General features: G+C 43.7%; 1 long non-coding RNA gene across 1 annotated transcript; it reads left to right on the top strand.

Annotated features, from left to right (window-relative positions):
- Nucleotides 1-62,560: 62,560 nt before the first annotated feature.
- LOC109285768 (uncharacterized) lies at nt 62,561-65,849 on the top strand. The gene is made up of 3 exons (XR_002093595.2): nt 62,561-62,670; nt 64,113-64,223; nt 65,012-65,849. It is a non-coding gene; the product is annotated as an uncharacterized LOC109285768 (long non-coding RNA).
- The last annotated feature ends 6,240 nt before the right edge of the window (nt 65,850-72,089 follow it).

Below are 72,089 nucleotides of genomic sequence, written 5' to 3'. Positions count from 1 at the left end.
TGATATGAGTGACACTTTTACCAGAATGGCCAAAAACTGAATAGGCAGAAAAATTAAACTTGTCCTTTCCCTACAACAGGTGGCCCCTTCAGGTATGTTGGTGATGAGGGAGGATGCTGCCCAACCTTCTTTAAATTAAAGGAAGAATTATTATCAGAGCAGTCAATTTTAAATATATTAAACTTGTAGTTCTCAAAAAAATACCGTTTACCTTAACAGTACCATAGAACCAATGTCGTTTTCTTTACTCACAGAGTTGTGCTTTTCCTATCTGCTAGTGATGGAGAAGTACCTACCCAGTAATTAGTGTATTTTCCTAGGAAGTGAATAATCTAAACCAGTAGCTTTCAACCTTTTTTCATTTGCAGACCACTAAAAAATTTCAAATGAAGGCATGTAACCCTTTGGAAATTTCAAATGGAATGGAGGTGTGGACCTCTTTGAATTTTAAGTGTGGGTATTCACATACTTCTGATAGATCATAGTCATCTTTCATTGACTCCTTAGTTATAGTCTGTGGACACCCCAGAAGTCCACAGACCACAGGTTGAAAACCACAGGTTGAAATCCTAGGCCCCATGCAGTGAGAGAAGGGTTGAACCCACATCTCTGACTCCTAACATAAGTTAGGCAGAGCTGGGGACATCCTTTCTACCTTTGCTTGGAAGCAGATGCTTGTGTTTTTTGTTGTGTCAAAGTTTAAACCAGAGGACCACATTGTGACTGAGAAGGAGGCCACTGAGAAGGGTACTAGGGGTACCCTGCATCCTAAACCTTTAAAAAGGGGCAGATGGCATAAGTTGGCTAAGGCTGAGAGGGCCAAGGCTGAGCTGCAAACCCCCAATAGTTGGAGGCTGCAAGCAGCACCTGGGGGAGCACTGCTATCAGCTGAAGGACTGTAGCATGTGGCAGAAAAGATCAAAGGCACAAGCATAGAGCCACTGAAGGGCGAGACAAGGGCCAACGGGCCTGGAGTCAGAGCAGGGTGAGACAGGAGTCAAAGGGCCTGAAGCCTGCAGATAGGAGCCCAGGTCCTGGACCTCAGGCAGATGGGCCTAGTCAGAGTAAAGTAGACCAAGGCCAGGGAGCCACATGTCAAACAAGGATCTAGGACTTGAAGTGAAACCCCCAGATCTCTAAGGGCAGCCCCCCAGTCCAATTATAACATCAAGGCCTGGCAGGTAAGACAACTTAGTGGGACCCTGAGATGCCAGAGGGGGTAAGTAAGGTGGGATCCAAGAGTCCAATAGCAGGTGACCTGGCTACCCCAGGGCCTGACTGGCTACACTATACAAAGAACATAATAATAACCAAACCTTTTAAGTTTTTTCAAAAACTCAGATCTCAGCCCCACTATTAAATACTGTAACCACAGATCAGAATATCACATTTTAGGTCATCATGTAAATGAGTTATACCAAATTTGCCATGTTTTTGAACAATTTATCAGCAGGAAATCAAAGTATTTGCCACTTGAGAACTAAAGTTTTTACAGTGTTCCTTTCAGCGACAATGCGTTTTAGTGTGTGCATCAATTATATCAGTCGTTATCCTGCTCTCACTGAAGTAAACAGAAACTATATCATTATTTCATTAGTTTAATGGAAACAGAATAGCTGTTGTTAACTAGCCATTATATAATAGCTATAAAACCCCCAAATCTCTCAAAATTTGGCATTTTAGAAGGCTAGTTTTTACTTAATTGTTTTTCTTCTATTGCCATGAGCCAAAATCTGTCAGCCCTTACACTGAATAATACCTTACCCTGTGAGTAATCCCATTGTAATAATCACACGTGCAGATACTTGGCAATCTTTCTTTCTTTAAACACCTCACATTCTCAAAAACACTTATACCATTTTTTAAGATGTCACAGAAGTATTCTCTGGCTTAAATGAACTAATGTGCCTGTCTTGAACCAGTATGACCACATTACAGACTTCTAATAAGCAGAAGTTTTATATAGTTTTAGGTGTGTAAAATATATGCTATAATAATTTATATGAACACCTTTGATTGATTCCAGCACTTCCACTTTAGCAACACTCTTGCACAGCAATAAAGAGTCCTGTAGAATATTGATGGTCTGGTTCATTACAATATAATCAGTTTACTGTGATATTAAGGATGTGGGGTGAAGGCACACACCAGTGGATAATGGTCTTTCTTTTTCAGGAACCTATAACTGGTCCTCTGACTAATTGTTTCTAATCCTGAAGTACACAGAAACTAATTCCTATTGTTTTATGGTGAACTTCTTGGTTAAAGACCAATTAATCCCTGTAACATTCTTATGAATAATTAGACTTCTATTCATTAGGTGTTCACTGATGAGGTCTCCGATTCCATTTAGACCCAGCAATGTTCAGACTTACTTGGCTTATAAGGAAAAGACTTCAAATTTCATGTGATTTTAATGCTTCTCTATTCAGTATAGTACTGGTGACTATGTCGATTAGCAGGATTTTAGTACTATCAAAACAAAAAAGAAAAAATATATTTGACAATCAAGCAAGTCTTTCACATTAAGATATAAAAAATAAAACCCTGTGGGCTCATGAGGGCTCACGAAACACTCTCTTCTTTTGCATCTACAAGCCCATTGATAGTTATTTCACTGCCCTAAAATGGTAGTAGTTGGTGATTGTTTTAATGTTTAAATGTGCATAGCCACTTTCTCCTCAACTGTCTCACCAATGCAAATACAAACAATTTCTCTGAAGTCAACAGAATTACTCTGGATTTCATCTGGTGTAAATAGGATCAGAATTTGGCCCTATAAGTCTTGCTGCCATTTTTCAATTGTTGGGAGATATACTGGGTGGTATATGCCCTACACACGAAACAGACTGGGCTGGCCTATATGTTCATTAATACAACTTAGATTCTGTGCATTTAGTTTAGTTAGTACTTTATTAAGGAAGTACTAAACACACAGTACCTAGAGTTGCTGTGCTGTAGCTCCAGCGCAGCTTCTGTCTAGACAGAAGCCTAACCTTCTGTTACATGTCCCTTTAGACAGAAGCTTAAATTTCATCTCCACCTGGAGAAGTTGAGGCACAAGGTAACCTCCAGGGCAGCAGTCATTAAGAAACTAGCCAGAACAACATGGGAAGCCAACTTCTCTACCTTGAGAACAACCACAGTAGCCATGGTCTATGCACCAGTGGAATACTGCCTTCCTGTGTGGGAAAATAGCACCCACACCCACAAATTGGATATCCTGAATTCTGCATTATGAACAATAAGTGGCTGCCCAATATACATGGAACAGGAAAACATGTTTATCTTGGTAGGAAGCCTCCCTCATAAAATCAAGAGGTCTGAAATAATACTTGACCTGGCAATCGAAGCACAACAGGAAGACCACCCACTACATGACATAATTGAAAAATACCCAATGCAGAAACATCTAAAAAGCAGAAAATCCCTACCAGTATGTGCCAGAAACATCATAGAGGAAGCAGGAGACACTATACTGTTATCATGGCCCCTGGGAAGGTGGGAAAAGCAATGGAATAACAACTACACCTCACTACGAAACTACCATCTTCACACCCTCCTGGTCATAAACTGCCATGGGCATGGGTAAACCTGAATAAACTGTGATCAGGCTAGGGAGCCTTCAACAAAATCATATATAAAATGGACCTTACAAACTCACCATCATGGCCCTGTGGCAAAGGAGATCAGACAGCCTGAAATATACTAACTGACTGCCCTCCACATGGTCAGTAGGCCTGTGCGAAGCAGCAAGTATTCAATTTGGATTTGGATTTGGCTGATTCGGAGGGACAGTGTTTCAATTCGGTGATTCAAGTCACTGTCCCGATTCGATTCAGTCAAATTGGATTCAAAGATTTGGCACCAATTTGGAGATTCAGCCATAGACTAAACAGGCAGCAGTCCTCAACCAGCTATACCATTATAAATTCCTTACCATGCTTCCATGCTGTCCTGGACCAACGGCACGCAGTGTCAGGAGCCCCACTCCCTGAGCCCCACATCCCCCCACCCGGCTGGGCAACTTGTCCCAGCCCCAATCCCTCCCTTGCTGTGGGGGCGTTGATCTGCCCCCCCCCCCCCCCACACACACACACACGCACCTTCCCTCCCACCTCCTCCCACCACAATAGACTCACCAGCTGGAGGCAGCTGTGTCCAGTGTGGTCATATCGGGCCAAATCTCCTCTGAATCAAATCATCTACTGAAGTTTCTCACAGCCCTATTATTTAGTGATGTTTACCATGCATTAGCCTAATAACACTGCACAGTAGGCTATTAGCATGGTTTTTGCCATGACACGCTACTGCACAGTGTTGTTAGGCTAATGTGCAGTAAGCATCTTGTGTTGATGCACCCACTGCGTCATACTTGTTGATCTACTTAGGAGCAGGATAAGAACTTTATAATGGTATAGCTGAAAACTCAAAAGAAAAGAGATTGTAATACATTTCTAGCTGAACTCTCATACCAATTTTCAGGAAGCAAAAATACAGTGTCACTTTCCACAAAGCTAAACTAGGTAAAATGGAAGAAGTGCAGTGCACAATGGTTTACAAAAGTATTGTCTGCAGCCCTTTTAAAAAGGTATCCTGTATATACATGAAGCTTTGATAGGGAACATAAAAAATTGCTAAAAGAGAAAACATGAAGAAACACATTTTCAATTCTTAGGTACTATTCAACAGAAAAGAAGTTGTAGCTTCTCATCAACATGCCTAACAATTTCAAATAAAAATTCTAGTATCCAAAAGTCTTTCATATTATGAGTGTCTTGGTTGGTGAATAATGTAAAAAAAAACCAACCTGTCTAATGTTTTATCACAATAAGTCATATTATTTGTTGAATAAATTATTTGACAAATATATGAGCAAATTGTTTGACAAGCTCTATAAACTAGGCAAATAATGGGGCAGGTATTAAAAGAATAATGTATTCCAAGCACATCAAAATTTACCAAGTACTAGTCAAACAGATGTACTGCTGACCATCACAAACAAATTAAGGAAATCTAATAACAAGGACAAGGAAAAGGTAAAGAAATGGACAGGCTTATGACAGATGCTTGTAAATTCCCCTTTTATGCCATACTGTCATGACTGTTTTATATCTAGAAAACATAGTTTTTAAATTTTATATTTCATTTTCAGAATTCCTTTTTTTTTTTTTTTTTGAAGCAACAAGAAAATAAATTACAAGGGAGAAAAATGACAAAAAAAGAAGTAACTGATCTGTATTAATAGCACAAACAGAAATAATGCAGGATAGAGACAAGGGATACATACTGGTGATACAACAAAAGGATAGTGTACATAAATCATATACCCCTAGCCTACAGCTTGGATGGATGGATAAACTGAAAGGAGAGAATCTGGGGGGGAACAATTCCAGGTCAGAAACTCAAAAAAATTCATATAAAAGCCCTTTCCATTTTTTTTATTTTAGTGTTTTACTAAATTTTTACCTTGCTCCCTCAGTAGTATTCATGCCCCTTTAAAACCCAAACTCTTTTCTGAAGCTGTTTTATGTTTGTTTTCAAAGACTTCTGGTAAAATATTGGAGGGTTGTGATTTTTTAACACTAAAAATAAGAACTACCTTTCCATTTGGGTTAGAACTGAGATGAAATGAGGAATGGCTGCCACCAAGCAGAAAATTTGCTCACTTTATGTGTGCCAGTTAATTACGACACTTCAGAGGCGCTTCTGAAAGGATAAGGCAAGCTGCATAAATTTAGCTGTAATCCAGGCAGGCAAAACTAATTTGCAGGGGATGGCCTTATCTAGCTGCTGCAGCTTTCTCAGAAAATTAACCTTGGATATTTGGGCCCAATTCAGAAAGTGTTTGATTTTTTTTTCCTTCCCTGCTCAGCATAAGAGAATTTTAAATTCAATACAATACCTGACTTTTAAGAGGCACTATGAATGCTGTAGGCAGTTCAGAGTTATTACTGACAAGCAAAAATATATATTTATATATCTATACATATATATGATTGTCCTTCATGCCCATTATCCTGCCATCTTACATGTGCATCAGAGGGTTTATCACCGTATGTATAGGGGGTTTCTTTGGATTAACAGAAGATGCAACTCATTTTAATGTACTTAGAAAAATTCATCAAAGTTCATTGCAGAATAAGTCATGCATACTGACTTGCTCATTCCAGTGGAAATAAAGAAATCCCCATAAAAATAGAAGTTTAATGAAGTGTTGGAGCAAAGTCCTGCCTGTCATTCCAATTACCGCTGATTTAGAATCTTCGGTGATATACCACTATTAATTGCTCTTACTCAGCACAATTAAAAGTTTACCTTTGATTTCACCAGCTTCTACCAGTTCATGGGTGAAGGATTTAATTAACAAATGTTTCCAAATCCACCTGAAAAGCTTCGAGCATATTAAGAAGAATAATAAGTGTTACTGGCTCCTGAGTATTTTACAACCTATATAACTGAAGACTGAATTTTTATTTTATCTAAGAGTATTAATCAATTCATAATAAGTCCCTGTACCTAGTGGAGTCCAGTGCTGAATTTTAATTTAAATAAAAGTTGCATCTTTGGAATGTTTCTTTATACATAATCAGTTCAACGTATGTTTTGAAATCATAGGACCATAATTTTTGCTTGCTGTAAAATATAGCACATGGGAAAAATACAATATATATTTTGACCAAAATATATTCAAAATCAGAGAACATATTTAGGATTATCTACTAAATTTATATTTTTAGTCATTTAGTTAAAGTTTTATTTAGTGGCAAGTTAATAAACCTACCTAAGTGCTCTGAAGGTTCAATTGCCAAAGGTAAACCTTATACCCATCCCTAGATGTGCTCTGTGGAAATGTAACCAGGCATAAAAAGGATCTATGCATGATATTTGTGCCACTCTGAATACTTTTATTTTATGTTAAATAAAATTATAACAATACAAGTTTCATGGGATTCTAAGTTGTTCAAACTTATAACAACCCTTAGAGGTCATTATGTAGGCTGGAGATAGATGAAACATAGCCATACCACCTTTTTATCCCACCCAGTGCCAGCATGGTTTCCCCAAGTCACTTTTCACACTGGGACATCTTAGACTTGATTTTATGATTTCTGCCCATGTCAGGAGGTACCCATTTAACTGTTAGTTGGTCAGGCACAGTGATCACAAGACTACATGTAAATATAACTGCCAACGTTCCCTCTCAACTCTGTAATAATAACGATAAACACACTGTTGTTAGTACAGAAGTATCAGCAATATGTTAGGTACAATCTTTATATATAGTAAGACTGGTTTCTGGTTCCTGTCCAAAGGAGCTTATACTTTAGGAAGACTAAAACGTGAAGGATAGAGGAGGGACAGACTATATTTTCCAAAAATAGGTAATTTTTGTCTAGGCCAAGATCTTCCAGTATCAATCCCCCTCCCCCCCGCCACACGCTACAAATCAGCAGTGTAGTGAACGCTTGCATGTGTGATGTGTGCATGCTCATTTGGATGTGCCCAAAAGGTTTTTCTTGTGGCTGTAAAACAAAACTGGAGAAGAGAATCTTTTTTTTCTAGTGAGAACATTACTATTGGCATCCAGTAGGGTTATAGAAATAGCTAGTTGTATGGGAAAATGTGAATTCATAGTAGTTCTCATTTTAAACATTTCTCTAAAAAATGGTGATCATTTAATTGCATAGTTTTGCCACATCTGTTTGAAAGAGCCAATAGCAAAAATGCAGAACCAGCAGTTTATTAGAGTCTATTTTGTTCTGCTACATAATCTATTTTAGGTTAGCCAAAGTCTCTGAAATAGCTGAAATTTGATATTCAGATAATTAGTGCATATAGATGATTTAAAGTATGCTTCCAGGTATTTTCTCAAAATTTAGACTAAAGACCTGCATGAATTTGGTATCTAACTGCAACATTTCTATATTTCATTGCAGTGTAGGATCCTAAACTTTCAAAGTATGGTGTACCTAAAGATAATCTGCCTGTATTACTAGACATTACATGTTATTGCCTTGCTTTTTGCTAAATATTTAATAACACTGGCTTGTAACAAATTATAAATTTTAAATAATAAGATGTATATGTAATTATATGCTGTTCTTAACTGCATTCAACCAATCAGATATATACATACTCGACCGAACTTCTGGAAATTTTGCCTAAATCTCAACTGAGCAGAGAGGTCCTAGTTTGTATACAAAGATAATTTATCAGGGAAAACGATGAATAAGAATGAAAAATAGTTAACAATTTTAGTAAACCTTGTTCATAATATCATTCTGTATTGTGTAAATTGGTTAATTATTTTGGAATAGATTATATTTTCTATTCAAGAGATAGGCTATATTCAAATGAGATAACGCACTCAGTTTCAGCTGATTTCTGGGAGCGTGACATAATCACACATCTCTGAAACCTCTCTTTTGTTCTCCAGAGTTTCAGCTTGTTTAAAAAGAATTATTAAGTAGTAAGCAGCTAGCCACTACCATCATGAGGAAGCTTCAAGTATGTGAACTGGGTGTAACAAATGAGGAAAAAAGATTTCAAGGACCCTGAAACAGTAGCTTAGGTAAGTCTGACATGTGACATTATCTTGAAGAAATAGTTTCATAGGTTCTAGGGTCAGAAGGGACCTGAATAGATCATCAAGTCTGACCCCCTGCCATGGGTGGGAAAGAATGCTGGGATCATAATACCCCAGCCAGATATCTATCCAACCTCCTCTTAAAAACCCCCAAGGTAGGGGAGAGCACCACCTCCCTCCGGAGCCCATTCCAGAGCCTGGCAGCCCTAACCATAAAGTAATGCCTCCTGATATTAAGTCTGATCCTGCTCTCAATCAATTTGTGGCCGTTATTCCTTGTTATCCCAGGTGATGTCCAGGGGAACAGAGCCTCTCCTATTTTCTGCTGGTCCCCCCCAGTGAGTATATAGATGGCCACTAGATCCCCTCTCAGTCTTCTCTTGTGGAGGCTGAATAGATTCAGGCCCTTTAGTCTATCTTCATAGGGCCTGGCCTGCTGCCCCATGACCATGCAAGTGGCCCTCCCCTGGACCCTCTCAAGGTTAACCACATCCCTCTTGAAGTACAGTGCCCAGAACTAGGCACAGTACTCCAACTGTGGCCTGACCAGCACCACATAGAGGGGAAGGATAATTTCCCTGGACCTGCTTGTGATGCATCTGTAGATGCATGACAAGGTGCAGTTAGCCTTACTGACTGCTTCCTCGCATTGGTGGCTCATGTTCATCCTGAAGTCAACCATGACTCCAAGATCCCTTTCAGCCACTGTGTTGTTGAGAAGTGTGTTCCCCAGCCTATAAGTATGTTGCAGGTTCCTTCTCCCTAGATGTAGCACCTTGCACTTGTCTGTGTTGAATTCCTTTCTATTCTCATCTGCCCACCTCTGTAACCTGTCTAGATCTAGTTGGATTCTGCCCAGCCCCTCCAGTGTGCCCACTTCTCCCCACATCTTTGTGTTATCAGTGAATTTGGACAGCTTTCCATGCCCACCTCCAAGTCACTGATAAAGATGTTGAATAGCACAGGCCCGAGGACTGCACCCTGGGGAACTCCACTGTCCACATCCCTCCAGGTAGAAAATGACCCGTCCACCACCACTCTCTGGGTGGAACCATCTAGCCAATTTGCCACCTATCTGACTATGTAGGCATCAATGCCACAGTCGGCTAGTTTTTTTTTATGAAAATGGGGTGAGAAAGAGTGTCAAAGGCCTTCCTGAAGTCCAGGTACACAACATCCACTTCAACACCCGCATCCAAGGACTTTGTTACCTGGTCATAAAAGGAAACAAGGTTAGTCAGGCAGGATCTGCCCACAATGAACCCATGTTGGCTTCCCCTGAGCATTACCTCTGATGCTGGGCACCCGCAGATGTGCTCCTTCATAATTTTCTCAAAGGTCTTCCCAAGGACTGAGGTGAGACTAACTGGCCTATAGTTACCCAGGTCCTCCTTTCTCCCCTTCTTGTAAATAGGGACCACATTGGCCCTTTTCCAGTTCTCTGGGACCTGGCCAGAGCACCACGAGTGCTCATACAGCCGTGTCAGGAGCCCTGCTATGACCTTCGTCAAGTCCCTCAGTACCCCCGGATGAAAAGCATCCAGACCTGCTGATTTAAACATATCCAGCCCCTCCAAAAGTTCCCTAACTAAATCTTCCCTGACCCTAGGCATGGCGTCATGTCCCCTGAGCCTGTCTGTAATTCTAGTGAGTTATAATTCAATTACTCATGTAAAAAAGGGGTGAAAATTTACAGATCAGTTCCATTTACTGTCATTTACTGTATGATGTCTCATTTTAGTGTTATAAGAAGTGGCATTTAGGAGTTACCAAGCTATATTTTTCTGTTTTGGTAAAGAGTGAGCCAAGTCTAAGACTTACTGGAGTCTCAAAATATTCACTCCCACAAAGAGGGAGCCTAGCTCAAGAGAGCTATACAATTATATTTTCAATTCCTGGATATCTACTAGGACCAGGATCTCATTTTATTGATGCATGGACAGAGCTTAATTAATGGATGTAACTGGGGCACGTGAAACCACCTTTTTTCTTTCCAATTTGACCTAAATCTGAAGATTATATAATGGTTGCATATTGACCCTGTGTTGCTGGAATCTTTGCAGGATTAGTTGGCAAATATATGTGGCCATACTGTCAAACAGTGGTTACTTAAATTTGGAAGCATCAGAACACTGGTTAATATTTTTAATACAGCATGTCAACTTTAATTTTGTATCAACATGTATCCAAATACATTTTAATACTAAATTCTGCAATTCTATAGAATTAAATAGCAGGAAATTATATAGCAGGATTGAAGGTTTTGATTTCAAAAATGCAAATTTCAAAAAACTCAGGTCACTAGTAGGGAAAGTACTGTGGGACCAGGGACTGAAGGTGAAAGGAGTACATGAAGAGTGGTCATTCCTTAAGGACATGATCCTTAAAGCACAAAGGAAGTCCATTCCCATGTGGAGGAAAGGTAGCAAAAGGGCTGGGAAGCTCTCTTGGCTAAACAGAGAAATCATGATCCTTTTGAGAAAGAAGAAATAGGCTTACAAACAATGGAAGCTTGGGACATGCCCCAAGGAGGACTATACAACAGTGGCCCACACTTGTAGGGAACAGATTAGAACGGCTAAGGTGGCAACTGAATTAAAATTAGCAATGGGAATCAAGGACAACAAGAAGTCCTTTTTTAGGAATGTAGGGAACAGGAAGAAAACAAATGGGAGTGTGGGGCTAGGGCTCAGAAACTCAGGACACTTGGTTACCAGCACTCAGGAGAAAACTGAACTCCTGAATGACTACCTTCCTACTATTGCTGTAGAACTGGTGTGTGATCAATTAAAACATTAAGCATATGTAAGTCAGTAGGACCAGATGAACTTCATCCAAGGGTGCTGAAGGAACTAGCTGAAGTCATTGCGGAACCCCTAGTGAAATTCTTCCAAAACTTGTGGCACTCCAGAGTGGTACCTGAGGACTGGAAGGTGGGCCAATGTTGTGCCTATCTTCAGGAAGGGGAAAAGGGAGGACCCGGGTAACTATAGACCAATTAGCTTAACTTCTATCTGAGGGAAATTCCTGGAAAAAATCATTAAGGCGTCTATATGCAATAGGCTCGCAGAAGGTAGGATTCAGAATGACAGCCAGCATGGTGTGGGTTTAACTGCAAGGCAGTTAGGTGGGTATGAAGCTGGCTGTGGGGTAGGACCCAGAGAGTCCTAATAAACGGATCTGTGTCATCTTGGTGAGAAGTGGCCAGTGATATCCTTCAGGGCCCAGTGTTTGGTCCAATGCTATTCAACATCTTCATCAATGATTTGGATGTCGGGGTGAAGAGCTCACTGGCCAAGTTTACGGATGACACCAAGTTATGGGAGAGCGTGGACATGCTTGAAGATAGGCTGCAGATACAAGCAGACCTAGACAGGCTGACAAGTTGGGTGGATTAGAACCAGATGAAGTTCAACATCAAGAAATGTAAAGTGTTCCACCTGAGGATGAACAATCCCCTACAGACCTACAGGCTTGGCAATGCCAATCTGACCAGCACAATGAATGAAGGGGACCTGGGGGTAATAATAGACCACAGTATGAATATGAACCAACAGTGCAACACTGTAGCCAGCAGGGCAAATAATACTCTGCCATGCATCAATCAATGAATCTGCAGAAAAACCAAGGAAGTGATTCTTCTATTCTGCTTGGCTTTGGTGAGACTGCAGCTGGAGTACTGCATCCAATTTTGGGTACTGCACTTTAACAAGGATGTTGTAATGCTTGAGAGAGTCTAGAGAAGGGCAGCCCAAATGATCAGGGACTTGCATGGCAAGCCATACCAGGAAAGGCTGAGGGACCTGGGACTCTTCAGGCAGAACAAGAGAAAGCTGAGAAGGGACTTGGTAGCAGCTTACCTCTACATCAGGGGCACCTTTGGGCAAAACCAGGAGTAATGATCACAAACTCCTAGAAGACCATTTCAGGCTCAACATTAGGAACACTTCTTCACAGCTAGGGTGTCCAGACTGTGGAATAAGATCCCTCCACAGATGGTGTAATTGCCTACCCTGGAAATCTTCAAGAGGAGACTGGGCAGTCACCTTGCTGGGGTCACCTGACCCCAGTTGTCTTTCCCACTTGGTGCAGGGGGGCTGGACTTAATGATCTTCCAAGGTTCCTTCCAGCCTCACAATCTATGAATCTATGTCAGAAAAACTGAGGAAAAGGTAATTAATGTGGAGAAGGGGATTTATTTCAGTGCTGTATATCTAAGGAAATAAATATTGGCACATGTACATCATTTAGACTAGGTACAGACATTTGGGAAATTAGGGGGAGGTTAGAAGACATAAAAAATGTCTACCTGTTCTAACTTAGTTCACCCAGGTGCAGACCTTATATTTCATTTGACCTAACTAGGGATGCAAGTGCAAACTGTACAGAAGTTCAGGAAGTTTAGATCAGTCTAAAAATGGCCAACCCAATCTTAAGTTATCTGTACCTCTGAGGTAGTCTAACTTAGATCAGATCTGGCAACATCAATCTAACTAAATTTCTGTTAAATTCCCAGCACAGCCCTGGAGTTGGGAAGTCCTAGCTGCTGGCCCAAGCTCTAGACCTACACTTTTCTGACTTGCCCCCCTGGCACCAGGCTAGTTTTAACCCCCCGGCTCCACACCACTCTCCAAGATGAACAACCCCCTTGCCACCACACATGGACCAGCCTTCCCTGTGGACAACAACCCGCACATCACGTGGACAACGACCTGCACATCACGATGGACAACGACCCGCACATCACGACGAGGGACATGCTCAGCTGGGATGGGCTTCACCTGTCCCCCAAAGGTAAGCGTGTGTTTTCTTCTAGGTTGGCAGATCTCCTCCGGTGGGCTTTAAACTAGGCTCGTCGGGGGGAGGGGAAGATGAGGGCAGGGAAAGCTGTGGACCACCAAACCATGTGGCACCCACAAGGACAGCCCAGCCTGAAGAAAGAGAGCATTGGGAACCTGCAAGCCATGGGGAGGCCAGCACTACGGCACAGGTAAGAAACGAGAAGGTAAGAATCAAAGGGCCCCTTGGGACTCGGAGCGGGGGGGCAGCAAAGGCACCAGTCGCAGGGCTCAAGTGCCTATATACTAATGCTAGGAGCATGGGAAACAAGCAGGATGAACTAGCGCTCCTGCTTGCACTAAACACCTATGACTTAGTGGGGCTAACGGAAACCTGGTGGGATTCATCCCATGACTGGGCGGTACATATTGAGGGCTATAGATTGTACGGAAAGGACAGGGTGGGGAAGAAAGGGGGAGGGGTTGCACTCTATGTCAGTGAGCAATATACATCAACCCTCATCAAGACAAAATCCAAGGATGAGGAAGTAGAAGGATTGTGGGTTAGGCTACATGGGGGGCAAGGAGAAAGGGATTTGGTGGTAGGGGTCTGCTACAGACCCCCACATCAAGGGGAAGAAAGAGATTCATGGCTCCTGAGGCAAATCTCGGAGACCATAAAAGCTAAAGAGGCAGTAGTCATGGGGGACCTAAACTACCCGGACATCTGCTGGGAGTCACAGACAGCAAAGTCCCACCGCTCACGCAGGTTTCTAACCTGTGTACAGGACCTCCACCTGACTCAGGAGGTACACGGTCCCACTAGGGGGAATGCCATACTGGATCTGGTATTGGCAACGGGAGATGACATGATAGCGGACCTCCAGATCAGTAGCCATTTGGGAGACAGTGATCACCTAATAATAGAATTCACCATAAGACGGCGAGTGGGTAAGGTAACTAGTAGGGTGAAAGTGCTAGACTTTAGGAAAGCTGATTTCAATTAACACAGGCGATTAGTCAAGGACGCACTGCAGACTAGGAGATTTGAAGAGATGGAAGCCCAAGAAGTGTGGCTGTGCCTTAAGGAAACGATCCTTCGGGCACAAAGCAAGACGATCCCCGAGCGAGGCAAAAGAGGGAAAGGGGCCAGGAGGCTTCCCTGGCTGACCAGAGAAATCCAGAGCAGCCTAAGGGACAAAAGGGGAGCACATAAAAAGTGGAAACAGGGAGAGATCACCAAAGATGAATATACCTCCTCTGCTCGTGCTTGTAGGGAGGCAGTTAGATGGGCAAAAGCTACCATGGAGCTGAGGATGGCAACCCAAGTAAAAGACAACAAGAAATTGTTTTTTAGATATATAGGGAGTAAAAGGAAGGCCCAGGGAGGAATAGGACCCCTGCTAAATGGGCAGAATCAATTGGTGACAGACAGGGGGGACAAGGCTGAACTCCTCAATGAGTTCTTTGCCTCAGTGTTCCTAAGTGAGGGGCACGACAAGTCTCTCACTGGGGTTGTAGAGAGGCAGCAGCAAGGCGCCAGACTTCCATGCGTAGACCCTGAAATGGAGCAGAGTCATTTGGAAGAACTGGATGCCTTTAAGTCGGCAGGCCTGGATGAGCTCCATCCAAGGGTGCTGAAGGCACTGGCCTACATCATTGCACAGCCACTGGCGGGAATATTTGAAAGCTCGTGGCGCACGGGCCAAGTCCCGGAGGACTGGAAAAGGGCCAACGTGGTCCCCATTTTCAAAAAGGGGAGGAAGGAGGACCCAGGCAACTATAGACCTGTCAGTCTCACCTCCATCCTTGGCAAAGTCTTTGAAAAAATTATCAAGGCTCACATTTGTGAGAGCCCGGCAGGACAAATTATGCTGAGGGGAAATCAGCACGGGTTCGTGGCAGGCAGATCATGCCTGACCAATCTAGTCTCTTTTTATGACCAGGTTACGAAATGCCTGGACACAGGAGGAGGGGTGGATGTCGTATACTTAGACTTCAGGAAGGCCTTCGATATGGTATCCCACCCCATACTGGTGAACAAGTTAAGAGGCTGTGACTTGGATGACTACACAGTCCGGTGGGTGGCGAATTGGCTGTAGGGTCACACCCAAAGAGTCGTGGTGGATGGGTCGGTTTCGACCTGGAAGGGTGTGGGTAGTGGGGTCCCACAGGGCTCGGTCCTTGGACCGATACTCTTTAATGTCTTCATCAGTGACTTGGACGAGGGAGTGAAATGTACTCTGTCCAAGTTTGCAGATGACACAAAACTATGGGGAGATGTGGACACGCTGGAGGGCAGGGAACAGCTGCAAGCAGATCTGGACAGGTTGGACAAGTGGGCAGAAAACAACAGAATGCAGTTCAACAAGCTGGGTGGCACAGAGGTGGAAAGGGATCTTGGAGTCCTAGTGGACTCCAAGATGAACATGAGCCGGCAGTGTGACGAAGCCATCAGAAAAGCCAATGGCACTTTATCGTGCATCAGCAGATGCATGACAAATAGGTCCAAGGAGGTGATACTTCCCCTCTATAGGGTGCTGGTCAGACCGCAGTTGGAGTACTGCGTGCAATTCTGGGCACCACACTTCAAGAAGGATGCGGATAACCTGGAGAGGGTCCAGAGAAGGGCAACTCGTATGGTCAAGGGCCTGCAGACCAAGCCCTACGAGGAGAGACTAGAGAAACTGGACCTTTTCAGCCTCCGCAAGAGAAGGTTGAGAGGCGACCTTGTGGCTGCCTTTAAGTTCATCACGGGGGCACAGAAGGAAATTGGTGAGGATTTATTCACCAAGGCGCCCCCAGGGGTTACAAGAAACAATGGCCACAAGCTAGCAGAGAGCAGATTTAGATTGGACATTAGGAAGAACTTCTTCACAGTTCGAGTGGCCAAGGTCTGGAACGGGCTCCCAAGGGAGGTGGTGCTCTCCCCTACCCTGGGGGTCTTCAAGAGGAGGTTAGATGAGTATCTAGCTGGGGTCATCTAGACCCAGCACTCTTTCCTGCTTATGCAGGGGGTCGGACTCGATGATCTATTGAGGTCCCTTCCGACCCTAACAACTATGAATCTATGAATCTGAGCCCACCAAATCCCCCATCCCACAAGCCACTTTCAACATACAGAGCTAGTCAAAGTACACTGGTGGGGAGAGAGGCAGGAAAAATCAGGGGGGTAGGTTCACTGGGGGGCTGTTTTCTGGGGGGTCAGGGCCTAAAACTAGCCCCTGGTCCAAGGTAGGGAGATCCCTGCATCCCCCCAATCCCCTTTGCAGACCCTGCTTGCCCCCGTGACCCCCTTCATGGACCCCACTTGGCCCCCAAATCCTCCCAACCCCCCCAAAGATCCCACTTGCCCCCTGTTTCCCCCAAGCCTCCCTGCTAGCCTCCCCATCCCAACTTTCCTTAGATCAGGTGGCCATTTTTAACTCATCTAAGCTCCCTGAATGTCTGTATGTTGTGCGGGCCGGGAGCGGTCCGAGGCCCTCAAGGTTTGTTTTTTTTTGCGCGGCGGGCTGTGGCCAGCAGCCCGGACACGTCGGGTCGGGGAAGGCAGGCGGCATGCTAGAATTAGGCACAGACGCTTAGTGGTTGATTTAAGATTATTTTACTTACACCGAAGATGGTCGCGGTGCAGGCAGGAAAACTTGCTTGAGTTGCAGTTACAGACAGAAAAGAAGAGAGGCGGACTAGAGTTCCTTCCCGTGAACCTTCTAGCCCAATCCGGTTGGAGGCTCTAAACCGTGAGCCCGTCGCGCCAACCGAAGAAAGTACTCGAAGTAAAGAGCTCTGAATAGACTCACACGAAGTTTGCTAGGCTCCGTGGAACTTGCGCACAGAGAAGGGTACATCGAGGGATCAGGCGGTGATGGGGAGAGGCGAGAGGTTGATCAGACCCCTATAGCCTTCTTGAGATACACGCTGGGTGCGACAGGCTCCGCAGCGCTTAGAGATCTTCACGAGACGTGAAGTTCTCCTCCTCCTGATAGTCGTGGAGTTCTCCAACTTGGGCAGAAACCACTCAAGCCTCTTATACGGCTAGCAAGCCAATCACTAGCTGCCACGTGGGAATAATTTAGAACTGGCCAATAGTGGGACACAAATTTGAATATGAATGGCGGGAACTCCTTGCAGCATGCATTTCTCCTTTTGCAACTAAGAAATACACCCTGCAAAGAAAGCTACGAGTGGCGGGAAATAATTTAGCAGTGCTGAAGCGCACACACACAAAAATCACACCCTTGGGTTGTAACATATGTATCATTATGTGTGTGTGCCTATGTGTGTGTAAATTGTTTTTAGTTAAAAAAGTAAAGATTTATTTTTAAGAACCTAAACATTTTTTGTCTAAATGTACTCCAAGAAATCTGTGAGGATCCCCAATGAAAGCTGCAAAAGGGAATGAGAGGTATTAGAGAAAGAGATACTAGGAATTGACAAAAAAGAAGAAAAGACGAAGTCATGAAAGTCAAGAAGGGGGCCAGGACAAGGTCATTAGACAAATGTAGATGCTGTTTCAAAGGAACAGAGAAGAATGAAGCCCCACTTTAGAAGATCAAGGTTGGAATGAGAGGAGAGGCCCTTAAGGATAAAGTAAATTACTTTACAAAAGGAAAATAATAATGGATTAGCAGTCAGGCAAGAATAGTTATTATCACACTATGTAAATCTTGAGGCTCAAGATACTTAGATGTAAAGAAAACTTTTTGTATTGTTCTCAGCCATTTACTTTTACATATGGGGTTTTACAATCTCTTTAGTCTCATTCTAAATCTCCTTTGTAACAGGGAACTCCTGCCCCTGGTACTAGGAAGGAGGGGAGTGGAACCAGAGCACCAGGTTGTGGTTACAGGGGAGGAGGCAGCCATGGGTGGGGTGCCCAGGAGGCACTTCTCCCTATCAGGGACTGGGGATAAACACTAGCTGAGAAGGCAGAAGCTGGCATAGTGAAACTTCCTTAAAGTGCAAGCACCCCAAGAGGCACATATCCTCTAAGGGTGAGTGTGGCAAGGACAGACCTGGCAGATGAAGGAACCAGAGGAGCTACTCCAGGCCCCAGGGACTGCCTCCTTAATAAACAAACAAGAACATCAAAGCTGTGGCAGGAAAGAGACTGGAGGTGAGGCAGAGCTGGAGACAGCCTGCAGGGGGTTCAGACCAACGGGGGCACCAGGTGCCAGGATGGTGGACACACAAGGCCTTTTATACCCTCACAATGTAAAGAACTCCTACATAGTGAACAGAAAATGAATCTGTGCCTGATGTATTACTAACAACTTAAAATAGTAAACAACAGCGCCAGCTTTAATTCCTTGTTGCTAATTCTTTGATGCAATGGTTGCATCAAAATAAACAGGGAAATAATGTTATTTTTCTTCTTTTCCTTTGTTGCAATGTTGACAGATGCTAATTAAATAGAGGGTATATTAGTATTTCCCAGAGAGAATGTGAACATTTGAAATATTCCTAATATTCCTGTTGATTCTACAAATCAAGTGACCTAAACACCATTTCCAACAGCAGTTTCCAACCAAAATGATGGGGTCTGTGGGTATCATATGTCCTGCAAACCTTTTACACAGATTTTAGCATTTCCCCTTTCCTAGAATTCAACCATACTAGTATGTGGTGAAGGCAGTTTTACTAATGCGATGTCAAAATACCAAGTGGTTACTTTTTAATTTAGCCCAAGGTAGAATTCTATGGTTCAGAGCCAGTGATCCATTGCTAAATTCAATTTCCCAACTATTTAATTATTTTATGTATACAATTTAATTATATTTAATTTGGTATGCACATTCAAGATAGAATGTGGTTATCCTTTTTCAAATACAATCCTGAATAGGTTACTAAAAATTACTAAAGACTTTTTTTCCCCATAGAAGTATCAATGAACTCTTTTCTTAATTAATCTTGTCATTTCACCCATTATACTGTGTGTTTCCTCAGAAGAAATAAATAAATAGCCATTAATTCTTGGAGGAAATGAAGGCAAAAATAATTTTATAAAAACACCCTTTTTGGTTTTGACTTCAGGTTAAAATAAGACATGCTATGCTCAACAGAAATGAATTATCTAGATTCTGGCAAGCCTTCAGAAAGGAAGCTATCTGTTCATTATAATAAACAGATAAGACATTCCCAGGGTAACCTGGTTATATATTACAGTGTCTCATGAAATGCTTCGGTTCTAGGCTATCAGACTATGAAGTAAAGATGAGTATTTCTGTATTCATCTGAGTTAACTCTGAATTAAATACTAAATAACGGAAGTAATTTCCAAGTCACTGTACACATTATGATATAGCATAATGTGGAATAATAAAATAACAAAAGAAACAGGAAAGTTTTTTTATTAAGGTAAAAAATATTTTTCATCCTTCCTGAGTATAACCCTAATTATTATTTGTATTACAATAGTGCCTACAGGCTGTAGCAGAAATCTGGGATACAGGGTGCTAGATGTCAAGATATATGCATATTACCAGACAGTCTGCATCACAGGATTTAAATTCTAATCACCCAAGGCAAAGAGTCTGGAAGAAGGATGTTTTAATAGCCCCATTTTACAGAAGGAGAACTGAAGCAAGGATATTATATTAAAGGTGGATTGCAGCACCTCTTCCTTCTGCTTGGTCCTTTCAAAATTGAGATTCCCCTCAGTGGCTATGTAAGCCAGTGGTTTTCAACCTTGTTAGACTCAAGGCCCCCTTCCATAACTTTTGTGAATTGTATGGCACCCCACTTCAAAAACTAATTTATTTTTACAGTGGGCCAGGCAGGAAGAGCATGAGCCTTCCCTTTTCTGCTTATTTCCTTACACCTCACTTTTCTCCTCATGCTCCCTGGGGCACCCTTCAAAGGATTTCATGACTTCCCAGAGTTCCCCAGCACCCTGGTTAAGAATCACTGATGTAAATCAAGAGGCATGTAAAAGTCAGGTGGCACCTCCCTAAATATTCCTAAATATAATCCTAGGTATTTATATTTTCAGTTCTGGGCATACTCAGAAATGCTTCAGCCTAAGCAGCTCCTCCCTACAACCAAGATGAACCCAGAAGCTAGGTAGAGCAGTTCCTAAATTTCTTGTGTGGTTTAAACAGATGTAGTTCAGATAAACTTAGTACATTCCAAAAGGGTCAAGGCCTCTGAAACAAATACTGTTTTAGCTGTTTTCTATGTAAAATGTGTCTGGTGGCATTTGCCTTTTATAAAAGAGCCTCATCAGAAGTGGGAAATAAATTCAATAACCACTTCTACTTGCAAAAATTCAAAGTGATATCTCCCACTCCGCCTTATTCCATCCTTGATTTATAAACACAATCATGTTTATATTACTTCTAATAATCATAGAGGCCTTATGCATTCTCTTCTCTTGTTTCCTCACACCAACTTTTTCATGTTTCAATTCTGATATCCAGAGAGACTGAACAACACCTGCTCATGTGATAATCCAAGCACAAATGAGAAAAGATCGGTGTGCCATAAGGGATAAACTTTCCTGAAAATGTTTTCACTTTAACAGAAAATGCTATAAATTCTCTAATAGAGGTCTAAAGAAATCACCAGCTTCTGCTTCCCATGTTCAAGGTTATGCCTCATTTATTTAGCAAAGTGGAAGGCTGTCATATTAGTGTTATGCTAACTATATTGTACTGTAATGTTTTTATAGAAGTATCCCATTCTTTAAATGTTAGAAAGTTATCTTATTTTCCAAAAAATAATACATTTGTAACTTGCATAAGAATTTCAAAATGTGGTGCTTCTATGAAAAACTTTTCTTTCAATGCTTCAGGAGCTTATGGCACTATTTATATCAATTAATGGCTCCTTGAAATGGTTGATTAACCAGCAGTTTCTTCATTCAGAAATAAAATATAGCCTCCTTGAAGACAAAAGTGCATTGCAAATTTGAAACGCTGATAGCAAATAGCAGCTAAAATGTCTACATTTTTCAAATCAAACTGAAATAATCATATAATAAAGATTAAGACAGACAAGATCAAGTTATTCTTTAAAAATCTGAATGTACAGATAATGTAACTAACTGAAAACATCTATATTATATAGCTTTGAACATATATTCAGGGTTTAATCTGAGCTGTGGAAATAACTGAAGTCAGTGGAGTTATGGTTACATAAAACCAATATGAGAGCAGTATTAGGCCAATAATTGTATTACAATATGGGTGAAATTCTGTTTCCCTTTGTGTATCTAAATGACAGATTTCTAAGTGGTGTTTTTTTTCCTTTTATATGCAGGAATGGAATTCCTGCATATGTGCATAGAATATTTTTGTGACAGCAGATACCTACAACCATTTGATGAATGAAGGAGTACAGGCAGTCCTTAGACTTATGACACAATTGGTTCCTGAAAACCAGATCTTAAATCAAAATGTCTTAAGTCAGAACCAATTTTTCCATAGGAACAGTGTTACAAATGAGGGATTGTTTCCTCTCCAACAGTGGATACCGCGTGCAGCTGGTAAGTGCTGGAAGAAGACAGGAAAGGGAATGGGCATGGGGAGGGCAGATCAACACCCCCCCGTGGTGAGGGAGGGACTGGGGCTGGGGCTGCCCAGCTGGGGCCAGGCAGGTGTGGAGAGCGGGGGCAGTGGCTCCCACCACTGCATTCTGCTTGTCTGGTGGCTTGACCAGCAATTCCCACCACTACTTCCGCAGCTGGTCTGGGGGGGTGTGCCCCCAGATCTGTGCACGGTGGAGTGGGCAGGGCTGGAGCAGCACTGGACTGTGCTCCAGGTGGGTGGCAGGGTCTATGGAAAAATTTCAGGTGGCTGCAGCCCCATCCCATAGCCTGCCCTGCCCTGATCTAGGAGCACACGCCTCACCATGCCCTCCCACCACTTGCCCAGCCAGAACGGGATGGGCACAGGGCGGAGCTCTGTGCTGCCACCGGACAGGTGGCAAGCAGTGGTGGGAGCTGCACCTCCCCTTCCCTGTGCCCCCCAGATGAGCCATGGCTTTGAAGGCGGGGGGTCATGTGCCCCCAGATTGGGGCAGGGTGAGTGGCAGAGCGGGGGCTATGCCGAGGCTGTAGAAACCCAAAAATTCACTATAGCACCCACTGCCCACATGGAGCGCAGCCTGGTGCAGTCCCAACCCCACCTGTGCCACCCTGCACAGGTCTGGGGGCATGTGCCTCCCCATGCCCTCCCAGACCAGTGGCGGGAGCAATGGCAGGAACCACCAGTCAAGCTACCAGACAAGCAGTGCACAGTGGTGGGAGCTGCTGCCCTATCATCCCCGTGCCCATCCAGGCTCAGCTGGGCAGCCCTTGTCCCAGCCCTGGTCCCAGCCCCAGTCCCTCCCTCACCACAGAGGAAGTTGATGTGCCCCAACATGTCCCTTCCTTTCCCCCTCCTCTTGCACCACTTACCAACTGCACACAGTATAGACCATCATAAAGATGAAACCCATGTCAGAATGTTGAAATGGGGTGCCAATTTATAAACATTATAAGTGATGTTCATCGCAACTCAAAAAGCCATAAGTCAAGGACTGCCTGTATTCCTTTTTTCCTCTCTCTTTTTAAAAGGTAGGAAATCATAGAAATCAAAGAAAGTTAGGGTTGGAAGGGACCTCAGGAGATCATCTAGTCCAACTCCCTGCTCAAAGCAGGAGCAGCCCTAACAAGATCATCCCAGCCAAAGCTTTGTCTAGCCAGGTTTTGAAAACCCCCAAGGATGGACCTTCCACCACCTCTCTAGGTAACCTGTTCCAGTGTTTTACTACCCTCCTAGTAAGGAAATTCTTGCTAATATCTACTTAAACTTCCCTTGCTGCAACTTGAGACTATTGCTTATTGTTCTGGCATCTACCACCACTAAGAAGAGTCTAGCTCCATCCTCTTTTGAACCCCCATTCAGGTAGTTGAAGACTGTTATTAAGTCTACTCTCAGTCTCCTCTTCTCTAGATGAAATAATCCCAGTTCCCCCAGTCTTTCCTCACAAGTCATGTCCCCCAGCCCTCTCACCATTTTGTTGCCCTCCCCTGGACTCTCTCCAATTTGCCCACATCCTTTCTGTAGTGGGGTGCCCAAAACTGAACACAGTACTCCAGATGTGGCCTCACCAGTGCTGAAAGATGCAGTATAGAGGTGTCACCCCGCTTTTTTATGCAACAGCGTCAGAGTTGGAGCACTCAAAAGATTCAGTTTCAAGTGCCTCCTGGTCCTGAAGGGGTTCAAGGCCACAACTCCAACCTTTTAGAGAAATGCCATGTTGTAGACTAGTTGGAAGAAAGTACCATTTAGTCCACAATGAAGCTATGGCATTGTACAGCACAGGTTTCAAGATTCACTGGATTTTATTTATATATTTTATATCAATCAGTTACTGCATAAAATGTATAAATTATCTTGGAAGCAGGGAACAGTAGCCAGCTCCTACATGAGTACCATAACCTCTAGACTTCAGTCAGGCTTTCCCTTGTGCTTTCTCTCTAGCACATTGAATTATGCTAAATGAAATTAAAGCCTCTTTAATGAGCATCAATGAGACTGTCCACACAGGGGTTTAATGTGGTTAAACTAATCTACTTTGGAAGTTAAGTCAGTTTAATTTTCCTCGGTGTTCCCATATAAACAAACCCTATACATGGGAAAACTGCAAAATTCTGTCCCAGAGGAGGTAAAAGGCTCAAGGCCTAACATGTGAGCACATTGCACTCAGACAGCAAAAAGGCAGGATAAATGCATCTATCTTTGTAACCATGAGAAGGGGAAGTCATATTTTCCAAACATTTATATGTTCAATTTTTGAGAGAAATGAAAAGATAACCTCAACGACTCTTCCCTCCTTCGGCCTGCCATTTCTGACTTGCTAGTGAATGTGATAGTTGTATAGTAACTTATCAATGTCTAGCAATTAAAAATAAATCAAAGTGAATTTATACTCTGAACACAAATTTGGATGTTCATCAGAATTCTACATTAAGCAGTTACCTCCTTCATTAGGTACTGGGTGGAAGCAGATGTTTACAACATGCACAATAATCTGGATTTATCTGAGATAAAAGGACTTGAAAAACATAACAGTATGCAATATTCACTGCTGAGTATATTATTTCTTTAGATTTATTATTCATTTCTGACACATTTTATTTTAATTTTAGCACAACATTTTGAAAAGCAATACTCAGTAGGTAACACTGTTTTAATGCTTACATGTGCATCATAGCTGGATATTTATTTGTATTACCATAGCCCTGTGAGCCTCAGTGATGGCACATCTGGGGGAGAGGTGGGAGGCTCCACTACTGTACATGAATCCACTTCTGTACATGACTCCTCTTGCCATGATGACCCAGAGGACATTCACATAATAGACACCCAGATAAGCACCAATGCCATGAAACACTTGCATAGTGACAGAAAACCAGAGGTGACTAGAGGGGAACTCAGGTGTCTTTATGGGAATGCCATAAGCATGGGTAACAAACAGGATAAACTGGCATTCCTTCTGGTAGATAAGAAATTTGACCTCATTGGGTTGATGGAGACCTGGTGGGATGATACGTATGATTAGGCAGTAGACATTGAAGGCTATAGGCTTTATAGGAACAATCAAATTGGAAAGAAGGGAGGAGGGGTGGCCCTCTATGTGAAAGAGTGGTACCCCTCCCTGCAAGAGGGAGACCTGATGGTGGGACTCTACTACAGGCCTCCCACCCAAAAGTGGAGAGTGATCATGCATTCTCCAGGGAACTGACTGAGGCAACCAGCACTAAAGACCTGATTGTCATAGGTGACTTCAACTACCCTGACATCTGTTGGGAGCACCATTCAGCCAGCTCCAGCAGGTCAGAAAACTTCTTGGTAGCTACTGAAGACCTGTTCCTGACACATGTGGTGGAAGGCCTGACTAGGGCTAAAGCCACTCTACACTTAGTGCTGACCAAAGAGGAGGACATGGTAGGAGATCTGAGGGTTGGAGGTACTCTGAGAGACAGTGATCATGATCTGATAAGATTCACCATCCACCAGAAGGCTGGGATTTCAATTAGTGGAACAAAAGTCTTAGATTTCAGAAGGACAGACTTTGACAAACTTAGGAGTCTAGTTAGAGAGGCCCTCTGCAACCAGCAACTAGATGATTTGGGAGTCCAGGGACAATGGTGCTTCGTCAAATGGGCAATCCTCTCTGCTCAAAAAGAGGCCATTCCCATGCTGTCAAAAAGTGGGAAAGGAGCCAAGAGACCCAATTGGCTCAACCGGGTTATTAGGGATCTATTGAAAAAGAAAAAAGATGCATATAAGCAATGGAAAAATGGTTCAGTAACCAGGGAAAAGTTCATTTATATAACCAGGGTCTGCAGGAACAAGATAGAGGAAGTCAAGGCAGGCATGGCAATCAAGCTGGTATCCAAAATAAAGGACAACAAAAAGTCCTTCTACAGGTACATGGAAAGCAAGAAAAAAAATCAAACTCCACTCTGGGATCCCTACTGAATATGGAGGGGCAGCCCACACTTGATCCCCATGAAAAAGTAGAGCTCCTAAATGCATACTTCACATCGATATTCCAGAAAGCATACAGGAGCTGTTCACCAGTCCAGAAGCCTAGGGAATATGGGAAGTCAACAGACCACATGAAACCAGTCCTGAACAGGTGAGGGAACTCTTAGAATATCTGGACATTTTCAAGTCTGCTGGGCCAGGTGACCTACATCTGAGAGTGCTAAAAGAACTGGCTGAGCTGGGTCTCTGGCAAAATTATTCAAAAAATTGTGGAACTTAGGAGTGATCCCAGGTGACAGGAAGAGGGCCAACATGGTACCTCTCTTTAAGAAAGAGAGGAGGGATGACCCTGCAAACTATAGACAGTGTAACTTCAGTCCTTAGAAAAATATTTGAAAAAATCGTTAAGAAGGCCATCTGTTACAAGCTTGTAACTGGTGGCTTACTAAGAAACATCAGCACAGCTTTGTCAAGGGTAGATCATGCCTGACAAACTGGTGTCCTTTTATAACCAGGTAACTAACCAGCTGGACAAGGGACATGAGGTTGATATAATTTACCTAGACTTCAAGTAAGACCTTTGATTCTGTTTCTCATAAAATTATCTCAACTAAACTGGAGGGTACTGCCTTGGACAAGCCTACAATGAACTGGCTTAGAGGCCAATCCCAGAGAGTTCTAATCGATGGGATGGCCTCATCCTGGAGGGCTGTCTCCAGTGGTATCCCACAGGGGCTGGTGCTTGGAACAATCCCTTTTAACATACTTATTAATGACTTGGATGGGAGGATCAAAAGCTTAATGATTAAGTTTGAGGATGATACCAAGCTGTGGGGAAATGTGGGCACATCAGATGATAGGGTAAGGATCCAGGACAACCTTACAGACTGGTTCTATGGGCTGAACAGAATCAGATGAGGATCAACAGGGAAAAGTGCCAGCTTCTTCATCTGGGTAGGAAGAACCCTCATCATAACTATTCAATGGGCGGTGGTCCACTGACTGGCACAGCATCTGAATGGGACCTGGAGGATTACAATCAACCAGAAGATGAACATGACCCAACAGTGCGATGAAGTCACCAGCAGCGCAAATAGAACTCTGGCGTGCATCAGCGACTATGTTGCCAATAGATCCAGGGAGGTGCTTCTTCCTCTCTACTTGGCATTGGTGAGACCACAGCTGTAGTACTGTGCCCAGTTTTGGGCACTGCACTTCAGGAAGGTTGTGGATAAGCTTGAGAGGGTGCAGAGAAGGGCCACACATATGGAGGAAAGGCCCTATGAGGAGAGGGTCCAGGAACTGGGCCAGTTCAGCCTAAGAGAAGGCTGAGAGGTGACTTGATAGCCACCTGCAAGCATGTCAGGGGTGAGCACCAAGATATAGGGGGTCAACTCTTTAGAAAGGTACCCTTTGGGAGGACAAGGATCAATGGGCACAATCTAATAGAGGGAAGATTTAAGTTAGACATAAGGAAGAACTTCTTTTCCATGAGGGTAGCTAGAATCTGGAACACACTCCCAGCAGAGGTGGTACAGTCAGCATCCTTGGAAGTGTTTAAGGGGAGGTTGGATAACCACCTCGTTGAGCTTGTTTGAGCTCAATAACCTCCTGCCTATGGCAAGGGACCAGACTTGATCTTGCAGGTCCCTTCCAGTCCATCAATTCTATGATTCTATGGACCAAGATCCCTTATGCTAGACACTATATAAACATAAAAGACAGTCTCTGCCCTAAACAGTTTACAATCTGGACAAGGTACATGGACACAGACTGGCAGAGCAGTATGAGAAAACTATGAGACACTCATTGTAGGCATGACTGGCAATGGTCTCTGAATGCCCAGGATTGCTGTGTGTTAGTTACAGGCCCCTTTTATCTTCTTTTTAACTTTACCCACAGTTTTGACTGGACTTTGTTCAGGTGATAAGCAAATGTTTGAATACTTTAGGCTATTTAACTGAGCAATTGCTGAGTGCTCTTTAGAAGCAATGGGCATGACTTTAAGTTAAAAGATTTAAGATGTGTGTGCTTTTTCCCTTTGTACATGTAGGATATGTGTTCTATGAAATGTCTAATTTGTGCATGGGATTACTGTGATGGTATTAAAATCTGATAACTGTATATTTGTTCTAAAAGACAACAGTAAGACATCTTGGTGCACATATTTATGCTTTGGAATAATCCCTCCCAATCCACCTCTTTAGTAGCAGAAGGATCCCAGCAGGGGAACTACTGCAGCTACAGTGCTCAAAGAAAGGGGCCAATGCAGGGGTGACCACCAACTACTCTCTTATTAAATGGATGCTAATTGATTAAAACAAAGATAACTCAGCTGTTACCCATCATTCTTTTGATTCATTATTAAAATCAAAGGCATTTAATGAAACAGCAGTCTCAAAAATATAATTATACAATATTTTGACCGAATCAAAATGTCAATGAATTGAAAATGTTCCTCCTATTTCCTATTTCTGTTTAGAAAGTCAAAGTATAAAAATCATAATTTATCAATCTTATTGTTGCTAATTGCACAAAATATGCCCAGGTAATATATTCAGGGCTCCCTGACTCATTCAGGTTGGTGAGCTCAATCTGGAATGCAGAACTTCTCATGGGCTACGTGACCCGTGGCTATGTGACCCGTGGCTATGTGACCCGTGGCAGTGGTGTGAGTAGCAGTGGCATTTGAGTAGCAGTGGCATTAAGCAGTGGCAGTGGTGTGAGTAGCAGTGGCATTAAGCCCTGGGTCCTGATCACACCACCACTGCATCTCCTACAGCTGAAAGGCATCTCCACCAAGGATCTCCACCCAGAAATACCATGGCACGGACAACAATGACGGATGCCATTATCTGCCTGGGTGCAGGCCCTGCCAACACAGCAGCTCTGGCAACCATGTGAATTAATACTTCCACCACTGATGCTGCCACAGAATTTCTAGCCCCAGAGACCCTAATTTACCTATTTGGACAACCCTTTAGTATAGCATGCCAGGCACCAGTATGCATAGCATAATACAGTCCAATGTTTTCAACCAGGGTGCAGGGATGCCCAGGGGTGCTGTGAGATATTTTGAAGGGTGTCACAGGAAGTATAAGGAGATAAGTGAGGTATGAAGATATAAGCAGATAAAGGCAGACTCAGGCTCTCCCTGCCTAGCCCCTCTGCAAAGAGATAAGCATTGTAATAAATAAATTTGCTTTTAAAATGGGATGCTGTTCAATTTGCAAAAGCCATGGAGAGGTGCTTTGAAACTAAAAAGGTTGAGAACCATTGGTACAGTATGAATCCCAAGCTGTACTCCAGTTTGAAGCATTATATTAGTTCTGTGGTTATATGCCATTCTTTCACAGGATCTTGCATCTTTCAGTGCACAGAGTAAATCAGAGTAAAAATTGTGAGCACTCTCAATTGTTAGTGAAGCCAATATATATTTTGAACATATAAAACAGTGATAAGATACCTTGTAAGGCTGTGGGTCAGATTGACACAGTCCCGGTCAGAGATGGGGGACAGATGCTAGGACCCAACTACTGCCATCACTTTTCCCAGCAGTGGCACAGGAAAAAAGCTCACAGCTAGTGCTTTTCCCCATGGTGGCACAGGAAAGCAACTGCTGTTGAAGCAACTGCTGATGAAGCTCCCCTCTGCCAAATGCTGTGAAGTCATAGAGTCACAGATTCATAGACATTACAGCTGGAAGGGACCTTGGAAGATCATCGAGTCCAGCCCCCTGCCCAAAGGGCAGGAAGTCAGCAGAGGTCATAGGATCCCAGCAACATAGACATCCAAATGTCTCTTGAAGGCATTCAAAGTAGGTGCTTGAACCACCTCCAGTGGCAGTCTATTCCAAACCTTGGGGCTCAGACAGTAAAGAGGTTCTTCCTTATGTCCAGCCTGAAATGGTCATGGAGGAGTTTGTGACTGTTCGATCTTGTCATCTCTTGGGGCACTCTGGTGAAAAGGCATTCCCCCAGATCCTGTGGAGCACCCCTGATAAACTTATAGGTGGCTACCAGATCACCCCTGAGCCTGCACTTTTCCAGGCTGAAGAGTCCTGTAGCTCTCAGCCTCTCATCGTAAGGTCTGTTTTCCTGACCTTTTATGATATGCGTGGCTCTCCTCTGAACTCTCTCAAGCTTCTCTGTGTCATTTTTGAATTGTGGTGCCCAAAACTGGACACAGTACTCCAGCTGCGGCCTCACCAAGGCCAAGTACAACAGGAGAATGACGTCCTGGCATTTGATCGAGAAGCATCTATGGATGCTAGCCAGTGTTTTGCTTGCTTTACTAGCTGCAGCATCACATTGAAGGCTCATGTTCATCTTGTGGTCAATCAATACCCCCAAGCCCCTTTCATCCAAAGTGCTAGCCAGTCAAGCCTATAAGCATGCTGCAGGTTTTTCCTCCCAAGGTGGAGAACCTTGCATTTTTCAGTGTTAAACACCATCAGGTTCTTGTCTGCCAATTTCCTGAGCCTATCAAGGTCAACCTGGATTTTCCTCCTGTCCTCAGGTGTGGACGCTTTAACCCAAAGTTTGGTGTCATCGGCAAACTTGGCCAGTCCGTTTCTGACGCCAATGTCCATATCATTAATGAATATGTTGAACAATATAGGCCCAAGGACAGAGCCTTGAGGGACCCCACTGGTCACAGGATACCACAATGATTGACTTCCATCAACCACTACTCTCTGGGTCCAACCATGTAGCCAATTCCCCAGCCAGCGGATCGTGGAGAAGCCTAGGTCAGAGTTGGCCAGTTTTGCCAAGAGGTGATCATGGGATACCAGATTGAAGGCTTTTTTAAAGTCATGATATACGATATCAACCTCTTCCCCCTTGTCCAGGTGATAGGTTACCTGGTCATAAAAGGAAATAAGAGTGGTCAAGCAAGACCTACCTGCAACAAACCCGTGCTGGCTATCCGTCAGGGTTTTGCCATCGGCCAGTCTGTTGACAATGGTCTTTTTGATAATCTTTTCTAGGATCTTCCCTAGGATAGAGGTCAGACTGATGGGCCTGTAGTTTGCTGGATCCACTTTCCTCCCCTTCGTGAAGACAGGCACCACATTGGCCTTCTTCCAATCTTCCAGCACTTCACTGGAGCCCCGTGTCTTCACAAGTCCCAAGTATGCAGGCCAGATCAAATGACTCTATGGGTAGGATCCAGCACGTAGGGCATATGTTGCCAAACCCTGATATAAAATACCAGAAAAGTACAAAGTACTCTGGAAAATCCTGTTTTTAGCATCTCAAATTAGGCATACAAAAGTGAATATTTAGGACAATTCAGGGTCCAGAGGTAGACAACAAAGATGACCAAGGGCTTGGAAGGAAAGTTATTTGAGGAGAAGCTGAAGGAGCTAGGCATATTCAGCTTGCAGAAAAGGTGCTTAGAAGGAAACATGATAGCAGTCTCCATATACCTGAAGGGCTGCGATAAAGAAGGAAAGCACATTTTCTCTCTTGTTGTAAAAAGGAGGATTGGGCCAATGGATTGAAGTTGCAGCAAAGCAAATTGAGATTGGATATCCAGAAAAACTTTTTCACTGTTAGAACAGTGAGCCAGTGCAATAGACTGCCTAGGGAAGTTGTGGAGTGTCCATCACTGGAAGTATTCAAGAAGATTTTGGACAGGCATTAGTCAGGGATGATGTAGGAGTAGCTATGCCTGAGTTCTAGTACGGATAGTTCCCACACTACTGGATTGCCCCCATCCCTACCCCCACCTTTTCAGCTACGTATGCCAGGGTATTTTTTAATACCCTGCTCAAAGGTATTGGGTGTTGGCTATAGCCAAGGTTGGAGACTTTGACTGGGGTATGCCAAAGCTCCTGCTGAGACCAAAGCCAGAGGTCCATGGCTAAAGGGTCTTTCCCCTCTGCTCAAGGTCAGCCTGATCACCATGTCTGAATCAGGAAGGAATTTTACCCTGTGGCCAGATTGGTACAGACTGTGGAGGTTTTTGCCTTCCTCTGTAGTGCGGGGAGGAGGGGGGGAGTTATGTGGAGGCCCTCTTCCTGGGGTTTCTTGAGCATATATTGCCAACATTTCATAGAACAGAAGTAGGACCTCGGCTTCCATGGTCCCCTGCTTTTCTTGTGGCAGGTTATGGTGTTACATCTGGGTTGTGTCAGGGTTCATAGTATGTTTATGTAGAGTTTAGATTATGGTTTGTATGGGATGGTTTAGATAGGGGTAATCCTGCCTCAGGCAGGGGGTGGACTAAATGACCTCTGGAGATCCCTTCCAGTCCTGTTTCTCTATGATTATTTATGATCCTATGATTCTATGAATTTTGGCTTCAACCGCTGTGTGATTCTGTTTCTCATTTGGAGGGGGGGGGGGGGGGAAGGAACAATAGTATGCCTTCATCACATGGGGTATTGTGGAAATAAATTCACTGATTTTTGTGATGATCATTCCTGTATGCAACATCAAAGTGGAAAAGGAACAGATAAGTCAGGTCAATAAATTTAACTACTTGGGAAGCTGGATAACATGAAATGGTAAGTGTGTTCATGAAATAAAACCGAGAATAGGGAAGGCAAAAGATGCATTTCTGAAAATGAAAAAGGTATTGACAAATAGTAAAATTTCTATGGGGATGAAGTTAAGAGTTTCAGATTGCTATGTTATACCAGTCCTCATGTATGCATCAGAATGCTGGACAGCATCACCAAGTATGGAAAAGAGAATTGTCTACAGTCTATCTAAATGGCTGAATATATCAACACTGGAAATTCTATATGCTTCTGCGCCTGTCTGGCGTCGAATGCCCACTCACGTGCCACCTTGGTTCGGGTAGTACAGGGTCTAAGCTCTCTAACATCGTGGGTTCCCCGAGGTGGGCTTCGGTTGTTCCTCTGGCCTTCCCCGAACTCACCTGCCATGTCTTTGAATGTTATATCAGTGTGGGGTTCAGCCTCTAAGTTCCCCTCAGGGATGACCACGCCGCTTGCGGGATGTTTGTGGGGCTCCACCTCTACTACACCCCAGCCTTACGCCAACCTCTGTTGGGGTGCCAGATCTTGACACAGCAGCCCCTCCAGGGTAGATATTCCTCGCGCCCAATCATATCCTCTTCTATCCTTGGGGAAGGATAATTAGCTGGCCCAGGCTCTAGGCCTGTGATCCCCTTGAGCAGGTCAGCTCTCCTCTTGGGGTCCAAGGGTGCCACTGTCAAGCAGGGGTAAAGGAATAAAATGGGAAAAAATAAGAAACCAAAAGAAGGGACCGGAAGGTCTCCCTATCCGGTTTCCTACTGGTTGGCTTTCTCAGCCTTCCTGCCTGAACTTGGCAATGCTCCTCCAACACTGGTCTCTCTTCTCTGCCCCTAGCCCAGCTCCCTGACCTGGTACCTGGGAGCAGTCAAGTGGAGACACCCTTGCTTCTCCAAGGTTGGCTTCAGCCTCTCCCTTGGGCTCCTCATCCTGGTTGCAGTGCTTCCCTCAATGCACCTCCTCAGCAGCACAAAGGGGAAGTCCCTCCCTGCACTCCGCTCCTCCTGGGGTTCGATCTTAGTGCCCCCAGCATGAGGAGCTCTTGGTGCTTCTCTCGCTGCCCGTCACTCAGGCGTTTCCAATTCACACTGGTCCCACTTACCACCAGCATGGAGAGCCTCTGCCTCCTCACTGGCTCTCTTCTCCCTACTGCCAGCAGCCATTTTTATTCCTGCCGGTCAGTGCATCCTTATGATGTCACCCGCCATCTCAATTGCATAAACGTGCAGCTTGTAAACTGTGCAGGCTTTTCTTTTGGATTTTCTGGCACTGCTCCTCCTGCAGGTTAGTAACTGTTTTGTATTTCTTTCTTTATTTCACTATTTTTCTCCACGGCAGGCCCCACGAGTGGGGCTTCCCATCCCCTCCTCTCACTATCCCTGGGACACAACCTCAGCCTTAATCTGCCTTGGGGCATTCTATTCCATTGCATTGGGTTTCTACCTGCATCGATGATTGTTTCTTTAGTTTGTTGTTGTCCAACCTCATATTTGTAGTCATCTCTGCACCTGGATAGGAAATCCACTGTTATGTTATTTTTTCTTGGACGGTGTAAAATATGAAATTTAAAGGGTTGGAGCGCTAGGGCCCACCTTGTAATATGGGCGTTATCCATTTTGGTTGAGCTTAGCCACTTCAAGGGGGCGTAATCTGTTACTAATGTGAATTCTCTTCCTATCAGGTAATACCTGAAGTGTTCTACAGCCCAGCGGATGGCTAGACATTCCCGCTCTATGGTGGCATACCTGGTTTCTGCAGGCAGTAGCTTTCTACTGGCACAGGTGACTGGCCTCTCAGTCTCCATGTCTTCCTGGGTTAACACGGCCCCCACTGCTGTTTTGGAGGCATCAGTCTGCAATATAAAAGGTTTGTGGAAGTCAGGGGCATGTATCATTACTTCTTCACATAGGGCCTTTTTTAATAGCTTGAAGTTTCACGTCATTTTGTCCGTCCACCTTACCACCCCCGCTCGTTGTCTCTTTAGTGCTCCCAAGAGAGGCACCGCCAATTTGGCAAACGGGGGATGAACCGCCTATAATAATTAGTTAAAGCAAGAAAGGATCAAAGTTGCTTGGTGGTTTATGGCACCTGAAAATTTCAGATGGTTTCCACTTTATTATTTAGCGATCATATTGCTCCATGTCCGACCAGAAATCCTAGGTATTTAGTCTGTTGCTGTGCTGAGGCGCATTTCTTCAGATTCGCTGTCAGACCCGTCTTCCTTAGTTCTGTGAGTACTGCCAGTAAGCCTTTTTTGTGCTGAGCCCACATTTGAGTGAACATCACTATATCATCAATGTAAGCCGTGGTATATTCAGTGTGTGGGGCCAATATCTGATCTGTCAAACGCTGGAAGGTTGCAGCCACCCCGTGAACGAACAAATTCGTATAGCCCCCATGGAGTCCCGAAAGCGGTTTTATGTTGATCGCTGTGCACTACCGGGATCTGCCAGTATCCCTTGACTAGATCCAAGGTTGAGATATATTGGGCATTGCCGATACGTTGCACCAGCTCTGTGACATGAGGCATGGGGAACGCATCAGAAATCTCCATGGTGTTTAGCTGCTGGTAATCGATGCACAGTCATAAGAAACCGTCAGGTTTCGGCACTGGGACCAGGGGGCTACGCCACGGGCTACATGATGGGCGTATGATGCCCTGTTAGACCATTTTATTGATTTCATCTCATATCTCACCAGAAAGATGATGAGGCACTGGCCACCACCTTTCCCAAACTATGGCCTGGGGGTGTTTGTATGGAGCCCATCCTGGTTTCTCCTTGAACACATTGCAGAACTCTTCTACTAAAGCTTTCACCTCAGATTTCTGCATCTCAGATAGGTCTCCTTCTATCTGGATCTGTCGTTCTGGTTCCTCCACTGCCTTTCCCCACATCATGCCTCACGGTCCCAGGTCTTCTATCTCGGCTTTCAAGAAGGCCACCCACCCCTCAGGTCTAAGCCATTCTCGTAGGAGATTAACGTGATATATTTGTTTTCCTCGGAGATGGCTGGGGCTGTGTACCTTATAGTCTACTGGACCTATTTGATGGATCACTTTGAAGGGATCCCGCCACTGAGTTAACAATTTTCTGGAAGATGTGGGCAATAACACCAGTACTCTTTGCCCAGGTCCAAATTCCCTCTTCTTGGTGTGGGTGTCATACCGCTCCTTTTGGTGGAGCTGTGCTTCCTGCAGGTTACCCCTAACAAGATCACGAGCTAGTTGTATTCACTTTTGGAACTCCTGGTGGTATGACGTTGGGTCTTTTGCTCCCCCACTGCCAAGTTCCCAATCCTCCCTCAGTGCCTTTAATAAACTGCGAGGGTGGTGACCTAGCACCAGCTCAAAGGGAGAACATCTCTACAAGTCCTGTGGGGTGTCTCTCAGGACAAACAGAACTAAAGGGAGGAGTAGGTCCCACTTTTGGGGATCCCCCTGTATGCAATGATGTACCATTCTTTTGATCATCCCATTTAGATGTTCCACTAACCCATTTGTCTGGGGTGGTACACTGAAGTACGAAGATGTTTTATCTTCAGGGTATGACAAACCGTCCACAACACCCACGATATCAAATTGCATCCTTGATTGTCAAGGATTTCTTGGGGAATCCCCATCCTGGCCATCCACTTGACAAGCTCTTCTGTGATCCATGGGGCCGTCACTGTTCATAAAGGTATAGTCTCAGGGTACTGGGTGGAGTAATCTATCAAGACCAATATATATTGGTGGCCCACACTAGAGCGGGGAAGAGGCCCGATTACATCTAAGGCTATCCTTGAGAAGGGTTCATCAATAATAGGTAGAGGTTGAATAGGCGCTCTTGCAGGGTGATCCTCCCTAGCTTTCTGACACTCAGGGCAAGTGGCGCAGTGGCACGCAATGTCTTCCGCCAACCCTGGCCAAAAGAACCATTGTGCTATGCAGGCCATTGTTTTATCTCGACCCATATGGACCCCGGTAGGGTTGGAATGAGCGAAGCATCAGATAGTCTGGCAGAAGCGGGCGGGTACCACATGCTGCGGTTTTTTTGGGCTCCCTTCCCCTTTTGGGGTAAACACAGTACAGGAGCTGGTGTCTTACCTCAAACTGAGGGGCATCTTTGGGTCCCATCATCGAGGTGGTGAAGAGGTTCAGAGTCCATGCCCTCAGCTCCCAAAGGCCAGCATACTCTTCCTGCGCCTCCTGGAATTGTCAGCTGCTGGTCATGTCATAGAGGTTAAGTGTGTCCATATCATCCGTCAACTCTTTGCTGTCTTTGAGTTCCCCAAGCCACCCCTCTCTATCACATAATCTTCTCCCCATGGCCTCAGTGTCTTGGACCCTCTCAAGCACATCATATATAGGGGTCCAATCACATCCTAGCAGCATGTCACAAGCCAGGTGGGGCACTATCCCCACCAGCAGCTGTCCTTGATATTCCATAACCCAGAGGCGTATCCACTGGTGGCTAACAAGCTTTGTTTCCCCGTGAAGGCATGACACCTTCACCGGGCCCGCCTCCCAGTCTTGCCGTGGGGTGATCAAATTGGCCCTTACCAATGACTGGGCACGTCCTGAATCTAGGATGGCTTGAACGGGACGCTCTCCGATCCAGGCTGTGACTACCAGACACTTCCAAGCTGCACCTTCTTCCACGGTGACATAACTGCAGTCCATGGGCTCCATCTGGTCTGATTCCTTTCGTCCTTCCCCTGGCCCTCGGGCCGTATTATTGGGACATCATCACTCCACTGGTTAACTCCAACACTCCTTGGAGAAGTGACCCACCTTTCCACAATGGAAACAGATTATATCCCTGGTCGGTCCCCTGAATGTGGTCCGCTTCCTTTATGAATCTCTTGGGCTAAACGCCACTGGGGGGGGGGTGGAGTCTGTTTCTCCCAACTGCAACTGGCCTTGGAGGCTGTGAACACCTCTGCTACTCTGAGTGCTTCATCACTATTATGGGTCAAATGCTGGTGCACCCAACACTACATGCATTCCTCTAAATTGTTAATGAACTGCTCTAACAGTATCTGATCTGCTAGACTGCCTTAGTCACAAGATGTGGGGCTCAGCCACTTATTGAAGAGGTCATGCAGCAACTGTAATAAAAGGCAGGGTCACTTCTCCTCTGGTCCCTTTTTGGCCCGAAAGAGCCGCCTGTAATGTTCCAGATTAATTTCCAACTGGTATAGTATAGCAGTTTTAATCCAGTCATAGTCATGGGCCTTGTCATGGGGAAGGCCTTGATAGGCGGCCTGAGCTTTGCCTGGGGCTCCGAGCTGGCTGGCCCAATACCCTTTATCTAGGCCTCTCAGAATGGCATACCTCTCGAAGGCCTCAATGTAAGCCTTTGGATCATCTTCCTGCATCATCTTAGGCATCCTGAACGTGGTCAAGCTCTGCCACAGCCAGTCCTGCTGCCGTTCCATCATTTGCTGCTGGGCATTGAGGATTTGTGTCAGGGCTTGCAAGTTCTGCCCCAGCACATCTGGAGGGGTCATAGCTGCCGGCTGCATGGCAAGAGCTCCTCTAGGGGTCAGAACTTCACTGTGCTTCCCAGTCAATGGACCACTTTGTGCCCGTCTGGCATCGAATGCCCGCTTGGTCCAGGCGGTAGAGGGTGTATGCTCTCTAACATCATGGGTTCCCCGAGGTGGGCTTCGGTTGTTCCTTGGCCTTCCCCAAACTTTCCTGCCACGTCTTTGAATGTTCTATCAGTGTGGGGTTCGGCCTCTAAGTTCCCTTCAGGGATGACCATGCAGCTTGTGGGATGTTCATGGGGCTTCACCTCCCCTACACCCCAGCCTTATGCCAACCTCTAGTGGGGTGCCAGATCTTGACACGGAAGCCTCTCCAGTGCAGATATTCCTCACACCCAATTGTATCCTCCTCTATCCTTGGGGAAGGATAATTAGCTGGCCTGGGCTCTAGGCCTGCAATCCCCTTGAGCCGGTTGGCTCTCCTCTTGGGGTCTGAGGGTGCCTCTATCGAGCAGGGGTAAAGGAATAAAATGGAAAAAACAAGAAACCAAAAGAAGGGACTGGAAGGTCTCCCTATCCGGTGTCCTACCGGTCAGCTTTCTCAGCCTTCCTGCCTGAACTTGGCAGTGTTCCCCCGACGCTGGTCCCGCAGGGCTCCCCTCTCTTCTCCACCCCTCGCCCAGCTCCCCAACCTGGGACCTGGGAGTGGTCAAGCGGAGACACCCTTGCTTCCCCAAGGTTGGCTTCAGCCTCTCCCTTGGGCTCCTCGTCCTGGTTGCACCACTGCTCAGCGCTTCCCTCAATGCACCTCCTTGGCAGCACAAGGGGGAAGTTCCTCCCCATGCTCTGCTCCTCCTGGGGCTCTATCTTAGTGCTCCCAGCATGAGGAGTTCTCAGTGCTCCTCTCGCTGCCCATCGCTCGGGCGTTTCCAATTTACGTCGGTCCTGCCTACCACTGGCACGGAGAGCCTCCACCTCCTCACTGGCTCTCTTCTCCCTACTGCTGGCAGCAATTTTTATTCCTGCCAGCCAGTGCATCATTATGACATCACCCACTGGCCTCAACTGCATAAAAGCATGACTTGTAAACCATGCAGGCTTTTCTTTTGGATCTTCTAGCGCCGCTCCTCCTGCAGGTAAGTAACTGTTTTGTATTTCTTTATTTCACTATTTTTCCCCATGTTGGGTCCCACAAGTGGGGCTTCCCAGCCCCTCCTCTCACTATCCCTGGGACAGCTTCAAAGAGGAGAGATCTGTGGAAAACTAGTGTCACCAATGTCCTGTTTGGATATGTTACCAAAACAGAGATTTTTGTGGTACAGTATTAAAAAACCCATGAATGATTCTTGCCTCATGAGGCTGGAGGGGCACAGCAACCACCTACAGGCAGTGGCAGCAGTGGCAGCAGTGGGGGTGTGGTGGCAGCTGTGGTGATGTTGATGATGACGGTGGGCTGAGTGGGGACCACCTGCAGGTGGCCCCAGTGTCGGCAGCGAAGGGGGAAGGTAATGAGTGGCAACCACCTGCAGATGCCAGAGGCAGCGGCAGTGGCAGCTAATCTCAGAGGGAGCATGTGCCCCCCTATGCCACCCTACACATAGCCTATGAAAAAACCTGTGATATTATTTCTGTATTCAGCACTGAATTGAGTTGTATGTAATAAATAAGGCCTGAAACCGTACACTGAATGATAACAATAAAAAAAAATACTGAATGTCTACCCACTCATTCCTGCGTACTGAGTGAAACAGAGGTCATGTGAAAAGAGTTCTTACTATGTAATCATGTAAAGCCTGTATTTTAAGATGTACACACAAGACTTTTCCTGAGTTGTGAAGGCTTGATTTTGCAACTATACCATTTTCTAAATATTTATTATTTGGGCATTATTTTCAACTATACCATTTTCTAAATATTTATTATTTGGGCATTATTTACTATATAATTACCTGTTGTATCTGACTAATACATGGCAATACACAAGTTTTCTATTTTCATTATAATTCCTTGTGATGACTTAGACAATTGTAGAAAGGTGATAAATGTGATAAATTATCATTTTCATATGTTTTTCAAAATATTTTATGAATATGTCAAAAAACGTTTTTCTTCTTTAAAAAATGTAGTGCTCTAATTCTGAGAAATGCAACTTGACATTTCCCAGCATTCATGAATAAAGGGGTAGAATCTTGAACCCAAAGTATAAATGCTCCAGTTTTACATATATGAAAGAACGGAAAGGCACAGAAATGAGATGGAGCTACTTAGTGTATTTTTAGACAAAGCATTCATTTTCTATAGCTGGCAGAGAAGCAAATGTTCCAGAAATATAGGAGTTGGGAAATGATCCATCATCTCTTTTAGGTGATACAATAGTAAGAAGTAAGATTCAGTGAAGTCAGACACTACAAGGGATGGAGAAGGTCATTGTTACTTTTTAATTTCTATTCACATGGGAGCTGTCAACATAAGATAAACAAAACAAACTCAAAAACAAAATGAGAGGTTTCAGGTGCCTTAATTTTTTTAAAATTCATTGCCAGATGAACTTTCAATATTTCAACTTTATTTCAGAGTTGGAATTATTTTTTTTATGTTAAGGTTTTCCAATAAAACCAAAATCCATGTTTGTAAGAGCTCTAACAAATACTCCTATTCTATTATATTCATTCAACTTACATTAAAAATGATATGCTTTAGGGAAAAAACATTTCCTATGAGCCCATAATACCTGTAAGAACATTAAATACCATTCTACTCTTCAGAATTACAGCTAGAGGTTACTTAATTACCATTGAGCCCATGTGCCCCACTGGTTCACATTGCATACTGAAGAAATAATTTGTGATACCTCTTTTTGGGATACCATTTACTCCCTTTGTACCACTCATGCAAGAGATGGGATGGGACAGTTTAGATGCAAGAGACCAGAAGCAGGGTTCCATCCATTCATCTTCCGGTAGCTCCCAGGGGGAAAGAGTACTGATGCAAAGTCTTCTCCTGCATGTAGGCTGCTTAAGACTTATTCCCTATTACTCCTCTGTACATTCACACAAGGTCAGGAAACAATTAAGACCCAACACTTCAATGGCATATAGATGGTGACCGGGGCTGGCTGGAGCATGAAGGTGCTAAAGTGTCTAGCCTTGCACTGTAGCATCCTCATTCCCCAGCAAGTGTCCCCCCCCCTTCCTCCCCAATGCCACCACTGAGATCCCAGGCCTGAACCCCTGGGCCTCCTGCTAGCCCAGGGCTGCTCCTCCCTGGCTCAGACTGCTGTGGCCTCAGGCACATGCCTAAGAGCAGCTGACTCTGGTGCAAATTGCAAAACCCATGGCAATTTCTTCTTTACTTTGGAGAATCTCTCTCTCATTTTAGTACCCTCTTAGTTTACTGAAGGGTCCAACCCTCCAATCTTTACTTACATTTACTCAAGTTTGTTCAGACTTTCTCACAGTACCCTGGATCTCTATGAGGTTTAAGTCTTTGCTTTAATTAGCCCACAAAAGTACATGTGGTCACATTCCACACAGAGACAGGTATAGTTCTGGTCTCTCAATTAGCAGCTTAGTGGGGCCACAAGGCTAGTCCTGTTTTGCTCTATGGAAATGTATGGGTCTCCCAATCAAGGAACAGGCATAGGCATAGCAGGATGTACAGCTTTTGGGAAGTGGGATAACATTTGTCAAAACCCAATCATGTGATATACAGGTAGGGAGCCCAACATCAAGGATTTGGTCCTCAGTGATGGGTTCCTAACCCACCAATATGGTCAAAGGGGACCATGGGAAGTGTAGTATTAGACCGGTTATTGATGTCATTCTTCCTGCAGCATACTTTCAGTCAGCCAACATGAGAGGGAAACAGGGCTTCACCCCATGCAGAAATGCACCCCATACATGGCTGCACTATGTGTTTGTCAGCTGGCCAATGTACAGGGAGCCACAATAAATGTTGAACATTGTTTTGGATGGTTTCTCCTTATGTTACACTATTAATTGCCTGAACATATGGCAAGCTATGTGGCTCAAAACTGTACTTGATTTTGCAGGTTCAAATGGCTTCAAATCAATTTAACATGTATGTAGGTCTGTCCACATTATATTTAAATCACAATTAAATTAATCTAAGTTTGTGTGTGTCCAAGCCATAACTTATTTATGGCATGATTAACAAGTGATTTGGGTCACAAGTGTAATGTCTACCAGGGGCCTGAGTAAGCATTTTACATTCAAACCTTAAATATTAGCATGTTCCTGGTCTTAGTTTTTGCTCTGTTGAAATGTAAACCTCAGTCACTCTTGGGAAATAAGGAAGCATATTTGCCTGAACAAAACTGTTTTGTTTTAGCATGTATTTGATAACTGTGAATAATATCCCTTTTCACTGGAAGAGGTAGATAAATCATATGCTTCATAATGCCTGCTGTGGTATCAAAGGTGATTTAAATATCATCACCCGGCAGCTGATAACCTCATGGGTGAGATTAGCTGCTGTTAAATTTGCACCTGATATCCAACTTGCATTTTCTTTTTATTTCCTCAGAATAAAAATGCTTTGTTTGTTTATCTGAATCAGAAATGGTGAAGGAAAAAACCTGACATTCACTCCCCTCCAAGCAACTTTACAATGAGTGAAAGGATATTTACATAAAAGTAAAAGAAAATATAATTATTATGTTGCCCATTTGAGACAGTGTATGGCATTTAATTCAGTAGAGACTTTAAAAGGATCATATTAATGTATATACTAAAAAATTAAAGGAACAAAATGTTTTGCTCAAAATGTATCGGGGTGTTAACTACTGGATTTTTTCCTAGAAAATAAGAGATCAGAAATACTCGGATTAAAAAAATAACTATTTTGCATGCAAAGCAATTACTATTTGCGAGGTTAAATTCTATTGTTAGATGCATTCAGGATAAAGTCAATAGAAACATATCTAGTTAGTAAGAACAGACTCTAGCCCATTGCATTTTAAATAATCACAGTGTATTGTATTGTGAAAGTCTTAAGGAAAAATGCAAAAAGTATAATAGCTTATATTAGTGTTTTATAGATAATTAACCTTTCCATTCCATAAGGCACAAGGAACAGTGTTCATAACATAGCATCTATTAACAAAATCCTTTATCTTTATGTGCTCTAGCCATTCTTAATAAAGGCAGCATAAAACATCCTTGTAAAGCATAGTAACCTTTATCTGTATGTAGGGTCATTAGAATACCCCAAAATCTCTGAGTTGGTAACTGTGGATTTTGCCTGTCTGTTCACTTGCATGATTCTGAATCCTACCATTCTCCTACCCATTATCTTTCAATGCCAAATGGAAAAAGAGAGGAACCTTGAATTTGAGTAAAAATGAAAATTAAAAATTTTAAATAACTATTGGATGCTGTCGCAGAGCACTGAGATGCCCTGCTCCTAGAGAGGGGAAACTGCCAGGGAGAGAGCCCTGGCAGGGAATAAAGAGCACAGCTGTGGGTTGGCCGGGGCAACCAGGAAGTCAGCTGACCAGAAGGGGCAGGGCCTGGCCCTCATAAGGCCCAGGGGCTGAGGCCAGACTGGCAGTTCCCTGCCAGCAGTCAGAGGGACAGGAGCTCCTGGAGTTAGGATGTGAGGAGAAGCCTAATGGCAAGTACAGCTTGACCAGAGTTGAGCAATGTTGTTATAGCCAGAGGGTGTGTGTTTGAGTTATAGCCAGGGGGCTCGAGTTTGTGTTGTTATGTATTACACCGGTGGCTAGGGCGAGGCTATTAGGGGTTGGAGGAGGCCTCATTGGGGACTCACAATGAAGTGTGAGGACCCCAGCACCAGAGCGGGCGCAGCATACTCAGGGGGAACCCACAGCAGCATGGGGACCCTGGTGCCAGGGAGGGCGCACTGTACTCATAGGGGACTCACACCAGAGTGTAAGGACCCCCCCCCCCCCCCCGTGCCAGTGAGGGCGCAGCACAGGGGGTACATAGACCCCAGCCCCGAGAGAGGGGGGCACTATTGAGAAGCCCCAGAGAGGGGCATTTGTGAAGCCCAAGTAGGGCACGGCGAGCCCCAGAGAGGGGAGTGCCTTATTGGGAAGCCCAAGCGTGGGCACGGAGAGCCCCAGAAAGGGGGCAACCTTATTGGAGAGCCCAAGTTGTGCCCGGCGAGCCCCAGACAGGGAGTGTCCTGGAGAAGCCCCAGTGCGGGCGTGGTGAGCCCCAGGAGGGGCACTACTGAGAAGCCCAGTGTGGGCATGGCAAGCCCCAGACAGGGGGTGCTATTGAGAAGCCCCAGTGCAGGTGTGGCGAGCCCCAGAGAAGGGGTACTACTGAGAAGCCCTAGTGCAGGCTTGGTGAGCCCCTGAGGCAGGGCAGAGTACTGCGGTAAACCCCAGAAAGGGCAGAGTACTGTGGTAAACCCTGGAGGGAGGGGGTAGTAGTGCGGTGAGCCCTGGAGAAAAGGGGTAGCAGTAGGGTGGGCCCGAGAGACAGGTGGCATAACTGAGAAGTCCCAGAGTGGGCACAGAAGTCCCCAGGAGAGGGGCGGCTTTATCGAGAAGGACCCTGAGAGGGGCGACACTACAGAGAAGGCCCAGAGTGGGCGCAGAGAGCCCTAGGAAAAGGGCAGCATTGGGGAGAGAGCCCCAAGAGAGGGGCAGTATTCTAGAGAAGTCTCAGAGTGGGTACAGGAGGCCCCAGAGAGTGGGTGAGTGTACAGAGGAGGCCCCAGAGAGTGGGTGAGTGTATACGACAGACCAACGTGCATCCCAACTGCGAGGCTTGCGGCGTGGTATCAGGGCAGGTCGGAGCCACGCATAGCCCATAAGGCTAGGGTGCCCGGGAAGCACCTATCATACAGGGAGACCCCCGGAGAGTCCAGGAAACCACGCGGACGGAGGTCCCAACTAACCGTGCCCAAGGAGACGTAAGGCAGCCTCCCAACCTTATCTAACATCAAAGACGTGGCGGGCGAGGATCTGAGGGTGCCCTTGGGCCGGCTTGGCATGGAGGAAGGAGCCTCAAGGAGATCACGGCCCTCCTGGAGGACCCCTGCCATGACAGGTGCATAATTTAAGTACAGTAACAAAGAGTGAAGGGTGTAAATGGGAAGAAAAGTGGATTGGATCCTCAAGTGATGTCCATTGAAGTCAATGACCATTTCAAACTCCCATCCAGTGTGTTTATTCAAATAAAAGCATTAATTAAGGGCTGAAAACATCTGTGTTTTTGGTTGGGAGACCTTTCTTCATATTAATAATTGTATACCAAATTTTATACATTCAAAACAAAAATGTTCCAGCTTTACTGTTTAAAATATAAGCTAAGAGTCACAAAAAAGTAAAAATATCTAAAATTGAAACAAAAGTTATATTGAGCTAATATAAATGAAATGTATCAATTGACTAGAAATAGAAATTCTTGAGTTTTGTTCTTCCTTCTTCTTTGCAATTTTTTTAAGATTTCAAATTTTCATCTCAGTTTAAGATGTAAAAATGTTTCTACATCCTATAGAAATCTACAATTTTCATGGAACACAAAGGTATTTCCTACCCAGCTCTACCCATAAATGTTCAAACCAATCTCAAGACAATTGCCCCAACATAAAGAGGAATGGCTCTAGCACTAACTCCCTTGCTTACTTCATAGCTGCAGTATAACATATACTCTGGGGTGCAATTGAACCACTGATGGGGTGCATTTCATTGGAGACTGGACATGTTTATAAGAGATTTTTTTGGAGTTGCCTAATTAGCTCCACAGTAAATGTTTCAGCATCTTCAGGTGCAACCCAATCAGCTGCAGGAAATAAATAAACTCTGCACAATGTGAGTACTTGTAAAGGCAAGTACTATGCTGCTACACAGTTTTTTACTCTACAGCAGTATACATGTAGACACTTCTGTAGCTAGCTGGATCACAAGGGTGCTTCAGTGCGAGGTCTGACTGCCAGGTAGCCCCACACCAAAGCACCCTCGTGCCCTAGCCAGATCCTCCACAGCACGCTAAGCTGGGTTGAAGCATTCCTGTGCTGACAGACTGACCCCTCCAGGTCCCCTGACAATCAGAGCTGCTCTGACCTGGCTCCTGGCTGAACATGCTATGGTCCTGGATGCACACTCAAACAGTGCACCTGGGAGTAATAAACTCTGCCACAATATGTGCCAGAGATTATTGCTGGGAATTAATTGCACCTGTAGATACACCCAATGAGAACAGAGCTGGATGTTAAACAGATAGGTTTATTGATCAAGCAGTGCAAGGGTGCTAATTGAAAAAAGTGCCAGCTAAAGGAGAAAAAAAGGAGCACTAGGGATCTGACTGTGTATTAGAGTGGCCAGTGTACCTGCATCCTGAACCAGCTCACAGTGAATAGGTTCAAAATAGTACTTGCTTTTCCAGATGCGCTTTTGAACCATTCCAGGTGGCTATAAACCAATTTAACAGGCTCCTTCAGACTCCACTCACTTCAAAGATTTAAACCCCATTTAAATCACTCTATAAGTGCTGTGTGTGTCTATGTCTTAACTCAAGGGTAGTTAACCTGAAGCATGGGTGCCAGAAGTGGCACAGGCAACCTGTGCGTGGCATGTAGCAAATCAGGGAGAGGAGAGGCAGGTGGAAAAGCCCTCATTGGTGGACCCACCAACTCTCCTCCATGCAAACCTGCCAGCCCCCCTCCTGATCCAACCAGCACCCCCGTGCCAACCCAACAACTCCTCTCTATAGACCCTCTAGAACGCCCCCCGCCTCTGAACCTTTCTGTCCTCTTCCCCCCTCCCCCCTCACATTGAATTACTTAGACTGAGTTCCTAGTACAGGTCCCAGCACCAGCAAACATGTCATAGACTGGATATGGTGAATGTCTGCACATAACCTAACTGACTAACTAGCTGTTTAACTGAGGGAGCATCCCTCAATTCCCAAATTCCTCAGTCTCCTCTTAGGGAACCTCTCTGAATTACAACTTATCCCTACATCTTTCCTCTTAACAATAACAACAAAAATCAATTAACACCCATTTACAAAGGAAAGGTTGGAGGACAGGTGCATCAGTAGCTATTAAGCATGGGATTTGGGGATATAGCCATTGAATCAGAACTTCCTAGACTTTAAATTTTGGCAGCTGTATGTGAGATTGTGCGATGGAGAAGCTTCAGTGCTCCATCACTTTAATGGCTGGAGTACCCAGCTACCAGGTGTCTGACAAGGGCAACCATTTTGGGAGAGCTCTGGTATAAGAGCAGAGCAGTTTGTGTGGAGGGCCTGAGGAGGTAATATTGGGCTGAGCTGCTCCTGGAACACTTTGGGGGTAAGGATGAGGCTATGGGGAAGGAGAAGGCCTCGTGGTCCTGGACATGACCTGAAACTGTACCCTGCTGGGATAGGGAGGCCTGGTGGTCCTGCCTGTGGTGTGGCAGGGCCACTTAAATGCCAGGTTTGAGGACCATCCCGGTATAAGGTGGGTCAGGGTGCCTAAACCCCTGCCCACACCTTTAGGTGGGCTTTGGAGGCAGTTCAGGGCCAGGCATGCAGAGTAGTTGCACCTGAGCCCTGTGGGGTGATAGATGTTGGGGGTGGATCAGGCACAGCAGGAGAGCACTACCTGAGCCTGCAGAGGTGTTTTACCTCGAGCTCCAAGTGAAAGGGCAGAGTGGTGGGCCAGGCACAGCAAGTGGAATGCCACCTGAGCCTATGGGAGTGGTCGACCCCAAGCCTGAATGGTAGAGCAAAGCAGTGTGGCCCTGAGACAGGGTAGAGCAGCATGGCACAGAGTTTGGGGGCAGTGTTGTGAGAGGCAGTTGAGTTGTGCGGTGTATTTGTGAGGCCCCAGAGATGAGGAAGTAGTTAAGCAACCCAAGTAGTAGGGTGGAGTGTTGTGGGGTGCAGCGGTAAGGCCCTGGGGTAGAGGAGGCAGTTGACAAAGCCCGGTGTGAGCCACTTGACTGGAGGTTGGGTGCTAGGCTGGATATGGAAGGCCCAGTGTGTGCACGAGTAGGGAGGCTAGGCTGGAAACATCTGCAAGGGTGCTAGGACTTTGAACTCTAGTGAGGAATGAGAGTCCCATGTGAGACTCCAGAGCTGGAGTCCCAGTGCTACCTAGCTGGAGGAAACATCTGTGAGGCATGGCATACATGGAGGGATGGTTGGAGCATGTACATTAGGACCTTAACATCAGAGCAGATCGAAGGGCAGCCTCCTGCCTATTAACATCAAAACAATAGGACATCAAGGTGTGGAAGGAGAAAGAGGTGAGTGGTTGGCCCAAGGACAAAAGGAGCGGGCTGGTCTCCCAACTGAGCTGTGAGTTGGCTCCTTTTGTCACAGAGAGAAACAATGGAAAAAACCCTTATCACACCCTGTTCACTCTCCCTTTCAGTATCCATTCTCTGCCACTGTCTAACACAGGATATTGGGCAAGAAAGACCTGTCCCAGTAAATGGCAGTTCTTATGTTACTAGCATATCACACTGGAGTGAATCTTTACCACTCAGGTTACTATTTCCCTTTGTGTGCAATTCTTTAAACAAGGCTCTGTGAGTCTTTCTTCTTAGAATGATGAAGTACCAGATCTGTTTTACAATTTGCTTCTGCTAGGAATCTTTTCCTCCAAGTTTTGATAGAACTGAGTCCTTATACTGGGACTGACTTGCACTTTTGGCACGCATGCCAAACACACACAGCAGAAAATTCATTAGTTACAGACTGCTGAGGCTGATTTCTTCTTTCTGCATGTTACTGTTTGCATTTGTGTCTGTAGGTACTTTTGTTCCTATAAGGACATGCTTGCTTTTTGCGTTCTGGAACATTTGGTTTCTTCCTAAGAAAACTGCACGGGTTTGGGCCATGACAGCTAGCTGCCAGACTGAAAATTGATGTCACCTCCCCGGTAGCACAATGAATGGGAACTTATATACTCTATTTTTTATATTGGATGCTAGCAATAGATCTCCCTTTCATTGGTACATTTCTTCCTAAATAGCCAGTTATATTGATGTTTGTTGGACTCACTTTTGGTGTCAATTTTTATATTCATACACCTATAAAATATTAACCTGAGCTCCAGTATCCAATTTAAATGAAACCATTGTTCCTTGCACTTCCACTGGAAAAATCAAGTCTCTCTCACTGATTTTGATTCAACTATATCCATAAAAATGTCTTCTGGAATTCTCTTAGCTGTACACACTTGAAGTTTCTGCATCTGATCTGTAGCATCTTGCAAAATGATTTCTCTTGTTATAGTTAAAACAAAGATTTCCAAATTCAGCACAACATTTGGGGCTGTGTTGCCTTCCACATTTGGTCATGTCTTTTTATTTGCTCTCTCCCCCTTAGAGATCCCCTTGCCAATGGAAAATTCCACTATGTGACATGGCTTCTTCGGGCCAAATTGTTTGAAGCCTACTGCATAGACAACCCATTTTGGTGCATTCAGCTCTGCAGCATGGGCCTTCACAGTTTTTGCTGCCTTGTACATCTGGAGAGTCTTTTCTAGGGTGAGTCTCCCTCATGCAAAAGCCTTGCTTCTAACAGTGTCTGCAATGCTACAGATCATACTATCTCTGATCATGGATTCTGTCAAGTTCCCAAAAGCAGGGTTCTTAGTCTGTTTAGTTTGCACTTTCTACACTTTCTCTTGCTTGCCTGCACATAAGAAAAAATACGTGCGGTTTTTTTTTTTTGTTTTTGTTTTTTTTTCAAAGGTCTCACTGGCATGCAGAACTCCTCAAATTTGAACAGGTTTACATTTAACTGCATGTTTTGGCTTTCTTTGAAAATAAAAGTGTTATAAACAACCAGGACTTCCTCCCACACAATATTAAAAAAAAATGGAAAATTTGATTTTGTCATTTTTTTTTTCTCTTCTTCCCATGTGGCTGCTAGATGCTTCTCAAACCTTTTTCCTGAACACCAATTTTAACATTCCTTTATCCAGAGTTAATGTTGGTGAAGTTTGCTACACTTGGAACTTGAGGTTTGTGAACAGTCCAATTAGAACATACTCAACTGCTGCCTGTTTTAAAGTTCCACTTTTGAAAGGTCTCCAAGCATTCACATGTCTATACCCTAAGTATTAGGGCTGTGTGACACTTCGGTCACTGATCTGATTCAGTGGCCAAATCTCTGACTCCAAATAGAATGAGGAGACCCTTTAATCTCTCCAAGTCGAATCAGACCCCTCCAAATCAATTCAGAGAGATTCGATGATTTGGACATAGACACAGCTCTAAATGTTTTTTCTACATGCCTCAAGGTACCAGGCAGCTCATGAATGCTGAGATGGTGGGGTGGATGGAGCATCCCACAGGAGAGCAGTGGGGTCCCCAGCACGCTCAGCAGCAGACCCAGAAGTGGACCAGAAGCACTTCCAGGTCCGCCACAGAGCATGCAGAGGACTCCCCTCCCCCCGTCCCCTGGCTCAGCTACTGGTGCCTACTGGCTCAGGGTGGGGTATCCAGGGTCCCCCTGCAGCCTAGTGCTGAGCCAGGGAGTATTCCCCACATGCTTGGCAGTGGACCAGAAGTACTTCTGGTCCACTTCCAGGTCTGCCACTGAGCACATGGGGCCCCGCACTCCCCAACCCACACATCTGTGGGATGCTCCATCTGCCTCACCATTGCACCATTGCAGTGTTCATGAGCCATGCCTGGTACCTCAAGGTATGTACAAAAAACATTTAAAGCTGTGTCTATGGCCGAATCACTGATTCTCCAAATCGGCGTTGAATCTTCAGATTTGGATTCGGCCACAAGTCGGTACAGTGATCTGAATTAACTAATCGAATTACTGTCCCTGATTTGGGACAAATCCAAATCGAATACGGCCTGTTTTGCACACCCCTATAAGTATACTTTCCCCTTCTAAAGGCATGAGCCGTTGAACAAGTTACCACAAGGTGATAAGGGATTGTGCCTTTTTATGTCATTTATATTAATGGAGCTATGCTGAACTACACTGTCTAAGAATCTAGCTGTCAGTTTAAAAAAATGAAAAATCAAAGTTTTCAGTCTGAAAAGAAAGCTTTGGAACTATCTCTTTAGATGGCAGATCATGTTACATAAAAAAAAATGCCTTTTACTCCCTATCCACCTCTCACTACATGAAAAAAATAATCAGAATTTTTTACTAAATTTATAACTCTGCTCAAAAAAAAGGAGTCCAAAACTTTTTGGACCTTTATAGCAGGGCTTGAAAATATTCTCTATGATTCTGACAGTGCAGACAAAATATATTAAATAAATGTGTATTGATATAAAAGATTGTGATGAAACAATTGTGTGTGCTTTATACTAGCTGCATAAAAGTGGTTAGTAAATAATAAATCTTAGTGATTGATAATGTTTTAGAGCTTGATTCACCACTGAATTATTCCAGTTTTATTTGAATATAATGCCATGGATTTTAGTGGAGCTATATAAGTGTAAAACAGAAGTAGTTGCAGTTATACCCTCTATCAACTCACAAATCTGCTCTTCTTACAATGTGTGCTGTGTAGCTGCCCATACTATATACAAATGGCATATATTTCTTCATTCATACTTGCATGCATAACAAAAGGGATACAACCTGCATGTGTTTGTCTGTGCATGTGTGTATGTGTTGTTGTCTGTGTACACATACTGCATTAAGCTCACTACAAGTCACCAGTTCTGATCAAATTATTATCAGATAATTGCTGAAGTGTAACTTATTTCCCCTGTCTTATTTTATCAGGTTGCCAAGGATATTTAACATGCTCAGAAAGTGCCTTTTTGGAATTCCAGATTCTGAGTCTAAAATGCAGCCTGTTTCTTATAATCAATGCTTGGTATTAAGTGTTCCAAATAAGTATTTAATTTGCACTTCAGTTAAAAAGCATTTATTTTAGATTAAGAATCAACTGACTGCTACAAGGACCCTTTTTATGATTTTAATCCATTCACAAGAAAACCCAGTTGCTATCATAATATCCTCAAAATTGCATCAACAATAAATGCAAAATTAATATATTATTAGCCATGAAACGTGGGTATCTAATTGACATGAAACGAGATATACAGAGAAAATTAACGATCAATTAGCATGCTTCCTAAATGTCAATAATATTTTAATTTATTCTTCTTTCAATTAATTCAAATCAGATTTTTTTTTCAGTTTAGTTATATAACTAAGTGGCTAAAGAAGTCTTTTAGCGTTACTGTGTGAAAAATATGAGCACTGTTATACATTCATTATTTCTGCATCTTGATTCAGAGGCTTTGGATTGTGATTTATAATGCCATGCTACTAAAATGGCACAAATACTACAGCACAGTTGGCTTCAAAGTATTTTAAGATTGGTATGTAGCTGCTGTGACGTGATGCAATAATTAAACAAACTGCTGGATAAGACAAGCGCCAATAATATTTGTCTAATCAGCGATATAGTTGTGTGTATTCCTCAGTTACATAGCCAGTATTTGCACTGATGCTGTGCAGCTAGAGAGACCAAGCAGGGGGCATGATACCAAATCAAAACTGAGGCTATAGCTGGTGAAGGTGATGCAAGATTACCCTTTCCTTTCCCCACTCTGATCGCCTGGCTTTAACCAACAGAGATGCAAACTGAGGTGACAATAGATACAGCCTGAGGATGTGGAGATGACATGGTTTGAGACAAAGTTACACTTGGTTTTAAAAAAGCATTTGTGGATGCTTATAGTTATTTCTTCTGTTTATGTTAACATATAAATCAACCAAAGCCCTAACCCTACAAATAATTAAAATGCAATGCAATTGTGAAACAAACAGTAAACTAACAGCATACTCTGAACAAAAGAAACCATTTGAAAAACCTAATATTTTTCAGCCATATCATCCACAAAACCCTATTTAGCCAAATGAGAATCCATTCCTGCACCCTCCATATCTCATGCCTGTCTCAGGTGTGTATGCAACTAAATGAGCTTTAGTGTGCCACATGGGTCAGCAATGTTCAAATTGGCAAAGAGAGATAAAATCCAATGTCAAAGGGTCTCCACACCATCAACTTCAATCATCTACTAAGGGAGATCAAGGCTGAGACCCTCCTCAATTTCTACTGCAACAGTCTGACTTGGAAAGGGAAACAGCCTCTTAGTTTGGTAAATATCAAGGCTGGACAGATCAGTAACAAGCACCACAGCCTCCTCCTGAAAATCAAAGGCAACCCGTGGACTGGTTTCTAGTGCTCAAACTGAGATTCATCTCTTAACAAGCTACATACGGCCAGAGATGTCAAACTCATCCATCCCCTTCTAACATAGTTAAGAACTCCAAAATACTAGAAATGAAGGAAACTTACATTTTAAACTATTTTTGTTCAGTACCTAACATAATGAGGCCCTGGTGCAAGGCTAAACACTAAAATGATATCCAATAATAGCCATACAAATTAATAATAACAACAGCAGCTTTAAATAATTACTTTAACTTTGTCTCCTATCTTCAAAAGTGTTCTCATTCCAGCATGGGCTAAAGACTTTCAGTAGGTCCCACATGAAATACAACTCAGCCTTATTAAATTCATTTGTGAAGTCCAATCTTTCCTCTGTGCTGGTGCTCTATAAAGGTTCAAATTTCATTCTCAGATTTTTTTTTTTTTCAGCTTGATCAGAAGCAAATTTGAGGGGTCACTAACTGGATAAATTATATCAGCATCATATTTGAGGGTACTCAATGGTTGTCCACCACTGTTCGCTAATCTTCATATCCTAATGATAGTCAACATGAATAAAAGTTTGCCAGAACTTATGAAATAAAACATTCAGTAATAGCTAAGGGGGAAAGTTCTGCTAATGCCGTAGGTGGTAAAATTATCTAATTCATCCAGGTTTTATTTTAATAGAACCCTTTAAAAGCAGCTTTTGTTATTTCCTTTCCTAGGGTTTCGTAAAAGGTGTTTTAATAAACACTTCTTTTTGCTGTCTTGAATCTTTTTCACCCCTCCCTCCCATATCCTGTAGACGTTATCAACATTAACTTATCATAAAAGTCTTCATTAAGTGTTTATGTCGATTATCGCTATCTTGGACCTTTCTTTCCATTTAGCATTTTTAATCACTGGTTCCACAGAGAATAGCTTTGAGGATTTTTCCCCATTTTGGGTCACGCTAGGGCTACTTCTGTGAAATTCAATTAGAACCTTATAACAGTTCTCTGTAAATTTCATCACTTCAAAAACAAAGAGTAAGATCTTGAAAGGAGCACTCAGTAACTGCCAGAAAGGGCTTATTAGCACTTTGTCAGAAAAGTATATTTGTTTTAGATCAAGCAAATCTACTTCACATGGTAAGCCCTTGAGAGTCCTGAATGGTGTAGACCAAACATTCAGACTGCATCAGGAAAATGTAAGCACTCCATCTCTGCTTAGAAAACTAAAGAATGAGATTATTCTTAATTGCAAAATCATTAATGGGGAGCATTTACTTGTTTCCTTCAAGTTTAGGTAAAGAGGGCACTATTTGTTTTGTCCCCTTGTCCTCGGGAATCAGTATAGCTATTGAAATGGCTACTTTTCATTTGTCAACCATTCAGTTCCCAGCAATGGCTTTTCAATCTGCAGATCTGTAGATTTCAACATACAAATTTAACTAGATACAGCAAGGTAATTTTTTCTTATGGAGACAAGGCCCCAGGGATTATACCAGTTTTGCTTTTACATGAAAATGTAACTATTGTTAGAACACCGTCACTCATTTCCCAGCTGGAGAGATCTTAAAGCCAGAGACTATTATGAACATCTAGTCCGACCTCTTGCCAAACACAGACCACAGAATTTCACGTCTTAAATTCATCAGGCCTATTGGTAACAAACATCAGTCTGCTATATGTGACTCCTAGTCCTATACCCCTTTCCATCTTATTGAAACAGGAAATTTCATTTATATTCTCATTTTTTCTTAATTTAATTAGAAAGGAAGAAGGTGAAAAACTGATGGCTTTCAGGCCATCAAGTTTTGGGAGGTTTCAGAGTAATTTTGTTTTCAATGCTTTTGGTTTCCAGATATCTTCATCTACCACTAAATTGCCACAGTGAATCATAAAATTAATTGAAAATGTTTCTAAGCAGTTTGCACTAAGACTAATAAAAAACCCCAAATCACCTAATTTAGGATTTAACCTAAATTAAACAACATACAAAATGTATGTTGAAATGTATGGTGAACAAAATACAGCTGTGGGCTGAATCCGGCCTGCCCAGTGTGTCTTTCAGCCCTGCCCAGCCCAGCTGTGAGGGGAAGCTTGGCCCATGGGTGTGAGGTCAGTCCTGCCACCCCCACCCTGCTACATGCACAGGGGTGGTGGGACTGACTGGACTCAGCTTCCCAGCAGCCCCTGTGGCAGTGGCTCACTCTGTCCAACTACTGCTGTCAGCCTGCCCTGCATCCACTGCTGGGGTGCCAGATAGAGCATGTGGAGGGTAGATGGGTTCCCAATGGAGACCAGCCCAGGACCCCCACAGGCAGGGCACACTCAGCCAGGTGGCTAGGACAGGGCCACAGGTGGATAAGAAGCAGCAACTGGGAGTGGGACGAGTGGCCAGGGGTTGGGGTGATGACACAGCAGGGTGGGGGCCTAGAGCAAAGTCACAATCCATTCCCTGCATGTCCCTGCCTGCAGAACCAGCACCCATCACAGGAGCATGCAGGGAGCGGATGACAGCTCTGTCTCAGACCCCCGCCCCGCACTGTCCTCACCCCACAATCCCAGCCCTACCTACTCATCCTGCTCCTAGACATGGCTCCTTGCCTGCACTCAGCCCCATCCCATCTGTCTGGATGAGTGCACCCTGCCTGCAGGGGTGCCAACTGGTCTCCATGCAGATCCCACCCACTCACTGTATCCAGCACCCTCAGCAGTGGGTGCAGAGCAGACATGCCAGGGCTGGATAGGATCAACTGATCCCTCCCTATGCCCCCACCATGCTAGGTCAGCACCCACCCCAGCTCACAATAGCTCACTGAAACTCCTGAACTGGCCCTCCAGCCCAAATAATTGCCCACCCGTGATTCAACCAGAAGTATGAGTTAGCTGAGTAAGAAAAAAAAACTGTTTGCCAGTTGCTAAAGAAAAACGTTTTTTGAAAGTTGGAACCAAAAAAATAAAAAAAAATACCACTGAAGTCCAGTGATCATCATCATCATTTTACTAACTAGAATTTAGATATCACGTCTTCTGGAGGGATCTCAAAGTATTTTACATAAGTAAATATAAAAAAGATACAGAGAGGAGAACTGAGACACAGGGATCAAGATTACAGAGGAATTACATGGTTGACAGAAGTAGGAACTAGATCTCCTGCTTATATCATGAGTGGTCAAAGCTGGGATTAGGGGAGGAACTTGAATAGTGAAAATCATGTTCTAACCATCCACCTATTCCAACCACTCTGATTCATGCAAATAAGTTGTGCCATAGGCTATTCACCTTGAATATCAGAGAGATGGCATATAAACCTCTTGCATTCCTATACAAGTGCCCTAAAAGCAAATTACAATGTCTCTCACTAAATTTTAAATTATTTTATAGCCTTATCTGGGCTTCAGGAGTCCCAGCTTCAACATTCCTGCTGTAAATGAAGCAAAAGGAGAAGCTTAAACCATGGTTTCCCATGTCTAAATGAAATGCTCTGAACTCTGGATTTTTCTGAGTTTACTCTCAGAGTTTCTTTCTAGTTGACCAGCAAATCCATTCTGGACTTCAGAAACCTACTCATAGAATGTTTCAACAAAACTATGTATAGAATCCGGGAACACTGGGTGCATCTACACATGCAATTAATTCAAAGCAATAAATTCTGGAGCAGTTTGAGCCAGAGTAAACTACTCCCAGGTGCAGTGTCTACAGGTGCACCTGGGACAGCAGCAATTTGAGCCAGGACAAAGCAACTCTGAGTTCCAGGTTGCAATGTTGGGTGGTAAAGGAGCTGGTTGGGACACAAGGGTGGTGAAAGTGCAGAGCTGTGAGGCTAGCCAGCAGGCAGGAGTCTGGCCTCCTGCTGGCTGGGCTAACCAGGTGTAATTTGCAGCCACAGTCAGCATCTATATGCCAGTGTCTATACATGCATTTAATCGCAGTAAATTACTCCAGCATAAGATAGTACTGTCACTGACTTCACTACTATCTTACTGTGGTATTAATTCATTTACTGCGGCCTAATACCACCACACATGTAGACAGCAATGCTTTACTCCACAGCTAATTGATCAACTTCACAGTAAAAAGCATGTGTAGACATGCCCAATATGTAGACATGCCCACTGTATATTGGTAAGAACTCAAAACTAAAGCATAAGAGTTCTGGCTTACAGGCCACTTTCCTAAACATACAGCTACATACTCTTACCTTACATCTATCAGGTTCACTGTTGCAAGGAAAGAAAAGAGGATGTAAAGAAGATGACAGCAGAATTACTGTATCATTATTTGAGGGTATTATCTAGAAGTAGAAAAAGATATTAATCCTTATTGGATCAGATGTGACAAACTTTCAGCGCAAATTCCTTTCCTTCAAGCACTACCTTTCTGTTACCATTGCACACCACCTGTATTTTTGCCTTATTTTAACTTGCATTCATTACTTGCATTCAATTAGTGAGCCGTGCTAATTAAAAGCATCCTCACATCAAGTGTATCAGCATCCCCATGCTGAAAAAATGATGGCAGAGCACTTTGAGCTCATCAAACGTGTTTTATTTCAAAGCATCCCATCATAATTTTTTCAGTCTGGACATGCATTGGGACGCTAATACACATGACACAGAAGGCTGCCATAGAGTGTCAATTTCCATGCTCCATCAGACTCGAGTAATTGAATCTGCTCTGCTGTGCTGGATTTCCAGTGCGTCAGAGCAGGCTCCCCACGTATCTGTAGGAGCCCAAGAATTTTACTTCAAAAAGAGGATGCATGATAGTTTGAATATAAAATTGATATAAAATCTAGAGATCTGATGTAGCTCCTAAACTGAAAGTAGCTCCCCAAAGCAAACAGCTAAAAATTAACATTTATTTCTATTTGTATCATTATTTATCCATATGTAAATTTATAACTGGGTATTCATTAGATTTCAGATATAATTGAAATAACACATAACACATACATGTCATTTCATTATTATATAGTCTGGACAGTTCCCACAAGTGGAAATCCTCCTAATGTGACACTTTAGCCAAGATAACCAATTTAAGTGATGGAAAAAGCATTGACTCCAGTTTCCAAAGATTACCACATATATGTCAGAAATGGAAATGCTAGTCATCCTGTTCCAGTTCAGCCTTTTAGATACCTTTACAGTCTTTCTAATATAAATCCAAATCTACCCACATTAGAAAGCTTTAAAGCTTGAATGGAAAGCAAACTCAGTACCCCACCACCCCCACACACCATCCTAGAAAATAAACTAGTGTTTTCACCTCCCCACTCAACACTTCATAGGACTAAGCCCTTAATGGATGCCTTTTAAAATAATATATTCCTTGAATCTAGATACACGCATGTTCCTGCCTAACTTGAAGCACAGCAGCAGCTTCCCTTAAGTGAATAATGATAATATTCAACACATACAGATGTGTTTATGAGATCTGACATTAACCCAGCAATTGACATGTTTAGTTAGGATGGAAATATATATCTCTAGGGTGGTTGTCATTTATTCCCACATGGGTAGGTACCTGAAACATTATCATAGTGCAATTTCTCCATATTGGTGCCTGTAAAAGGGAGCCAAGTCCCTGTTACAAAGAATGGCAAGAAAAGACAGGGAAGTGGTTTTGTCCCCTTTAAGACCCAGGCTTTTGGGGCCAGCAAAGGTTAGAGAGGTAAGAGTCTGCCAGAGGAGAAACAGGGTGGGGGAGACAGTTAAGCCCTACCTGTGAGGATTGTCCCTGACAGATGAAAGGAGAGGCCTTAGTGGGCACTGTAAGTAATCCCAGAGGGGAGTAAGTCTCTGTGGAAGATTTTTCTTTGTTCCTTATTTTTGGACAGCAAGCCCATAAGCAAAACCCTAAGTTAAGATGGTGTCCATTTACCCTGAAATGAAATTTCAGTTGAATTTTTCTCTTTTTGTTTGACGGACACCTGGTAGACTGAGAGCAGCTGTAAGGGGAGATGGGGAGCCCATATAACAGGATGTCTCAGAACCCTACCTGATATCCTTACCCCAATAAAGACTGGAGCCACAGGCAAAGTAGTCCAAGGACAGGAACCTGAAGTGGGGTCAAACTGAAGAGCCTGTTGCAGTGGCTTTGGGTATTGGGTAGTGCACCTCCAAAGCTCGGAGCCCTGAGTCCCAGAAGCCTGGGAACAGCTCAGAGTCAAAAGCAGATGGAATGAGAAAGAAACAGTGAATCCCTGAGTACTAAGGCTTGGAGTGCTTAGGGCCCAGAACAAACCAGTCTTCAAGGGAGCTGATAAAGCAACAGACAGGACAAGCAATTGACATGTACAGTGTCACGGAGCCGATTTACAGTTGGAGTCCCACCAGGTGGTAAGACTTTGGGGTGCCCAAAGACATGTTTATTCACATTCTAATTAGATTACCCCAGTGTTACCCCACTGTCATGTGTAATAAGCCCTTGTGCATTTCAAAATGGTTGAACAGGTGCTTTATCTAAACTAGGGTTACCATACGTCTGGGTTTTCCCAGACATGTCCTCCCATCTCAGTCTGCGTGGTTTTTTAAATATTAACAAATGTCCAGGATTTTGCATTGCTCAGCACTGAAGTTTTCCCCAGCACTTCTTGGCTTGCCCTAGCAAGGAGCTGCTTGGAGCTGGGGGAGGGGTGACTGGAGGCAAGGGGCATCACATGATTCTGCACACGTACACTCATGTGGCCAGCACATAGCCAGGCAGGGTGGTGGGAGCAGCCCCAGCAGCTGGATGCAGGTAAGTCTATGGGAGGTGAGAGATGGAGAGCCAGAGCTTGGGGACTGTCCAGGGGGCTGTGTGTGTGTGTGGCAGGGTGTGTGGAGGGGCTGGGTGTGTGAGGGGTGGCAATGCTTGCTGGCACTGGGGTAGGTATCCAGATGCTAGGGCTGTAGCAGGGCAGGGCATGTACCTGCCCCTCCAGCAGAGAATGGGGCAAGGGGGCAGCAGGGAGCTTCATGGCCCTGCCAGCAGTATCAGGGCTGGTGCCCTTGTTCACAGGGGCAGAGCAGCTGGGAGACACTGCAGGGCTGTGGGAAGCAGAGGGCTATGGATCAGGAGTAAGGGGTACCTGCAGGGCAGGAGGGGGCTGTGGTTTGGGATTGAAGGGCACTGGGAAAGGCAGGGAACTGTGAGTCGGGAGCATGGGGCACAGTCAGTGGGAAGTTTCTGTGTTGATCAGGGACAACAAGACTGACTGTAAAAGGACAAAGGGACCCTGCGCCAGAGTCTTGTCACATTGCCCTTGTTACTTTCTAGGTCTTATAGCTGTACATCTGCCACTTGTGTTAAAACGATTGTGCTTCTTCTTGCAAATGATTGTACAGAGTGCTACATTTTAATATTTATTATGATTATTTCTATAGTGCTATATAGTGTGTCCCATTAAAATGTTCACTTCCATTCATGTTACTTGGTATTTCCTAAAACATACCACAAGTATTGTACTAGCATTATTACAATCATTATTATTATTCATACTTTGATGACAATGGTGACACTGACATTTACGAAGTCCAAGTTCTTCCCTGAAATAGGTTACAGTATCAAAGACAAAATACAGGAGGAGGGGGAGAACAGGAGAAAACATAGCCACAAGGGACTAGGTGGATGGCAGACATACGCATGGTTTCTTTGGTAGGGTTTTTTGGTTTGTCTTAATATTTAGTGTTTATTAAGTGGCTGGCAGATAGAAAACACTACAGTAGAATAGAGCCTTGAGAAGGAATTTGAATGATAAAAGACTCGTGGGCTGCCACCTTAGCTTGGAAGCATTTCATGCCTCTACGAGCAATGTAGCAAAAAAAATAAAAAAAGGAGAGTAGACAAAGGTGTGGAGAGTAAATAGGATAGAATGAAAACAATCTGAAAAAAATGTAGACGTTTAAAAAAATCAAAAGACAGAAATATTTGTTTAGAATTCTGTTTTGTGAGTGAGTCTTGGCTATCTCCACCCAGATAAATCTATATAGTGAAAGAGGAACAGACAATGGGGATGACTTTGAAAAGTCTTAATGCCAAGGCTACTGCTTAAGAGCCACAAATCACTTTCTGATCTCATATGAAATCTCTTCTCCCTGAGCCTTGAGCCTGGCATTATAAAAAACAGAATATCACTCAAAGTTCCCTGCAGACCTGTAGAAAAGGCCAAAACCCTACAGTCTACAGAGAAAAACTGCAGACTTGGCTCATTTAGATTACTGAATCAGCAAGTAAAGTTGCATCATTTGTAACAAAAGGCAATGCAGCAAAATTATAGTCAGAATTCCAAAACTCCACATAATACATGATATATACATTTAGAATAGAGTTAAACCTGAGGATGAAGTAATAAACTAGCCCTTGGAGTTTTAGAGCCGAATCCTGATCTCTCCTTCAAGGGCATAGCAGTCCCCAGGCAACCAAAATTGATGCAGATGTATTATCCTCACTACAAAATGCCCTCAGTGCTCTTCATCTGTTTATTAAGATATGATTTGTATACAGACTTTCTTTTCTTGATAAAATTGAAATGATCATGAGGATCCATATTTAAGAAAAAAATGAAAAACTGAATTTTCTGTACTGTAATACATACGCTGTAAAGCAGATCACAGGAAGTCATCATCTAACCTTGGTTTCTGGAACTCTAAATGTCACATGAGAACAAAGCAAAATTAAATGTTCTCTTCTAGAATTTATAATGCTTCAGCAAATGTGAACTGAATAGCTTCTTACCTGTCGAGTTCCAAGTTCAAAGTTTTGTGCAGAGATGGGCTAAGCCTTAATATTCAGATTTAGATCTGTATTTCAAAAGACCCTAAAGTTGCATGCATGGAAGAAAGTGCTGGAGGGATGGGAGGGATAAGGATCTGAATATAGGTTGCCAACATTTGGACCTGTCCCTAATTCCAAGCATTCCCTTTAATACCATAGCATCAAAAATCCCAAACACATCCCATTAGATCTGGGGCTAGGAAGGACCTTTTGACAACCTTCTGATAGCATAAGGACACACACCCCAGCACAACATATATATGTCCATGAATGGGACAAATCTAGTTTTATAAACGCAGGCACACAGGACTGGTAAAGGACTTCTGGGTCACTGGGTCCAATCCCCTGAATTCATTGGCACTCATTAAGCAAAGGAATCTGGAAAATTCCCATTTCAAACCTTCACCTACAACTACAAGGAGCAATATCCAAAAGAACAGAAACACCATATAAAATGACATAAAAACAGAGGTAATGAGGGCACTGCTGATCCTTTCCACTGCAATAACAGAGAAATAATTGATTAATATATGCTAGGAAGATTCTAGTAAAAGAAGCATGTCTCACAGTACAGAGTAGGGCAAAAAAGCCCCAAAGTGGGTGCATCTACAAGAGACGCTAAATGGCATTAGACTAATTCTACTGTGAATTAGCACATCATGGCAAAAGCCATGCTATTGCACTAATACACAGGTTTAGTCTACTGCACATTAGTGTCACTTAAAAGGCATGCGCCAGCATGATTACAGGTACTAAACTTAATGGACAGTAACCATGGTGCGTTAATGCATGTGTAGACATGCCCAGTCTATGACAATCTGATTTAAGGGGGAATTCCTACGTGATCCCAATGCAGCACTACAAAGGGGACAAGCAGCAGCAGTAATGGATGGGAGAAGCCCAGAGGGGATCTACTGATCATCTATCGATTTTTCTTCTCTTCACTTTGCAGGTGAAGGTATGTAAGAGCCCATAACACTTCTCTAGCCACCATTGTAGCAAAGTAATCTTCATAGAGTATCTTTTCAGCAGCTCTGTAAACTGAGGAAGGAAAGATTCCCAAATTGGCACATGCACAAGGCCCAAGATTTGCCTCCTGTGTCTTTAATGCAGTACTATCACTAAACAATAGTAACGGGCAAGAACTATGGAGTTCTCTAAAGGAATGGAAAGAGAAACAAGAGAACTCCGAAGTAAGGATGTACAAGGCACTGGTTCTCAAGGGAGAGAACTTTATAATTTAATTGTTTATCTTTTAAATCTATGTGGTTGTACTATCTCACTCAGTCTGGATATTCTGCTAATGACATGGCAACCCAAGCAGCAGTAATGTTATTTTTAAACAGAACAAAAAAAATTAATTTCATAGCTTTGAACGTCAAGGTTGGCCAAATATAAATTGAAAGCAAAATGAGATGGAAGCAAAACCAGGTAGATAGAAACTACCACATGAATTCTTAACAGAGATTTAGAACCTGCCAAATTTCACTCATCCTTTGGCACAATGCTTACCCTCAGATACTTACTGCATAGAAATGCATTATACATCTATTCTCATGTAACCAGTTATATACACTGTATGTATGCCTACAAAGGTGGAACAATGCTGCTGGGTGCGTGGGGCAACTGTAACATATGGGGGCAGTGGCAACTTCCAGCTGCTGCCATGCTACTGGCATGATTACAATGGCTGTGGCACAGTATTTTTTTTTGCCTCCCCCTCAAGCCAGCACTAAGGGCATCTTCCCCAGTTTCCCTGTCCTAGTTATACTACTGTATGACTAGAACAGGGATGGATGTCAAGCTCATACTAGGCCATAGCCCAAGTCTGGACCATGGAGGCTCCTCTAGGCCTGGATTCACAGGGCCAGCAGCAACTGCATCAGAGCTACATTTGGGCAGCAATAAGGAGCCATGCTTAGGCGCCAGCACAGGTCTGGGAGTAGGCAGTAGGGCAGGTCCAGGGGCTGCTGCTGATGGCTATGTCCATTGGGTTTGAGGGACCCCAAATTCTGTGGCAGGCCATGCCCCCCAATTTCCAGTACCCCACCAGGCTGCTAACAGGCTAGATGGAACAGTTCCACAGGCCTGATTTTGCCTATGGCCCATAAATTTGACACCCCTGGATTAGGGCTTTAGGCTGCTCAAATGTTGATCAGTTTTAGTGCTAAATCGAGTTTAGAACAATCACACCTTAAAGCTAAAATCTTTTTCTGACCATCCCCAACCTGCACAGCTGTGACTTACCACTAGAGTGCTGGTGAGCAGGGTTGGACTAGGACAGGCAGGGGTGGGCAATGATTTTGGGTGGAGGGCCACTTACTGAGTTTTGGCAAGCCATCAAGGGCTCCGTGATAGGCAGCCAGGGGCAGAAAAATATTAATTTTCTAAAATTTTTAGGGGCCTCGCGGGCTGGATAGAATGGCCTGGCAGGCAGCATCCAGCTCCCAGGCTGCATTTTGCCCACCCCTGCACTAGGATCTATAGCTATGAGTTATCTCTACAGGATTGGTGAGTCATTACAGGCTTCTACACCTGCTCCAGGTGGGGGTGTGGGGAGAGATGGAGTGTGGGGGTGGGAATGTGAAGCTGGGAGGTAAAGAGTTAATGTGATGGGGTGGGTAATGGGGGTAGGGGAAGGGTGGTGAAATGAAAAATAAGTTTAGAAAAAAGGAATTTTAGAAAGAAAGAGAGGAAGTAAATTAAAGAAGGTTTCATGTTTTAAAAAACTGGGATTTGGGTTTGGGGTGTTGGAGGGTGCTAGTCCAGGGGGGGGCATCCTTTGGCTCATGCTGGAGAAGATGGCTGAGTTGGAGGTCAAGAAACAGTTTCTGCTTGCTAGCTGGCACGTGCTATGAAGGCTGTTTGCACAGGGTTGCAGCCCTGGGAATGGGAAGGTCACACCCCTGAGGATGGGAGGGGAAGTTGGCTTGATGCCAGAGCTGCCACCTGAGCAGCAGAGTTCAGGGGTTGGAAAGTTTGTCTACCCACAATAGGAGGGTGAAGGAGGGGACACTGCATCCTGAGATACTGAAAAGACTTCAGCTTGGCAGCTCATCTGTGGGGAGTGGCCACACATCCATGGAACACGAGTTGGGCAAGATCAGAAATAAAGCTGCCCTGGAGTGGTGTAACTTTAAGCCGCCTAAAACCTGCTTAAAGCTAGTTTCAGGTGTTTATGTGTTCACAATCCAGGGATTAAGAGCTCCAGAAATTGGCTAGAATTAATGTATAACAAGGGCCTTAGAATATCTTTGATATAATGTGCTGTTGCCGATTGTAAAGTATATAATTTGCAGACCTCATCTGAAAGCCTGAGGAGAAGCCAAGTTTTCTGTGGGAGTTCAAAAGATCTGCCTAGTCAGTTTTCTGAGGCCCAGATCAGTGCAAGCTTCAAGCAGAATTCTACTACTATTGTACCAGCCTGCCATCATCCCCTGTACTACTGTTTGTACTGCCACAGGGCACTTGTACATGTGACACCATTACCATGTACGCAGATTTGATGCTCCAAAATAAACAAGTTTAAATTTTATAAACCTATTTAATTTAGTGAGGATTAAAACCCACGGTGTGTACATGCACCCCTAAGGACTAAACTCCCATCACAAGTAAAAGCATCCACAGTGACTTTGTTAGTCTGACACTCTTTAGCTTAGCTTTGTACAAGGCAGAAATAGAGATGCGAGGGCCCCATGTATCCTTCCCTCTCTTTTGGAGTTACATTGGCTAACCCTCATTTATTTAAAAATATATTACACAAAATACATTCTGTCATTGTACATACAGATACATTTCAGGCAAATTGACTAATTTTATAACAATATGGATGTATTTTTGAGTGCATTTGTATGTTATTAAATCTGCATAACTCATACATGGAAAATATTGGAAAATACTTTCAGTGGAACTTTGTAGATCAAGCACCAGCTAGCAAGGAGTCTGCGTTTCCTTTTGCGTGTGTCACTGGCAAAACTCAACATATATACAGACCCTGCAGTCACAGAATACCCTCACTTCTCATTCCTAAAGGTTCTTTCAGCAGGAGTTAAAACTGAATGAGCTGTCACAAATTTGTGGAAGGTGTAACCCAGGTAACTTAGGTATATACTCCCCTTCTCCAATTGAAGGGGATTGTTAGCTAACAAGTGTGCTGTGGGGGAACTGTAGACCGCTCAGTTTCCCTCCACCCCTATAGAACCAGGCCAGGACATTCAGGGGACTTAACTATATACAAATTTATTTACATTAACTTATCACAAGGGAAAGGAACATAGATATAACATATGTACAATGTATATATATATATTTATAAGATATGTAAACAAGTAACAACCATTACGCTCTGGTTAAATGACATAAAACCTTATACCAGTGCTCCAGATACAGGCAAGTCACAGATAAGTATCTGATCTAAAACAGATAAACCCCAAAGATAAACTCAATCCTGAGGGGAAACCCCAATGCCCTTGGGCTTTTCCCAACCCCTACAAAGAAGCTGGTACCTTTAGGAGGCCCTCCCAGTGGGACCTCCCCTTTCAGGAGCCCTTAAATACTCAGGTGGGGACTCCCCTCCCCTGTGGGAATCCTCTTTTCCCTGCAACTCACAGCTCCCAGGCCTAGAGGGTGGTCCTCATCCTCTGTGCCAAGCTGCTCTCTCACCTGCAGTGGGCTTGGGGGGGGGGGGGGAGAGGGTCACTGTCCCCTGGAACAGGGCTCCACTATGCAGGGCTTCTGGGGCCTCTGGCTTGGCCCTGTCTGCTGGCTCAGTAGCCCAAGCACCGTCTGGCTCTCTGGACTCAACCTGTTGCTATGGGTTGGAGGCCTGAGCTGCCTCATGCAGCACCAGGCTTGGTCCACTCCTGGACCCTCCATGCAGCGCTTCCTGCACTGAGCTCCCAGCCTCATTCCGGGGGTTGAGGACCTGAGCTGCCCAAGCACTCCAAAGATCCTACTCTGTGCACCGTCCTGTGCACTGTGTCTCTGGCCACACACCAGAGGTTGCAGACCCAAGCCACCTCCCACAGCTGCCGGGGTCTGAATACCATGTGCCGTGCTGCACAACGGGAACCTAGCTGCTGGAGCCATCTGCCGTTCCCCGCTGATGCAAGTCTTCAGGGATGCTTCTGGGCTACTGTTTTGCCCTGCTGTACAGCTCTCCTCAGCTCTTCCAAGCCCCGCTCTTCTCTGTTCTCTCTCCCGGATGTGGTCCTTTCATGCCGGGCACGCAGCTCCTTTTATATGCTCCAGGGCTCTGCCCCTGAAGTCTTCTGGACCTGAGTGTTGCAGTCTTCAATCAGGTCGGGGGGGGAACTCCTCTCCCCCTCCCCTCAGGAAAGGGGCATGACTGAACTCCTCTTGCTGCCTCCTGATTGGGGGATGAGCTCCACCAATGAAAACACCAAGATTTCAAGCCTGAGACTCAACCCAAGCTCCAAAAGGCAAGCCTGCTACAAAGGCAAGAAAGCCCCTCTTTCCCTTTTTGCAGCAGCCACTACCATAGGAGACATGCTCAAGGCCTTTCACAGAATATCACTTCTTTTCTTCCTTGTTGTTAAACTTAATCCAAAATACAGCAATTTACCCTAAACTAAAAAAATATGGCTGCTGTCTGTGAATGTTGTGGGGAAGGGACAACACAGCCTTGTTGTTTTCTCTTTGATCCAAAGTACTATTTGGAAATAGTGTCAGACATATAAATTGGATTTTTCAACTAATCAGGCCCTAATGAAAACAGATGTCTCTGCTGCTAAAAGTTTCTCCACTTCACTTGGGTTCAGCTTAGTTTTGGGTGTGAGAGAGGGAATGTATCAGCTCTTACATTTTACTTAATTATCCTTTGTTTCACTGCAGAAGAGAAGTGTTTTTTTTTTTCCTGTATCTCTCTTCTTGGTCAATATTCTACTGAGTTTTTCCCAGGTAAATCAGTATTATTTTTATTACAGGAGTGACTGGAGACTGAAATCAAGACCAGGGGCCTATATCATGTTACTAGGTACTGGCCAAACACACAAAACTAGACAACTCTGTCTCCAAAGCTTTACAATCTAAGGGAACACAAAAACAAAAACACCAACAGATTAAATGATTTGGCCAAAATCAGCGGCTGAGCCAAGAACAGAACACAAACTCTCTTCATTTTTAGTCTACTTTTTTAAACCTGAACCTTTGCTGCCTCTTGAAACTGCAATAAATGAAGAAGAATTTGGCTCCTGTCAAAAGACGTAGGTAAAAAATGGTATAGCATAAGGTCATGGAAAGTTCTTAATGCAGTAATCTGTACTGCACTTTCAGTGTGCAGAGAAGTCTTCATGCTTTATTCAGGCAGTTGGACATAGCTCTGCGTAAAAGAGCACACACGGATGTGATCATTATATTTATTATTGTTTAATCTGCCGTGGATACTTAGATGTAAATGACATATACAATAACATATGATGTTATTGTATTAAAGCAGCGTTAACCTGTTTAACGTTAACTGTTAGTAAAATAAAAATAAAACTAAGAAGAAAGTAACAAAAATTGAAACAACGTTCAATAAAATGAATTTTCAGACAAGAGAAAATTCATTTCTTACTATTTTCAGTAACTTGGACAAATTGTTGGAAAATGATAATTAAAATAACAAATATCTTTACTAGGCAAATATTGTAACATGAATCATTTACTTAGCATGAATTTTAAAACTGTACTTAGTAAAAATGTTTATCATGAAAAGGGGAAAATCCTGAATAATTCTAGAAACATTAAATATTTGTCCTTTATTTAAAATAAAAATAGACTAATCTCTTTCATGTATTTTCATTTATTAATTCTGATTTTTATAAATATAAAAGTGCCTCTCCTAACGAAAAAAAATGTTCAGATTTCAACAACTAATTCAGCCTCCACTGAGGAGTAAGTGGTAAGTTATTATTAAGGAGTAATAATGTACTCCTTAAACAAAGTCAGAGGAGAATTGCACCTTATAGGCTAACTAAATCAGAGATGCGTAGCATAAGCTTCCATGAGCCTGAGTTCACTTCATTGGATGCTCTAAAAGCATTTGCACAGAGCAGTGTATTAGAGAGACAGACAGACAGGATTCTTTGGGTAAATAGGATACCTTTTATTAGACCAACTAATAATTGGAAAAAAAATGTTCTTTACAAGCTTTTGGGCGCACAGTCCCTTTTTTGGGTATTGGGAGAGTCTTCTGGTGTTCATGTGCTCTCCTGGGTGGAATAAAAGCTTAAGCCAATATGCAAAATGAAGATCTGTGAAAATGCAAACATGTGGCAAGAAAGATCAGAGGCCATGGGAGACCATAGGTGCAAGACAGGTAGGTAGGAGGAGGGAAAGAAAGAATCTTGACCTGGTGATAGACTGTAACTGGTAAAATGTAGACAGGTTACCTAGGGTTATCAAATGGCAGGAAGGTTATAATGTGCCATAAATCCAATGTCTATGTTTAGTCCATGATATTTTGTATCCAATAGATTTATGACATGAAGTTCAAAGGCTCCTTTACAAAAGGTGTTTTGTAAATTCTCTTTGAGGATTAGAACTGAGATACTGGAGAGAGAGTGGTTGTCTTGTGAGAAACATGCCCCCACAGGTAATTGGATATTCTTGTCTTTGATAGATTTTCAGTGTGTATTTTTTCTGGTATGCAGTTGTTGTTAGTTTTCTCCTACATATTTTCCATCTGGGCATTCAGTGCACTGGATGAGAAGTATTACATTTCTGGAGGTGCAGATGTAAGATCCAGGAATGGTGATAGTTCTGTTGTGGAGTGTGGTTATTGTGGGAGTGGTGGAGAGGTGTTGGCAGGTTTTACATTTCTTGTTCCAGCATAGTCTGGATCCATTTGGTATGTTTTGGGCCATAGGAAGTTTTCTTCTGGTGGTGAGGATGGCAAGGTTCAGTGCCTGTTTAAAGGCTGGGATGGGTGGCCCTGAAAAGATCTCTTTAAGAATTGGGTCTTATTCTAGTATGAGTTGTTATTCCATTTAGGTTCCAGGGAAGGATGATATGTCATCATAACTAACGGTGTGCATTCATGGGGATTTCTTTTATACTGAAGCTATACTTCACGTGGTGTCCAGGTGGCTCTTTCAAAAGTGCGATCTATCTCTCTGGAGAAGTGTCCTTGATGAGTGAAAGGCTGTAACAGGGGGCCAACTCAGGGCCAAGTCTCAACCTCGGCCCGCCCACCTCTCTCTGGGGCAGTCCGTCAGTCTCGCCTGCCATGACTTGCTAGTTTAATGAACTGATGTTAAATGCAGGAGATGGCCCATTTTAATGCCCTGATGCCAGGGAGCACTGTACATGGCTCTGTACCATCCCTACACCATGTCCCATGCCTCTCAGATGGCATCCAGATTATTACTACACCTCCAGCTTAAGGCTGGGCCAACTCAGTCCTATGTTGAATCTGTTGCACTCTGCCCTTCACTGGGCCACATGCATACCACCCCCCCTCTCACTGGGGCCTCTTTCACTCCACCCACTCCCACTGGGCCTCTTTCATACTGCCTGTCACTGAGCTACTCTCTACCTGCCCTGTTTACCAGAGCAGCCCCTCTTGTGCCATCAGACTTGCATGCTCTCATTCTAGCCAGATCCCATCGGACTAGGTCCCATTCCCTAAGGACTAGAATGGGCTCTACATGCTGGATCATGCCAATGTACAGGACCAGGCCAGCTCTCAGAGTATCTCCATGGCCAGATTCAGTGCACCAGTCTCACTCTGGATCAGGGCCACAGACCAGCCCTACACACCAACCCTACACTAGATCAGACCTGCAGACCAACCCCACATGCAGGATCTGGCTTGCAGACTTACCCTATGCCACTCATCCTGACCACAGGGCTATGTACATTGAAAACCACTGCCTTAAAATGATAGAAAAATAACTAGAAGTCCACACAGATCCAAAAGCAGCTAATAGTACCATTCAGATAGACTGCCACCTTTAGAATCAGCTTCAGCTTCCAAATACTTCATTGTGTGGCACCATTAAGGACATATTGTTAGTCACCCACTGGTTCTGATTGGCTGCTGATTAAACCCTTCATAAGTTCTCTTTCCCATTAATGCTATGCTTCTTTCACCCCCAAATAACAGAAGATGATTTGTGTTTAGCTATTCTTGTTTTACAGTCTTTAAAAGAGAGAGATCAATCATTAAAAAGTAAGCCAGTTTAGGCATTTAGATAACCATAAAATATTACAAGTGTAACAAAATTTAACCAAAAAAAAATTACTTTTGCATTAATCCAATCAATTCTATTTGATAGCACCCTGTACAAGTGCTGAGCAGAATGCATGACAACCAAGCATCCATAGAAACTCTTGTAGTTTCTTAGTTATCTTTTCTCACTGTTTTCATTAGAATCATGATGTTTTCTCAAGATGTAATAATGGTAAGGATCACTTCACCCATCCCTGGATGGCAACCACATCTGAAGCAGAATATAGTGGGCATTCTAATGTGTCAGAAACAAAGCACAGTGACCTTTTAGGATAAAAATGTGCAATGATTTATCCAACTGAAAAAACAAAACAAAATCCCACTATCATGGTTAGATAGTGCTTAATGCAACTACATAAGTTAGAATGCATCCAGGATCAGGTTGCCATATATTTCTTTTGCAAACAGATCTAAAGTGTCCATGTCCTTGGTCTTCTGTTTCATCAAACTTCCCATGTCTTATTTTAGAACTTGATCACTTAGCTTTGGACCCCAAATACTCAGTAGATAAAAGAGCAAAAGGAAAATGAAAAGGGCAAAATGTCAACAGTATATATTGTTTCACATAAAGAATATCCCAAAGCTCAGGAAACATGTCTTTTTAATGAGAAACAATAGTTTGTGGCCAGCTGCTCCACATCATTATAAACACTTTAGCTCCAGAAAGATGTACAAATGGGGACTATAAACACAGTACATTGGAAATAAATGCCTGCATGGATAATCACACCTAATAATATAAATGGCACAGAGCAAAATCAGCCTGAGCTCATGTACTGACTGACAATTTAGAGCATAACACACTATTTTTCATCATTGCAATCAGAAATGGTATGTAAGATGTTCCAATGACAAGTGAGCCCCTTACCATTTATTTAAATGTTAATTGCAATACTTTAGTGAAAACACTGCATTTTTGTATATGGATATAAAGATAAAAATACCAAGGCATCTCAGATTCTTTGAATTCTTTCATGCAACTATAATACATATGGCATTTGAAGTTGAACATACATTGGACCTATTTCCAATAACAGTGTCGAAAGGAGTATTTATGAAGCTTTTATCAAGGCTATTATGAAAAACACAAGAGCACAAAAGAGCTAAAGTTGTCACATTCACAGAACATTTTTTTCTTATAA

Source organism: Alligator mississippiensis, chromosome 5, assembly GCF_030867095.1.
Source record: "Alligator mississippiensis isolate rAllMis1 chromosome 5, rAllMis1, whole genome shotgun sequence".
Taxonomy (NCBI): domain Eukaryota; kingdom Metazoa; phylum Chordata; order Crocodylia; family Alligatoridae; genus Alligator; species Alligator mississippiensis.
The sequence above is the reverse complement of the archived record's forward strand: the minus strand, read 5'-3'. Positions and strand labels throughout refer to the sequence as shown.